This window comes from Dermochelys coriacea, chromosome 2 (assembly GCF_009764565.3).
Source record: "Dermochelys coriacea isolate rDerCor1 chromosome 2, rDerCor1.pri.v4, whole genome shotgun sequence".
Classification (NCBI taxonomy): domain Eukaryota; kingdom Metazoa; phylum Chordata; order Testudines; family Dermochelyidae; genus Dermochelys; species Dermochelys coriacea.
This window is the reverse complement of record NC_050069.1, coordinates 121,929,956-121,990,903: the sequence shown is the minus strand read 5'-3', so window position 1 is coordinate 121,990,903 and position 60,948 is coordinate 121,929,956. Positions and strand designations below refer to the sequence as shown.

General features: G+C 40.8%; 1 long non-coding RNA gene across 2 annotated transcripts; it reads left to right on the top strand.

Moving 5' to 3' along the window:
• The first annotated feature begins 4,431 nt into the window (after window positions 1-4,431).
• LOC119851482 lies at window positions 4,432-40,157 on the top strand. Of its 2 annotated transcripts, XR_006279052.1 has the most exons (7): window positions 4,432-4,588; window positions 9,204-9,305; window positions 13,778-13,893; window positions 27,039-27,548; window positions 31,526-31,698; window positions 32,231-32,320; window positions 39,065-39,077. It is a non-coding gene; the product is annotated as an uncharacterized LOC119851482 (long non-coding RNA). The 2 variants fall into 2 exon arrangements; XR_005291259.2 differs by lacking the exons at window positions 13,778-13,893; window positions 32,231-32,320 and having other exon boundaries at window positions 39,065-40,157.
• Window positions 40,158-60,948: the final 20,791 nt, after the last annotated feature.

The following is a 60,948-nucleotide window of genomic DNA, read 5'->3' as shown; positions in this document are numbered from 1 at the left end:
TAAAAACGCTTTCTACAAAACCGACTTCTATAAATTCGACCTAATTTTGTAGTGTAGACATACCCTTAGAGACTTTTTATGGGTGCATTATTTCTGAATTTTCTAATTTCTTCCTCTTCTTCCTTCAGGCCTGTGCTCAGCAGCTGCGTTTATCACTGTATGAGGATAATACTTAGATGTGGCTTATTTGTGCCCCACTGCAGATGGTCAATGCCCAGCTTCAGTTTCCAAAAGTCAATAAACAATCTTGACCTTTTTTGACCATAGTAGTACTATATGGGTTTTATGTGAACTCACCATGATCCAAATCAGCATTAGCTAAAGTTCACTGTATGCATAGGAAAGTAAATTGTGTAACTGCATACGTCTGACAGCAGAATATAGCCCTAAATTTATTGTTGTCTAGGCCTGTCATTTATTTATGATTCCAGTGATTAAGTAGGATTTTAGTGTTTACAAATGATGTTTAGCGGCAGTGTAGTAAAAGTTGTCATACATTATGCTTCGGTGATGTCACATGGTTATGATATTGGTTTGTTATTGAGCTTAGAAGATGGGGTACTGGGTGAGAGTGGGTGGAATTAAACTCCTGAAAGCATGTATATAGGGGTGGCCAAACTGAGCCTGAGAAGGAGCCAGAATTTACCAATGTACATTGCCAAAGAACCACAGTAATATGTCAGCAGCCCCCCCCCATCAGCTCCCCACCCCTCCCAGCACCTCCCACCCACTGGCAGCCCTGCCAATCAGCACCTCCCCCTTCTTCCCTGCACCTCCCGATCAGCTGCTTCATAGCATGCAGGAAGCTCGGGGGTGGGAGAGGAGCAAGGGCACTGCAGGCTCAGGGGAGGGGAAGGGATGGAGTGGGGGCAGGGCCTGTGGCAGAGTCAGCAGTTGAGCAGTAAGCACCCCCTGGCACATTGGAAAGTTGGCACCTGTAGCTCCAGTCCCGGAGTCGGTGCCTATACAAGGAGCCGCATATTAACTTCTGAAGAGCCGCATGTGGCTCTGGAGTCACAGGTTGGCCACCCCTGAGAGTATAAACCTAGCTTTTGATGTATCTGTGGCACAGAAGACATTCAGAGGTCTCACTAAGAAAGCTCACTGATGGGCAATGGAGTCACATGGTTAACAATGGAAGTAGGGTGTTTCAGGTAAGACTGAGGCCAGTTTTAAGATTATTTATTTAATTTACAACAAGAAATAACTTAAAGTAGACACAATGCTGATGCCGGTGTAATTTAGCCAGGCTGTAATGCCTATCTCAGTTCCTGCAATTGGTTCCGGTCTGTGAGACTTAATACAAAGTGACACTGCATAATATCCCACCTGGTGTGTAGCAACTTCAAAATTCTTGCTGAAACTTAATCCATTATAGCATGGAAGGGCCAGTTTGCTATAAGCAATATTTAGTTATACAACACAGCTCCAGGGTTCCATCCCTTCCTTATTTGACACTCTGTGACTGGCCTACCTTCTGACCATGTCTGTATACAAGAGAAACAAGTGGAGAAGGGTTGAGGAGAAAATGGCAGTTTTCATTGCAGTTTTGCCACCTGTCTAACAGGGGCTGCTGTTCTGGCTGTTAAATAGCAGTGATTAGCTGTGTCTTTAATTTGTCCCCTGGCCAACTGTTTTCAGTGAAGCGCAATGAAGCTAGAAGGGATGCACAGAATGCAGGTGTGTAGAGGAAGAGCATGGCCAGTACTGATGAGGGGGAGAAGAGAGACTGTTTCTGCTGCCCAATCTAGTCCCCTTCCCACCCCCTGGTATGGGAAGGCAACAAAGAGAAGAGAGGCCTATGCTTTATGGAAGATTATTTTTCTTTAGATCTGTATGGGTAGCTATGGGAAGGGAGGGACTAGAAGTTCAACCCGGTGTCCTCCCCCACATTTCAAGTCAGCTCAGCTCTTTGGGGAACATTGGAGAGGACAGGAGAGAGAATACAGAAGTGATAGAACAAGTACAGAGAAAAACGAAGGCAAGGATGATAAATGCAAAAAAAGGGAAAGAGACATGAAGGAAGAGGATGGATCAGGGAAAGCTTAGGCAGAAATAGACATGTTCCTAAAGGACATCATTTTTTCCACTTAGTGATACTGTTAAGTATACCAACTAAGGGCCTGATTCTGATCTCACATATGCTGTTTTACTCTCCATTGGCCACAGTGTAGCTTCTCTTAATTTGCATTAGTGTAGAATCAGAAAGAGATCCTCCTTCTGAGGTGCAATCCAGACCACTAAGGGGTTAAGTCACTGCATGCCCTATAACTCAGGTGCCTTAAATGTTCTTCTGCTGTTGCTCACAGCCCAGACACCTATAGCCAGCAAACGCGTATGTAGTTCCCTGAGGGTATGCACTGCATTAAAGGACCTCCAGCATGGGTGTGGCTGGCTTGGTCTGCTAACTCAAGCTCGTGGGGCTCAACTGTGGGGCTATACAATTGCAGTGTAGACGTTCAGGCTTGGTCTGGAGCCCAGACTTTGAGACTTGATGAAGGGGATGGATCTCAGAGTCTGGGCTCCAGCCTGAGCCCAAACATCCACACTGCTATTTTTTAGTCTCACAGCCTGAGCCCCATGAGCCTGAGTATTTACACAGGCTCTGAGACTCAGAGCTGCAGATTTTTTTTGATTGCAGTGTAGACATACCCTGTGTGTCTATGTGCTGTGCAACCCTGGTTCAGCACTCTTACCACAGCAGCCTCTTAACAATACAACAGCCCCACTTAGCTCTTAACCAGCCTTGGTTACTATTTGCAGAATGACCCCTGTACACGCCCAGTCGTGAATTTCCCCCATACCATCTGCCCTAAAATGTCTAGCCCTCTCCTGGAACACTCAGAGAACTAATAAGGTTTGTTGCTACTTTAAAGAGACAAAAGTACAGTTTATCACTTTAACGGGAGCTAACAATTCTTTCAGTTTAAATGCAGAACCAAGCTGGATTATAGTATAAATAAAACACGTTTATTAACAAAAGGACATAGATGAAGTAAAAGGGATTGAAGGTAGAACAGGTTAAAAACAAATAGTGACAACACATTTTCTAGTGGCTAAAACTTAACTCAGTAAGCTACAGCTTTTGTTCAAGGTAGATTTCTTACTAATATTTTTCTTTCCAGCCATGGCTGACTTTCTCTTAGTCAGGACCTCCCACAGAAGTGCAAGGTGCTGGTTTCCCTGGTCTTCATAGGTGTAAAATCTTTACTGAAGAGTTTTTTCCACATATATTCGGTTTCCAGATACTTCAACACCCTGGCTGAAGGACCCATCTTCCTCAGTTTGCAAGAGTTAGGGACCTTTGTCTGCCCTATAATGGATGCCAGGATGGCTTCTCATTTCTTCCCAAACTCACTGTTTTGACCCCAGATTCAGGATGACCTCATGATGTTCTTCCCTTCCTGCAGACTTCCCATCTCCCTGCTGATCTGTATGTAAATAGTTTCAATTGGTTTTGATCACCTTTTGCTTAATTTAATTGGAAACTGGTAGGTAGCTACCTTCCCTGCTGTCTGGGAGAAAACCTGTTTCTCCCTGTGTTTGGTCACAGACTTTAAAGTATAATATCAGTGAATATTCATAATTCCTCATATAATGTTAATACCTACATTTTACAGTGATACTAATCACCAGTGGGTCATTAGCCTTCAGAAAAGACCTTACTTGATACATGTTTATAATACAGTAATAGTGTATATGGTCAATTAAATTGCTTATCATTTGAGGTTCAGACCTCCACAAGAGGCTACCTTCCCCACTTATTAGGTTGATGGTTTTTTTTAACTTCTATGTAAATGTATATCCATTGTCTCTGCCTGATGATCAGGCTGATCAGACAAACAAATATACATTCCTTTGTCTAGGGCAGACTGTGCTTACATGTTGCTTGCCAAACACATTTTAAGAACATGATTCTAGCACATATTTATAACTCTCTGTAGACACTGTGCAAATATCATGCAAGAATATTCATGATCAGTGTTAGTTTTCCAACGATATCTTACATGACACCTTTTAGATACAGATTATGACAACAGTGTGTTAGGTGTAGCAAGTATGACAGGCCTGGTGAGAGTTGTTCACACCGAGTAGTGAACCACCAATGGGTCTCTGTCTCACAGGTCCTAAAAATTTAAATACTGCAAAACAGCCTTATCTTCTTCCCTTAATTTTTCTCCAAGACTCCCATGCCAGTTAGTTGGAGTTCTGGTGAGAATCAACAGTAGTTTATGATCTTAAATTTATAGACCTGACCTCAGACCCTGATTAAAACTATATAACTTGGGCCTCTCCACTGAACAATTGTGAGACCCCTGCTCTGGGGCCAGCTCAGCTGCATCTGGATCTCCATTTAATATTGTTTATATTGAAAGAGCTGTAATAAGGAGTGACACACAGGTGCTGCTAAGAGATTGGTATTTATTTCTTGGCCTGAGTCACCTGAAATGCAGCAGTTTTCAAAGATCAGACCCCATCACCTGATCCACTGACGGGTGGCTGCTGTTACAGGGGCAGAAAAAGTTTAAAAATAGTCTATATTAACTTTAAGATCCTTGACCAATGCAAACTGATGTATGCAGTATAGGTAAGTCATTTAATCTCTTTGTGCCTGAGTTTTTCTGTCTGCAAAATGGGTGGTAATGAAATTTACTTCCTTCGTAAAGGGCTTTGAGATCTTTTGATAAGAACCCAGAGCCAGGTAATTAATACAGTAATAGGAAAGAGGAATGGATTTTACAAATCTAATTAATGCTCTTGAAGCCTGATCAAAAGTGCTGTTTTCTTTTTGCATTTCTTTCAGCTTGGGCAATGAAAATAAATTGTTTCACTTTTGTTTCTAACCAATCTTGCTTTCAGTTTCCCATGTAAGAGAAAAATATTTTTATTGCAAACACTGCAGGAAATGTTTATTTCTTCAAAACAAAAAACAAGAAGAAATTAATGGACACTTTTCCCCCCAATTCTGTAAAAGCTTATGCATTGTTGCCAAATCTTGTGATTTTTATCACTAGTGTTATAATATGGAATGTTCCTATAAAATCCCCAGGACCTAGAGTCCAATCATTAAGCAGAATTTCAGCTTTCTTTAAAAAAAAAATGAAGTAAGTTTTAAGCACTTGTAGTTTCAAAGATAGAACTTGAAAATGTGACTCGTGTATTCTAAATGCTCAGAAAGCTAAACCCCCTCCACCGCACCCCACCAAAAAAACCCACATTTTATATGCGGGGGGAATCCCATTATATTTTAAGGATTGTCTCATGATTTTTGAATGTTTGGGCTTGGCAATGCTGTTGTTGTTGTTGTTGTTACAAAATCTAAATTAAGGACCCAATTTGACCTACTAGATTAATTTTAAAAATTGGTTGTCACAGTTTTGTAGAAATAAGATATGGCAAGAACACTCATTCAGTCTACCACAATGCTTGGAGTGAGCAGTTAAACTTGATTCATACCACAGTCTCATCCTGACAAGGTCCAGATTTGGAAGCTGCAGGATGTAACAAAAACCCAAAAGGAGGGCCATAAACTATTCATGCAGGAAACTTAAAATGCTGTGAGATTTGTCCCCACAATCAGAATAACCATTTTGATGGCTGCCATTAATGAGTGTTAATAAAAGTGAGAGATCAACAAATTTGTGTGGAACATAGGGAACTTTGGGATTGAAAAGAGTGACATCCCTTGAAACATATACACTTGAGAGGCACAACTTGTAGACCATAATGAATTTCATATCTTCTGCTGTCGTCCCTCCAAATCAGCAGAGTTATAGACACAATGCACCTCTTGTGTTGGGTTTTTAAAAAAGGCATTATTGAAAACCAGTGACTTTCGTTGCTGACTTTTCTGTTTCCGTGTCCTTTGTAATGTGAAGTTTTATTCTGTGCTCTGGTGGAAGAGAATGGTATTTTCTGTAAACTAGTGCACCTCAGCTGGCAGAAAGGAGAAATTCAATGTGAAGATGAACAATTGAGACCTGAAAGCTGTAGGGTATAAGACTTCATTTTTTTCCCCACAAGTTGATAAAAAGGCCATCCTAGGATCCTGGTGGAATGCTGTAACAATTCTAAAAGTGAGAAAGGAAAACATCAAATTGGAAACACTGAAAAACAGCAGAATTTAAAGATTCCTGAGCCTGTCCAATTTATCACATCATTCTTTGTGTCAACCTGCTAGGCTTCTAGGTTTCAGCTGTGCAAAAGGCAATTAAGAACTTTAAACTGAGCCCAGCATCAGGTTTAGGATGTGAAGCTGTGAAGAGCCCTGTGTAGGTAACAGACTTCTGTTTATTCTATAATGCAGCAATTTGATAGTTTTGTGTAGTAGTAATGATTACAGTAAAAGGTGTGGGGGGAGGGAAGGGAATTCCATCAAGAAATTGAGGTAGATGATGAAATCATTGCAGACTATGAAATGTTTGTGCTGGTCCTAGAAAGATAATACTGGCAGTTCAAAAAGACAAAGCAAGTATTTTGCACATCATGAAAGTTAGTGCTATTCTACACATACTGTGAGGGAAAACCAGGGAATCTGCATTTGGTTATTCTGAAGTGAACCTTCCAAAGTTAACAGGATTCTTTATTATAATAAATCCTGGTTAGCTTTCCACCTAAGGATCTTAAAGCATGTCACAGACATTCTTGGATTAAGCCTTACAACACATCTGTGAGGTACAGTATGTAAAGAATATTCATCTCCATGTTACAGTAGGGGAAACTGACACACAGAGGACAAAATTCATTCCAGGGGTAACTCCATTGATTTCCATTGAGGTCAGTAAAGTTACAGTAGGAATTTAGTTGGTCCAGATAGATTTGATCTTAAAGTATGAGTCAGGCACAAAATTATATGTGCAAACTTAAGAGTTCACATTGTGCTCACTAAAGGGAGAGCAACTTGTTCGAAAATTTGGCACCAAGTGAGCTGTGCACGGTCACACAGGAAGTCTGCTGCAGAGTGAGAAATAGAGGCCAGGTCCACTTACTTCCATGTCTGTGCCTTAGCCACAAGATGATCTTCCTATTTGGTGTCCACGGGACGCATTCTGTTTTCCCCCACCATCCTCTCACATCACACCATTTTCCATCAATGGCAGACGTGGCCATTATGGAAGTGCTCATCAATATCTTACATAAAGAAGGATTTCATTACCGCTTCTACAGGACATTAAGGGCAAAAGTGCCCAAGAGTTGTATATAGTCCACACACAAAAAATCCCTGGTATTTCTGAATCTTTTTTGAGCCACCTTGTTTCAATTTGAAATTTCCCCATAAAATATAACTTCTTAAAAGGTGCATGTTAATATGTTGTGACTTAAAATTAAAAACATCATAATTCCTTTTATTTTGTTAATATTCCAAAAATAAATGATTTTACTCATCAAGGTTTGGGGAAAATTCATTCCTGTTTACAGTCCCAGCACATGTACAGTGCTGGTTCCAATTCTGTCAGCCAAACAGCTGTCCTTGTTATGCTCTTAACAGCTGTGTTCCTTTTGCTATCTAGGGACCTGTTACAAAGCATTTACAGAGTTTCATACAGACAGGTGTCCCTGCAAAACTAATGCTGTCTGCAAAGGAATGTAATAAGAGTGAGTTCTCTTCTAACACCTTCAAATATTTAACACTTTAAACAATTAATAAAGAACAAAATTAATATGTTCTCCACCCTCTCTCCAACAATAATTAAACAAGGAGCGGTACCTCTGCAAAAGTGTCAGCGTTTGTGGGAAAGTGTCTGCTTTTCTTTGGAGAGGAAGATGATGTCTGTCTGTATCTGTACGAGTTTTTTCATGAAGTTGACAGATTTCCACTCTATACGACTAAATTCAGTGCCTTCCATAATGACAGGTTTCAGAGTAACACGGCTGCTACTCTGAAACCTGCTTTTCTTTGCTTCTGTACCATTCACTGGGATGACTGTGCAGGATGCTAGGAGGTGAATTGTTACTGCAGCATCAAAGGGATTTGTTCTCTTCAGGTATATTCTTAGCTGATCCCTTATTACATATCCTAACAGGATTAGGATGCTTGCTCTAGCACTTAGATGCTCTGAGGATGGGCATCAGGGTAGATTCAGTTGCAGAATTGGAGCCTTAAACCTTCAAGTTCTTTTAGAAAAAGAGTGTTTCATTTTCTCCCATATCTTGGAGCCAAAATATATTTTGCCTTGTGTTAAAATGAATCAAATTACAGCACTGGCAGTGTCTGAGCTCAGAAAAAAATAACTTGGATTACAACTCAGTCATAATTTTCAGTTAAATATCAATATGTAGAAAAATATTGGTCAAGCCAGCTTAAACCCTAACCAAACTGTATAATGTGGGTAGCCCTAGCAGAAGCAGTTTGAAAGTAATTACTGGCCAAATTTTATCCTGAGTGAAAACTTGGCTCCTAAAAGCACATTCAGGCACCTAAATAAAAGTTGCTTGATCTTCAGACATGCTGAGCACCTGCATCAACATGGCTTTGCAGTCAATATGGCTTAGTCAGTCCTTGACAAGTTTTCTTACCTATTTTTGAGAATTGTCCTGTAATTTTTTTTAAGTTACTACCAAATTAGCAACATCAAATGGTTGCTAAGATGGATTCCCTTGAAATCTGTAAGGCTTTCCCCAAAGGTCTAATGGACATAATGAAGTCCACTTGGAAAAGTGACACAAAGGTGCTCATTTCATAGCATGAATTGTATGTTTTGGTGGTGGTCCTTGAGGAGCTACCTGGTGTAGAAGACTTAGGAGAGAGCTTGGAGTTCTAGTCATAACTTTGCCTTGAATTTTTTCACTTGTCTAACCTTTTCCCCATCCTCTGTCTATTTTGTTTATTTTGATTGTAATCTCTTCAGGGCAGGGACCAGCTACTATGCTGTGTTTGTATAGCACCTAGCCCAATGGGGCCCTGTTCTTGGGGTTAGTTCATAGGCACTCCCAGAATGAATGTGTTTAATCATATAGAGAGTTTGACAAATAATCTTGTCATGCCTGAGAGAGGTAAATATTATGACCTCAAATTAAAGGTGAGGAAACAGACTCAGAGGCAAGGTAACTATCGTCTATGGATCTTGTGGAAGCCATGCAGTGTTCTCTCACAGTTTGAAAGCCTTCATCAGTGGTCTGTAGTACAACCCTGACCATGAACATCTGTCTGCAGATGTTGATAGTAGCCCTCTGTATATCCCTCCTATCTCCTTTGCTCATAGGAAGAAAAAACTCTGGGAGAAGAACTGCAAGAAAACCAAAGAGAAATGCAGGATGTCTTTCTTTTGCTCTCTGGACTTTGACTGAAGTGAATCAGGTACTAGGTCTGTATCTTGGATTTGGCTGAAGTGAACCAGGTTTTATACTTTGTTTTTGGACTTAGGTTGAGGAAAGCCCTATTGTATCTGTGTTTGACCTTTAAAGAAGCAGGAAATTCTTTATATATACTTTTCTATTTGAAGATTTGATTTCAAAGGAGTTCAAATTGCAGGATCCCATCCTGCTTCAACCAGCCTGTCACAATTTTATTAAATTGCAGTTCCAATTCTTTTTCACCCAGTTAGTTCCCTGACATATCAGCAGTTCTCAGACTGAGGTGCATAGGTGGGAATGATGTATTCCTCAGAGATCATGGTGGCAAAAAGATAGATGAAAAGCTGAAGCACACCAGAAATTTGCAGAAGGGGATACAATTGATTTGTTTTCCACCAGTTTGACCACTGAATATCAGAGCATGTGTAAAGTGAGGGTTGGGGACAGGGTAAAAAAGGAATAATCACTGGCATTAGCATGGCAATTCTCTTTTTTTCAAACTGGCTTTCAGAGTTTATATCTTTAAATTCAACTTTTAACAAAAAGATCCAGATCCAGTATCACTCTCACTGACAGAACAAAAGGGGTTCAGACAGGAAGGGAACAGTACAGGGAGAGTATCCTAAACTTCTATCACAATTCATTTCAAATATTGACACAATGTAGCAGCTTCACAGAACTTCTTTCCAACTTCCATAAACCTAGTCTTAAAATAAATGATGCAATAATATAGGGGAAAATTCACCCTGTCCATGACTTCAAGGAATAATAACTTTTTAAAAATGTAGGAGATTTGTTTTTATCCCGTAAGAATGTGGTTCAAAGAGATGTATGATTTGACTTAAACTCAATTGGAAAAGGAGGAGAAAACACATTCAATATATAATTGTAGTTCTAACACCATTTTTTATGGCTTCAGCTTCACTATATTAGGTTAAGGGCCAGATCCTGCAGTTCTTACTGAGGCAAAACTTGGATTGAAATAGGTTTGTTGGAGTAAGGACTGCAGGATTAGACCGCTAAGGGAGACCACTGAGATGCAGGCATTTCTTTCCTTGTTTGTTAATTTTATATTAAGGGAATTATATAAGGCTACTAATAAATACACTCCCTGATATTCAATTTCAGTTGTGCTTTATTTCACAAGGTGCATGATGACTTATTAAGAGCTAAAATTTCTTAACCTTTTTTTAAATAACCACTCAATTGACTGCAAAAATTGGTGGTGGTTTTCTAATAATGGTGGAACAGATTTGTGATAGTGTGGGGATATGTTAATGAGGTCTCCAAAGACATGCAAGAGATTGCTTAATACGAGGGGGGCTGCACCATAAAATCCCAAGGTGGTGAAAAATGATTGTCTGAAGAAAGCTTCTATATATATAGAATAATAATAATTAATAATCTATATATAGATAGAAAAAATAAAAAAGATCTCCTCAATTAGAGTTCTTAATGCTGCACTGAGTAATTTGTGTTAATACCAAGTTGATTAGGACTCAAATACAGAAAACAGTCATAAGAAAGTATTTTGATTATATGGAAAAGGAAGCAGGAGAGAGGATAATGTACAAGGATAAGAGTAACTCGGTCCATTCCTTTATGTAGGTTTTGCACTCTACTTCATTATTGTTCTCCCATTACTTGTCCACATCCCTAGTTAAAATTCTTTTTACAGCATTCAGAAGAGATTAGACTGTGTATTTTTAGGTTTTAACATTATTGCCTCAAGGCCTAAGTTCTTGAACCATAAAAGTACAATGTCAACAAATTAGTGTGCGTGTGTGGGAGGGGATTTCATTCCAGCATATTTCATGTTGTAAAACAGTGACACACCTTCACCCCTCTACTCCATGCACGTGTCTTCACAAGCACGTACATGTGTGTATGCCTGCATTTTCAAAGTGACTAGCAATTTTGGTTGCTTCAGTTTGAGACATTTTAAAGGGGTTTAATTTTCATAGGATAGTGGGTGTTCTGCACTTTATGAATATCAGGCCCCTTTAAGGCATCTCAGCATGGGCACCCAAATATTGAACAACCAGTCACCCCTGAAAATAGGACACATCATATATGTATACAGACACACACAGGTATATACACAAGCACAATACTTCTGGATGTGAAGCAGGGCTATAAATGACAATTTCCTATTGTAGATCAACTCAATGCTCAGAGATTACCATGAGTTTAGCTCCTAAATGGAAGATATATCAGCGGAGGAACACCAAGCTCTCAGGATGTTTTCTCTTTGTGTACATCCCTTTTTGCCAGAGGGAATCACTTTTTCTTAGCAGCTTGCTGATGCTTTACACAGCTAACACCAACAGGCAGCAAGGAGACTTTCCACTTGAAACAGTGGTTTTCCTAGGTCATGTTATGGCATAAAGCTAATGAGCATGGAGCTGGGCACTAGAAATACATATGAGCTGAATTTCTGTACATTCCAGGGTGGGGTGCACTTATTCCACTTGAAGGATATGAGTTGACTACAAGGGGAGATACTTGTATGTGTTTTTAGGAGTTGGAAGGTGGGAGGCAGGGGCATAGGGGAGAATTGGGCGCAAAGGTATAGGGTTTCCATGTACACTTCTGAAACCCTTTATTAATAATTTATAGTATAGAATTTAAGCTTTCATTTAAAACAGGCCAAAAACATCAAAAGTATCCACTAATTTTGGAAACACCTAGTTTTAGGTGCCTAGCATGAGCCCTCAAAGGATGAATTTATTCCTGCACCACTGCAGAGATGCATGGGGGGTAGCTTGTGCCCCTGGGGGCTAGTTTGCTCCCAATATTGGTTAAGGGAGCCCTGAGGGAGGCTGTAACTGGCACCTGATTGCCCAAAGCCCCACCCCACATGGTGGGGAATAGCAGCAGAACAGGACCGCCCAGTCAGAACCTTCCCGCTCCTGAAACATGTTCCAACATGTTCCTTTATTAAACCAGATTTGACCTGAACTTCCTAGTTTAATGTGCCTCAGATTTCACTAACTATCCAGATTTACTTTGCCTGGAAGGATCCCGGTGTGTGTGTGGCAGTGGAACCATTACCAAAAGAAAACTAAAAATATGTGTCTCACACCAAAAAAGAGAGAGAACTTGTAGGCGTCTGCCCTACTGTAATGCTAAATAACTTTGAAATATCAGCCAAATCCCAGTGCAAGACGCATGGGGCTGGAGTAAGTACAGTATAAACCCTGCTTTTTAACATATAAAAAGTGATACTAGCAATTATAGAATCTTTCTTTTCCCCCGGCAATACACTCTTTCTTCTGTCATTGCAAGTGACTGTGCACTGGATCCCACTGTGATAACACAACAACAAAAGGTTACACAGGGGGCTATGCTGGCTCCCTAGTCAGACCTGGATCAGGGGAGTGCAAGAGTGACTTTCCTTGCTCTTTTCTCGTCTGTGCTGAGCTTATGCTTGGTGCAGCTGAAGATTGCTTCCGTTGTAAGCAGTGTAGTTGCTTTCTTTATCTGAGGTAAAGGCTGCCTTGTTCTTCTGGGATAGTGCTGGGGAAAGACCCTAGCACCATGCAGAGAAGTTCATACTAGTTTTCTGCTTGGCAACTAGAATAGTGTAATCAAGCAAGTTGTTTGGGGGGCAGGTTATTGTAAACCTGATAATTGGTCCAGATTTGCAAGTCTTTTGGTGAACCTGAGATGAATTTTGGATGAACTGGGGTCAGTGTGTAGCTTCAGGTTGGAACCGTGTGAAATGTGGGTTTGCATGATTTTTGATCAAAATCAGACAAAAGAACAATTTCTGCTAAGATCCACTTTGTGTCTTTGGATTCTTTCAAAAAATGAAACTCAGATGTGCTAACTAGGGTGGTTTGGAGATTTTTATTTTTCTTTCAACAAAAGATTTTTATTAAAAAAAAATTGTTTGTTTGTGTTAAATAGTAAAGGAGAAATCCATAAACTTCTTTCAGTATTTTTGACAAAAAGATTATGAAATTGTGGGAAGGCCTGCCTTCGCTCAGTTTTACTTCTTTTCTCCTAGAGAAGTGAGGGAATTTTTTTTGTAAAGTTAAGAGAACCATTTTCATTTTTATAAGTAATACTTTTCACTTTTAAAAGTAAAACTTTCTCCATTAACTTTTTCTCACTTAAACCAAGACAAAGTTCCCAATCAGCGTAGCCTTTTCTCGCAGCCCCAGCCTTTGCCCAGGGCTGGGCTTTAACCTTTTCAGGGCCAGAGAGGGGGAACCACCCCGCTACACTGATTTTAGCATAGCTCAGTGAAACTGTAGACAGTGGTTCCAATAATGCTGAGTATTCTGAAGTCAGGATCAAGACTTTAGTGAACCTCGAGGTGTGTGTGTTCCAGGTTACAGGGAACTCTTTAAGTCAAGGCATTCAGACTTGATAGTGAACAGTGAGGTATATACTGGGAAAGGACTAGTTTATATGGAAATACCAGGACTATGGAAAATTGAACATTTTATGTTTCGAGTGGGTTTTGTCTTTAAAGTAACTTTCCTCTATGAAGATTTCAGAAGATAAGATGTGACTTATAACCCAGTTCCAAAACAGATAAATTGCAAGTGCCTTGTCTCTAAGAAGGATCTTGAGGTGATAAAACTGAACGTAAGTTTGACCTTATTTTTAATGTTGTTAACGAATGAATTTTGAGTGACTAGTTGTTTCTAGGGTTCTTTTTTCAATCAGCTATTTTTATAGGATTTTTTTTGGATTGAACTTTCCATATACTTGTGACACAACATCATCCCAAGACTAGGACTGGTTGGAACATTTTCAACTAAATGTATTTTTGGCAAAAATATATTTTGTTGAAGCCAGAATGTATTCACTTGATGTACTAGTTTCAGCAATGTTTTTGATAGGAAGGTTTCTGAAATCTAGAGTGGATTCCTTGGTCACTTTTGATGAGACAGAAAGAGACCTGAATCAAAAATCTGAATTTACAATCTGAAAATGTGAATTTTGGCACAATTCTATTTTGCAAAAATATTCAAAAAGACAACATTGAATGAAAACAAATTTTAAAACCTCAAAAGCTGATGTAAAATGGAATTGCTATGCTCTGGCTGGCTCTGCTCGAGACCTTTCATCTGGATGTCAGCTCCCTCCAAAATGATTTCATGTATCTAGGGTTTTGATATTTGGGGGCGGGGAGCAGGTAGGAGTCACAGACGTCAGTCTCCATGGTATGCAAAAATAAAAAAAAAATTAAGTAGGATTTTCCCAAATTGATGGTCATAAGGATGCCCTAATTCAAACCTGTTTGCACCAAGTTGTAAAGGTCCAAGACGGGCCTCACACCTGACTTGTCCAAAGACCTTGGAGGGTGGAACTGCCAGAATGAGTAAGCTCAGTTCACAAATCATAAGAATCAAGAATGAGGCCAAGGAGTCTCCCTTTTGAGTCAACAAGCCACCTGAGGAAAGACTGACATTCCAGAATCTCCAAGACTGATACCCTTGGAGAGAGGAAGTCACAACATCAACAAACAGGCCACTCCAGCCTGTGACCAGTCTCTTTCTGCAACCAAAGGAGACGCACTGGAAAGAATCTCTGTGCCAGCAGAACGCTGTAGCTGGCTCCTTGACTGCATTATTAATTATTATTATTATATTTTATTATTCATGGGGAGACATAAGGCTGGGACTGGGTTTTTTAGGGTGTGACAGTATAGCTGTGTGCATGAATGTGTTTGAGTAGCCATAAACTCCAGGGGGCAGCGCCTGAAAAAAAATGTTCCCCAGGTTTAAATAGATCTTATCTCAAATATACCCATTAAACTGTGTTCTGTGCCTAAAACTCCTGAGAGATGTGAGCAGATGAGACAGCATTACCTGTAATTTCTGATAAATGAATATAACTGTATCTTGCTCCAGGATCGTTTTGGGTTGGAGTGGAGTGGGGGCTGGCCATAAAATCAGGAATATAGCACTGTACCAAGTGGGGGATATTGGCATGGAGGGTTGCGGGTAGAACTACTAACCACTTAAAGTAATAATACAGTCATCTTTATCTACAGAGTGATGAAAAACGCTCCACCCCCGACAATCTTGATCTATTTCAATCTTGGGCTTAGAGCGCCATAAGTGCATTTAGCACTGCCCACAATGAACAGTGTGTATTGGGGGAGGGGGTGGGAGAGTAGGCAAACCCCCACCCCTCTCCTTAATCAAATGTTGATTAAAATCATTAGAGGATTGAGCGTTTCCCATAACAGAGGCTTGTAAACAAGCGTGAACATTAACGCAAGAGTGTTGCACAACAATCACAACAAAGCTCAGGTGCCTCCCTCCATGGTACAAATCCCACTCATAAGGTGTTAACCCAGTGGAGGCACCTTCTGTAATTCTCTGTAATAGATGAATAGTCACGGGGAAAAAACAACTAATCACTATTGGCTACACCCTCACATGAAGCTCCACCAATAAGTGCCAATGTTCTCTTGTGTTTTTCCAGCACTTGTACAGGGTGTGATAGTGTCCCTCGACACAGGCAAATGTTGCCTTCTACCTCCCTACTACGATGTGTGGACATATGGCCTCTCTGATTTCCCTTGCCTGTTGAGAGCTAGGACCAGTGTGCACATGAGTGGGATCTGGCTGCTTGTACAGCATTTGTAAACCAGATTTGTCCCATGTCCACTCCGCCAGAAGCCCTCCTCTGCACCCTCACAAATATTCTACAATGCACAGCAAGCAACAATTATGAATGGCGTTGGCCACATTGTTCATCCACACAGGTGCGCAGGCAGCAAACTTGAGCTTTCAGCCTTCCAAATGTGCACTCCATGACAGTCTGCAGCTACTGAGTTTTAAATTTAATCCCCCTTTTCATGGGTCATTGATGTCGGGATATGGTTTGTTTAGCCAAGTTATGAGCGGGTGTGCAGGATCCCCCAAAATAACTGTTGGCACAGACCACTATAGAGAACCATGTAACTTCTGGGGAATAAAGTTCCTTTGGTGGGCAAAACATTGGGATATGAGTGCCACGGATGGTCCCTGCATGGTTTGAAAACCCCATCCTCTCAAATCCAGCTATTATTTCCTGAATTTTGCTTATGGCAACTACCCATGGGTAGATCACAGCATTAATTGACTAGCAAACCTAAGCAACAGGGACTCAGACAGTGGATTTTCCAAACCCAAAGCAGCTTGCAGCTAACCGGTAGCTGTCTGGTGTTCCCAACTTCCACAGGGCTTCAGCCACTTGCTTCTGCACCAGTATGGCTTCTCTGAATGGTGCAAGCTCATCACAAAAGTCCAAGGAGGTCTGTTTCTTCATTTGGAAGTTCTGAAGACACTGCTGGTCATCCCAGGTTTCTAAAATGTGATCCCACCACACCGTGCTGGTTCTCCAGCAGCAGCAGCAATCGTCCACCCATGGGCATACCATGGCAGTACCAGCAGTCGCTATATCTGTTGCATGACCCCCATGGTCAGCCATCTTAGGGGTGTCAGAAGTGCTGCCAAGATTCCATCCGGCTTCTTACCGATTGCCTACTCTATAGCATAAACATTTGTCCCAGAATAAGGAGCAGAGGAAGAACCAGATCATCATCCACTTGCTCAGTGTTTTCCACCCTGTTTGGCAAGAGGGAGAGGTGAATAGCAACTGCCATCAGCAGATATGTGAAAGCAGGGGACAATGCCAACACAAAGCAAGAGGATTCCTTGAGTGTCTCCTCTGATGCACAGAGCCTTGGGATACCATTCCTGAAATAGTGGTGCTATTGTCACATAACAAAAGAGGCTGAGTGGACATGGGTATATGTGTGTACACAATGTTATCCCTTTCAGAGTAGCAGCCGTGTTGGTCTGTATCCACAAAAAGAACAGGTGTACTTGTGACACCTTAGACTAACAAATTTATTAGAGCATAAGCTTTCGTGAGCTACAGCTCACTTCATCTGATACCTGTCTCCAACACAGCATACGTGGACACTCTGCATTGGTACAGGGAACATGCGCAAGCATGTACATGTTCAACTACCTGAGTATGCGTACAAGTGTACACATAGTCTCTGTCTCATTGAAAGTCTATAGGAGTTAGGCTCCTAATGGCCTAAGTCACTTTTGAAAACAGGACTTCAGCTCCTAAGCCACTTGGGTGCTTTGAAAATTCTAATCTGGACTATTAAGTGTGAAAGTATGCACCTAGACATCCTGCAGGGGTATTTTTAACAAGTCAGTTCAAGATGGCAGCTGTTACAGAGTAACTCTTGCACTCTGAGTTCTGTGTCATGGAGACTTTATTTTTTATCTCATATTTTTCTCAATTTAAAATAAAAAGAATGTAAACTGAAGATACATGTTCTACTACATGTGTATGGAAACAAAACAGTCGGGATTCTGAAGGGGAAGTCACCAGGACACAGCAATCCAATTTAGGAGAAAATACCTCTTGAACTAAAGAATTTCTCACTACAACCGGATTTTATGATGGATGTCTAATACAACTACTCTTTAGTCACAAGAAAGTTATTTTTATCCCACAAACTTTATACTGTTTATTTAACCTTGCTGTGACTCTGCTGTTGACTTTGGAGTTATAATTATAATTAGTAATTGAGTCACCCTGATGATATACTGCAGCAAATTGGCCAATCAGTTTGTAGGAAACTGTACTATGGCAGTCATTAGAAAATAAATGGCGCCAACCAACTTCAATTAGAGATTAGTGTGTCTGCCTCCTCCATGTTTAAGTGTTGAGTACAAAAATACTAACGTTTGTATTACCTTGTATGATCATGAACACTGAAGAGTTGTTAAATGCACAAGTGAAGGCATCTCCTTTTTTGAAAATAGGGCCTTATCCTCTGACAGGTTGAGTGCTTCTTCAGATGCCATTGAAATTAATGGTAGCTGAGGCCACTCAGGACTAGAGCTAGGTGACTAACTAATATTTAGGTTCAGTGACCAAACAAAAGCAAAACAAAATGAAAATTTCAGATCAACCCAGAACAATTTTTTTTTTTTAACCAAAGAGTTAAAAAGTTGTTTTGGCTGAATGAAAGGTTTTGTTTGACTAGAACCTTGCAAGGTCTGTTCCATAACAAACAATTTTAATGGGAGAATTTATGACTAAGCAGTAGATTTGAATTTTGTTCCTCAAGTTTATCGAATGAATACTTACAAATGACAAATAGATCTGCAGCAATCAGAGTCACTTCACAAACAAAGGAAAAAGGATAAACTTCCCAAGAATAATTTGACCAACTCTCTGAATTGTGAAAGAGGGCAGAAATGTTTTACTCTCCTCTGAAGCATTGAGTGTGGGCCATTTCCAGAGACATGAAAATGGGCTTGGATCAATGGTTTGACACAATATACAAATCCTCAGGCAAGTGCTCCACTACGTCAGTGATACCAGTCTCATCATGCCTGTTTGTCAGCCTCTCACACAAATGTTTTCTTCCACACTGCCCCTTTCACATTAAATGCCCTTGCTTGAATTGGTCTGCAAGGCCAACCACTCTTTCTTCTTCAAATCCATCCTCAAGACCCACCTCCGCTATCGTAATGCATCCGATGAAGTGAGCTGTAGCTCACGAAAGCTTATGCTCTAATAAATTTGTTAGTCTCTAAGGTGCCACCGGTACTCCTTTTCTTTCTACCTCCGCTATGATGCATTTATCAGCCACTTTATGACAGCAACATGGGCTGTTGAGAATTTATATTATTTATAATAGTAACAATTATAAATGTATGTATGCACATACAGTTGTATGTATTTTACTGAGCACCCTTCTGATCACCCTTCATAAGTCACTTGTCTTCTAAGCTGCCCAAGAGAGAAACCCAGCCAAACAGTTTGTACAGCACCTAGAACAATAGAATGCTGATTCTGATTGTGGACCTCTAGACACCACTATATTATAAATATTTAGTAATACTATAAACTTGCTGAACTATGAGCCATATTCTTTCTCCTTTTCAATTCCAATTTTTTAATGAAGTTTCATTGTAAAATGAAGATAATAGTTAAAATGATTGTTACATCTCAGTGAAACTATCATAAACGCTAACAATAGTGGCGCACACGTGACTTAATCAAGAGCAGGCCTCATGGTGTTTGATGATATATAAACACGTAGAATTGAGGTAATTTTTTTTTAAAGCATCTAAGTGAAATAGGAGCCTATAATCCATTTTCAAAGGTGACTTTAATCACTTAGAGCTGGGTTTTTAAAGGTATTTGGATGTTATTCCACTAAGCACAGCAAGTCCTAAATCCTATTTTCAACAGGGAATTAAGAGCCTAAGTTTGTTTAATTTTCAATGGGAGTAAGCATCTGAGGTACATAAGAATGGACCATTGGTCGGACCCAGTATGGCCATCTAGCAGAGTATCCTGTTTTCCAGCAGTGGCCAGAGCTACATGCTTCAGAGGGAATGAACAGAACAAAGCAATTTTGAGTGATCCATCCCCTGTTGTCAAGTCCCAGCTAATGGCAGTTGGAGGTTTAGGGACACCCAGAACATGGGGTTGCATCCCTGATCATCTCGGCTAGTAGCTGTTGATGGATGCATCCTCCATGAACTTATCTAATCTTTTTTTTAACTCCGTTATACTTTTCACCTTCAAAAAATCCTGTGGCAATAAATTCCAGAGTTCCACGGGTTTACTGTGCATTGCATGAAGAAGTACTTCTGTTTGTTTGCCTATTAATTCCATTGAGTGACCCCCTAGTTCCTGTTTTACATGAAGGGGTAAACAACACGTCTGTAATTACTTTCTCCATATCATTCATTATTTTGTAGACCTTATTATAGCCTCACTTAGTCATTTCTGTTCTAAGATGAACCATTCTTTTAATCTCACCTCTTATGGAAGCTGTTCCATCCCTCAAATCATTCTTGTTGCCTTCTCTGCACCTTTTCCAATTCTAATATCTTCTTTGAGAATGGGCAACCAGAACTGCATGCAGTATTCAAAGTGTAGGTGTATCATAGATTTATACAGTGGCATTATGATATTTTTGTCTCATTATCTATTCCTTTACTACTGGTTCATAACATTGTTAGCTTTTATTGACTGCTGCTGCATGGTGAGTGGATATTTTCAGGGAACTATCCACTATAACGCCAAGATCTCTTGAATGGTAACAGCTAACTTAGATCCCATTGTTTTGTATGTATAATTGGGATTTTTTTCCAATGTACATTTCTTTTAATTTATCTACATTGAATTTCATCTGCCATTTTGTCACCCAGTCTTTAGTGAGGTCCCTTTGTAACTCTTTGCTGTCAATTTTGGACTTAACTATCTTGAGTAATTTTTTATCAGCTGCAAATTTTGCCACTTCACTGTTCACCCCTTTTTCCAGATCATTTACAAATATGCTAAAGTACACAGGTCCCAGTACAAATCCTTGGGGGACCCTGCTATTTATCTCTCCTTTGTGAAAACTGACCATTTATTCTGACCCTTTTTCTCTCTTTTAACCAGTTATTGATCCAAGAGGACCTTCTCTCTTATCCCATAACTGCTTACTTTGCTTAAGAGCCTTTGTTGAGGGACCTTGTCAAAGGTTTCTGAAAGTACAAGTACATTGTATCTACTGTGCTTGTTGACTCCCTCAATGAATTCTAATAGATTGGTGAGGCATGATTTCCCTTTACAAAAGCCATGTTGACTCTTCTGCAACATATCATGTTTATTTGTGTGTCTGACAAAATTGTTCTTTATTCCTTGCCTGATAATGGAGTAGGGGTTTACTGGCCTGTAATTGCCATAATCACTTCTGGAGTCTTCTTAAAAAATGGGGTTACCTTAGCCATCCCCCAGTCTTCTGATTCAGAGGCTGATTTAAGCAATAAAGTTACATACCACAGTTAGTAATTCCACAATTTTGTATTTGAGTTCCTTCAGAACTCTTGGGTGAATACCATCTGGTCCTGGTGACTTATTACTGTTTAATTTATCAATTTGTTACAAAATTCTCTCTATTGACACCTCAGTCTGGGACAGTTCCTCAGATTTGTTGCCTAAAAATACTGGTTCAGGTGTGGGGATCTCTCCCATACCCTCTGCAGTGAAGATTGATGTAAAGGAATTCCTTTAGCTTCTCCATAATGCCATTGTCTTCCTTCAGTGCTCCTTTAGTGCTTTCACCATCCAGTGATCCCATTGACAGTTTGACAGGCTTTTGAAAATGCCACTAGGCTTCTGTCTATATCTCTAGGTACCTAAATACCTTTGAATATCTGGCACCTAAATGCCAAAATGACTTTTAAAAGCTCCTAAATAATGTAGTACTTCTGGAACTTTTATCCTTCGTTCCTGCCTTAAAGACCTTGTAATGTACATGGCAGAGGAATATGCTTTTTTGTGAACCAGATGCAAAAACTCTTATAAGTATACTCTGTGGCATACTTGGAGAAATGGTATGAATCTGTGTACTATACCTTTAAATGTAAGGAGTTCTCCTGTCTGCTGTGGGGAGAAGTGCTGTCAGGCAGTTCAAAGTAGAAGATGTTAAAGACTGAGACATTCACACTGTGCTCTCACCCTCTTTCATATAGGTGTTTGTTCTTTAGTGTCGTCCTTCATTTTAATAGAATCATCTGTATTGAAATTGACATGTTGACTCTTGCTCTGTGAGCCATGAGCACTTTTCCCCTTATACCAGAAACAGAAGATTCAACAAATTACAAGATTAAAAAGTCTCTCTCCCCGCACCCCCATGCATGTTTCAAAATGTTATGCTGCTGCTTTCCCAGATTTTCCAGCAGTATCTGTTTGGGGTCCAAGCTGTCCAGTGATCTCATTTTGTGATACAGATGAGCTGAGGAGGCAGTGATTTGACCTGATCACAACTGGGTTTAGGCTTAGATTTGGGTCTGAGAGTAAGTCAGAGCTAGGGTGTAGGCAGAGATTTTACAGCAGTAGTATCATGCCAGATATACTTCAGTGATTTTTTTTTTTTCAACCATCTCTGAACCAGGATTGAAAAACAGACCTGTTCCCTTTTTTGGATCTAACTTGAGATCAAAATCATAGGGGCCAGCTTGAATATAAGGTTATGCATTTGAAGTGATCGCCTCCAAAATCCAAATGGTTCAAAGTCAAGGTTTTGGTGTCACCCTACCTCCAGTGTGGGATCAGGTAAATAACAATTCAGGGACTAGGATAAAAGTAATTAACAGTTTGAGGGAGTTGCCTTTGTGAAAATAGTGAAGTAACTGAATAAGGAATGTGAAAGGATTTCATTGTGATTGCTGAGAGGATTAATATAGGATTTTGCTGTGAACGCGGAAATATTTCTTATCAACATAGGTTTAAATAGAACCTACAGTAGAATTAAACTACTAACTAAAATCTTGAAAATGTTTCCACTTCAAAACTGCATTTTGTATAAAGTACTGCTGTTTGCATCCAAGGAGGTGCATTCACTCTTGAGTGTAGTGAATGGTGCTAGGACAAATCTGCTCGCATCTCAGTTTCTTTTGTTTAGGGATTTTTTAAAAAAAAAAATCCTGACAAAGCACATATTTTTCCATAAAACCTCACAAATTCTCAGCTTACAGCTTCTCACAATATGGGCTAGTTAGTGATTAGAGTTCAGAATTGAGACTCAGGAGTTCTGGTTTCTATTCCCAACTCTGACCTGTGACTAACCTTACACAAGCCACTTGATTTCTCTCCCCCTTGGTTCCCCTCCTGTAAAATGGCTATTGTGTTACTTAGCTACATAAATGAATTGAGACCTTTGGATGATGAGTGCTATGAGAGTGCAAAGGACTATTACATGACTTATTGTGGGTAGAATTCTCACCTGCCTTTATGACAACCTGTAGGACAACTAAGACCGTGTTGTGCCCCTTTCTCCACTGTGTAGGGCTGCTGTTCCCCACTTGCACAGGTGGTCAGGACTGAGGGAATGGAAGGAGCCAACACTGATCCCTCACCAGCACAACATACCTGCACTGCCCAGGAGCAGGCAGGGAATACATTGTGACTCTAAATCCGATGCATCCGATGAAGTGAGCTGTAGCTCACAAAAGCTTATGCTCTAATAAATTTGTTAGTCTCTAAGGTGCCACAAGTACTCCTTTTTCTTTTTGCGAATACAGACTAACACGGCTGCTACTCTGAAACCTGTCATTGTGACTCTGAGGTTCACGATCTCTGTTCCTTCATTTTCTCATTACTCCAGAAGTAGTTTGCTAGTACTGATTCAGACCAGTAATGGATTATTACCCTCCTCCTGCCTAGGTGAAGGGTGGAAGTAGGGAATAAAGTGTGACTCAGACACAATTCGCTTCCTGATTTGTCCTATTCTTGACAAATTATATCAATATGTAGTCCTGGGATACCATGCACTGTCTTAGTTCTTTTAAAACATATTTAAGATTTTGGGGGAGGCATGTTTTTCTGGTAATTCCAGCCTCTCAAAAGAGAGAACCTGTATGGGGAAAAAACATAATCTAAAATAAAAGCCTTAGTTTAACCTGTGGATTTAGAGTTTACTAAAACAAAGATTAATGATCCTAATTAGAGCCAGGCATAAGGGTCTCATCTCCTCTCACAATATGTGCAACTTTCAGTGACCTTAGTGAAAGTTATATTTGCATTTTGAAAAAGGAAACAGACCACAAAGGCCTGGCAAATGCTATGCAAGTTTCCTCAAACAACTCCGCCAATGTACTTCAGTCCGGTCCTGCTAAGCCCTCTTTTTAGCAGAAAGAGTGCTAATCATGCCAGTGTTTTTGTGATGAATACAAATGGAGACTAGAATGAGACCACCAAACTCATTTTCACTTGTGACCTCAGGCAAGATTTGAACCCAGATGAAAGGCTAAACCCTGAACCCACTGAGTCACTTGGCCCTCAGAAAAGGGGTCTGAGGAATCAAGAACACATGTAATTTATAGCGTAACAGTAATGGTGGAATTTTATAATAGTTTTCAATTATAGCATTGAAATTGAATTCTATACCTTCTTTACATGAAGCGTGCATAACTCTGAGTGTAGCATGGGATTGTACCAAGCCAAACATTATGCATTAGACCCTATTACAGTAAGTATATGTGCCTATGTAATATCCCCTTGTCTTCATTTTGGGCGTATGATGCATATTTCAAAGCTCATTTGGTTCAAGTATGCATGATCTCCTCCTGATGTAAATTTCAAATCATAATGTTAATAACAGCACCAACCATGTCCCTTTTTTAAAAAGGGCAGACCCTATTGTAAATGTATGGAGACATCTGGTTTTGATCAAAGAAGGAGATATTTTCATCGTGCGATTGAGGAATAATGCTTCATTTCTCCACAACTGCTGTTCTTTTTGAGAAACTTAAATATAACTAAAAAAAAAACTTTGTACATTCTACAATTTAGTTATTTTAAAATTTTAAAAATTTTAAAAAAGGAAAACTCAGTCCAGGCTCTAGCTTCCATCTTTGAGGGTAGTGGAAATGGTCCTGAAAATGTCTCAGGAGAAATATTATGAACAAGTCTAAACTTCTTTTTTTCCCTCCCAAAAAAATCTCTCTTATGCTAACTTTGATCACCTGACACTTTCCTAAGGGAAACTTTATTTAGAGAACAATGTTAATAAAGTTCTTTCTGAGCTTATCTGTTGCCCAGAGCTACAGCATTTACCTACTCTACAGCTGTAGTATGATTGATAACACTTTACAAGATGCGATAAAGACACTTAAAGCCATTAGTAATACTCCCACAGTAATAATCCTTGATTAGAATTACAGGCTCATCTATTAGCAGCAGCAGTTTCTATTTTCTGCGGCAAAACAGTTTACCAGGATGAACAAACCTTACTTTGTACATACAGCTCCAGTATGAGTATGACCAAGCACATTCATGTGTTTTGATTAGATTTAATTAGAACTGGAGGAAAGGCTCCATTTGCTTTACTTTCTTATGAAGCCCTGAAAATCTGTGAATAGCTGTCTTGATGTGACAAGGTGAGGTAAAAATTAGTGCATTTGTCACACAATTTTAGCATAAAGGAAATATTGTTGTATTCACTTGTCTAAGTGCTTGGCTTGTCATTTAGTTCACAGCAAGCTGAGGTATGTATCTACCTGCATTAGTCTGCCATGCACTAGTCTAACTAGCCATGTGGACCCTGCTGATGTGCACTAACACACCCTTAGTGTACATTGATCTAGTCCTATTTCAAAGCAGGATACACCAAAGTGCACTAAGGAACTGTTAGTGTACATCAGCAGGGTCCACACAGCCAGTTAGTTTGGGGTAGATTCATACTCCAGCTTGCCACAAACTAAAAGTCCATGTAGATAAGCTCTAAGGCATTTTTAGGTTTATTATATAGTCTATTTTAAGAGCTGACAGGCCTTGATTCCAGGCCTAATTCTCCACTCTCTTGCAGTGCACCTTGGTGTAGCCACTCACATTTGTTCAAGTTTGGATATGGAAATGCGTCAATACCAGACCTGGCTCTCATTCTGAAATTCTCCAGGTTCTCCCTCCCACAGTTTAGGAGATGAATAAGCTGTTGTAGTACTAGACATACCACTCCTGATTCTCCACTGTCCTGCTCCTGATGTGGTTATTTACATGTCTACAAAGGGGGTATAAAATACTACCACATCAGAATGGTAGCTTTAAACTCTCACTTTGCCCTGGTGTAAATGACTGCACATGATGCAGGGCATTGGAGAATCAGGCTCAGTCACTGACCATTCTGATTTGGTTGCATTTTACACCTACTCTGTATGAATAACTACACAGAGAACAAGGCAGTGGAGAATCATAATTTTTGAAGGCTGCTGGAGCCTGCCAGACTGTCCCCATTCAAATCAGAATTAACAGCCTGATCCTACTCACATTTAAATCATTGGCAACATTTCCATTGATTTCAGCAGTGATGCCAGGGTGGCCCCTGAGTGACAAGTGACACAAGTTTGGTGGTTTAGATTTTATTCACTTTGCAAGGTGAAACATAGTTGGCATAGCTGGTCTCTGTTCAGGAAAGGCTTTATACCCAGAGCTGTTTCAGATCAAAGTTTGGTTGCTATTGATTAGCTGTCTAGGGAACCTTGCTCAGCATGTTACAAATCTCAGCTGGATAACGGTAGCATCCAGCATGAACTCTGTGGAGAAATACCCCACCTTATTCTGTGTGAAAAGTCAGCTGGTTGACATTCACCCTTGGGGGAAGCAGGAGGTGCTCGCTCTCTCTTACAACATAATCTTTTCAGCTGAGTTTCCCACCCTAGACACTAGCGAGACTAAGCTTTAAATGAGTCTTGCAAAATTCTTCTTGCCCACTCACCCAGTGTGAAAAAATGTTGTGACAGCTGAGTAAGATCTCATTTTTTAAATTAACATAATCACAGCCACTTGCCTGCCATTTACTCTCTGAAGTATCGCCCAAAGAGGTTTCTATTTAAATCCCAAACAAAATATCTTTTTGACAGCTTATTTTTTCATTCATTCTCTTGTTAGAGTCCATTGCTCAGAGTTACTAATTAAAGATGTCATATAGCCTCTCACCGGAAAGAAGAATTTCACAAAATATCCTGTTTCCCAGGCCTATGATGGGAATGGAGTGGGGCGGGAGAGAGAAAATGAATCAAAGGATGATCACAAGGAATATAAAGTTAAAACTGTATGAACTACAATAAGGGTCTGTTCTCTTCTACTATAGTCTGTCCTAAGAATGGATTCCTGGTGTGCCATTTCCTGTTCTCATTACACTCTCTTTCTCATGAGAATCGACTCTTAGATCCTGTGCCTCTTGTACTTTCTGGCAGATGGTGGCATCTAACAGGACTTTGATGACTGAGTGAATCTGGAAAGTGGAATCAGCAACCAATCAAATGACAGACTACTGAAAGAGTCAGAGCATGATGTACAATCCACAGACGATACCCATTTTACAAGTCTGCAGCAAGATTAAGAAGACATGACACAATTCCTTTTGGCCGCTCCAGACAAAAATAGTATAATAAGCCTCAAGAGATGAAAAGACTTGGAGAAACTCTGGTCTGGTTTTATTTTAAAGGTCATTTCTGGATACAAATGTTAACTTATAGTCATTGGGGCCCAATCCTACTGAGAGCACTTCCTGAGAGATACTGAGTGCCCTCAACTCCCACTGGGGATACTCTGCACCAAGCAAGAAGCGCTCAGTACTTTTATTTCAGAAGAAATCATACAATGTACATCAAGGCTATTGTACAGCAGTTTCTCCCCAATCCAATGAAAAGGCTCCTGTTGACTTCAGTGGGCTTTGGATCAGGCCCTAAATGTGTACTCCAAGGGTAGGTCTACACTGGAGCTTGAGGTATAATTTCCAGCTGAGGTAAACGTACCCATGCTAGCTTTGATTGAACTTGTGCACCAAAAACAGCAATGTAGCTGCAGCTGCACAGGTGGTGTGAGGGGCTAGCCACCCCAGCTATGTACCTAGGGTTTCAAATGGGATAGCATTTTTAGTGTGCTAACTCAATCAGAGCTTGCATAGGTATGTCTACCCAAGCTGGAAATTACACCTTCCAACTCCAGTGTAGCCAGACCGTGAATATATAAAGTATGTTAAAACATTCCCAAATATAGGTTTTTGTATTGCTAATTGGCTTGAATGAGATATTTCAGATGTAATTATCTCCCTCCCCATTTTTTCCCCTGACTTGACCTTTGTCACATCTTTCTTCTCTTTATTTTTTAACTTGGAGTAGGATATGCCAAATAAACCATTTCAGCCAGAGAAAACTAACAAGATGGGAGATGAGGTTTGTCCAAGTGGCTTAAAAATAGCCATTTTGGTCTTTTTTTTTTTTTTTTTTTTTTTTCTCTGTGGAGAATGGAGAACTCTTAAACAGTGTTTGCTAAACCCTTTATGACTAGAGTCTTAAGCCTGATTCTTGATCAGATCTGGCCACTGGAAAGGGCCCACTGTTAAAAGAAAGCCGTAAGCGGCAGGCATTTGGAGGGTATGTAGAGTTTAGAGTATACTACCCAGTTGTGTAGTGGCAACTAAGGAGTTTTTGAAATGGGTATTGTGCATGTCACGTAGAGAATGTGGGAGCCTTGTGAGACCATTAATCACTAAAAAACCACTCACAGCCCACTAATAGATTATATGTTTTTGGTTTGGAAAGCTCTATATGTGGTTCAGTGGCTTTTATGGTTCATAGATCCTAGTAGATGCCAAAGGACGCCCACTCACATGACAATTGACCTTCCAGAAAATAGTCTGAAATTTTTCGTTCCATCTGCTGATTGAAAACAATTCCTTTAACATAAAAAGGTACAAATCTCTTCTTGCACTGATTCTAGTCTGGGGATGACTTACATGTTTACAGCATCAGAGGGGTAGCAGTCTTAGTCTGGATCTGTAAAAGTGGCAAAGAGTCCCGTGGCACCTTGTAGAGTAACAGACGTATGGGAGCATGAGCTTTCATGGGTGAATACCCACTTCGTCGGATGCATGTAGTGGAAATTTCCAGAGGCAGGTATAAATATGCAAGCAAGAATCAGGCTAGGGATAACAAGGTTAGCTCAATCAGGGAGGACGAGACCCTCTTCTAGCAGTTGAGGTGTTAACACCAAGGGAGGAGAAACCAATCTACACGGGAGGTCCACTTCCTAGACACCACTGTGCAAATAAGTGACGGTCACGTTAACACCACCCTATACTGAAAACCCACCGACCGCTATGCCTACCTTCATGCCTCCAGCTTCCATCCCGGACACACTACACGATCCATTGTCTACAGCCAAGTGCTGAGGTACAACCTCATTTCCTCCCCTTAGACAGAGATCAACACCTACAAGATCTTCACCAAGCATTCTCAAAACTACGCTACCCACACCAGGAAATAAGGAAACAGATCAACAGAGCCAGATATGTACCAGAAGCCTTCTGCTGCAAGACAAGCCCAAGAAAGAAACTAACAGAACTCCACTGGCCGTCACATGCAGTCCTCTGCTAAAACCTCTCCAACACATCATCAGTGATCTACAACCCATCCTGGACAACAATCCCTCACTTTCACAGGCCTTGGGAGGGAGGACAGTCCTCGCCCACAGACAACCTGCCAACCTGAAGCGTATTCTCGCCAGCAACTACACATCGCACCATAGTAACTCTAACTCAGGAATCAATCCATGCAACAAACCTCAATGCCAACTCTGCCCACATATCTACACCAGTGATACCATCACAGAACCTAACCAGATCAGCCACACCATCACCAGTTAATTCACCTGCACGTACACCAATGTAATATACGCCATCATGTGCCAGCAATGACCCTCTGCTATGTACATCGGCCAAACTGGACAGTCCCTACATAAAAGGATAAATGGACAGAAATCGGATATTAGGAATGGCAATATACAAAAACCTGTAGAGGAACACTTCAACCTCACTGGACACACAATAGCAGATTTAAAGGTAGCCATCCTGCAGCAAAAAAACTTCAGGACCAGCCTTCAAAGAGAAACTGCTGAGCTTCAGTTCATTTGCAAATTTGACACTATCAGCTCAGGATTAAACAAAGACTGTGAATGGCTAGCCAACTACAAAAGCAGTTTCTCTTCCCTTGGTGTTCACACCTCAACTGCTAGAAGAGGGCCTCATCCTCTCTGATAAAGCTAACCTCGTTATCCCTAGCCTGATTCTTGCTTGCATATTTATACCTGCCTCTGGAAATTTCCACTACAAGTGTCCAACGAAATGGGTATTCACCCACGAAAGCTCATACTCCCATTCGTCTGTTAGTCTATAAGGTGCCACGGGACTCTTTGTCACTTTTACACATTTACAAGCTTTCCTCAAGTCACCTCTCTCAACTCAGGTGGAATTCTGAATGAAAGGCAAATGAATATAGATAGGCCTACGAAGAAGGTTTGGGCAAAAAACGTCTACAAAAAATATCCAATGGCAGGTAAAAGGGAAAAAAAATTGAATAGTTGTATGAAACTTTGAGGCAGTTGAACGGAAAAGAACATATCTCAAAAACATAGGAAAAAAGGGATATCTTATTATGAAATGGGAGTCACTACAATAACAGACGTTTTTAAAGGAATACTACATTTTAGATAATTAGGAAAATTTCCTTTGGTTGTTTAACTAGGTACTTCCAACCTAAGCTATTCACTATACTTGCTGGAAGTACCTTTTGATCCTGATTTCTTGGAAGATGCTCTCTTGAAAGTTTGTTACAGAATGACAGAGCTTTTCTATTGACCCACACTGTTAGCAGGTGTTGGAACCCAGTGTAATGCTGCTGAAGTTCTGTTGGCTCCTTGCAGCAACTGTGGCTTATTAACTCCACCTGGGTATAAAAGAAGGAAGAGCCCCTCCTTTTCCCCCCTTCTGCTGGGGAAGACAACTAGGTTGATGGTCCTAGTAGGAAACCATAGTGGCTGCCAATTCAGAATGTCTCTTGTAAAGTAGAGTTAAACATTGATACAGCATGGCCAGAAGGCAGCAGGAGAGTGATATAGGAGACATATGCAAGTCCCAGGATGAGGAGAAGCCTTATTCCCTGTAGAGGGAAGAAAAGTTTCTATAGATTAATTAAAAGCACCTGAAGCTAGTCACCTGATAAAACCCCCCTGCTTCAATCAGCCAGAGAAAGGAGTTAGAGCAGAGAGCAGTTTGGGGGAGTTGAAATAGAGGAGAGTTTGGAGAAGTGCCATGGCTGGCTAGAAGACCAAGACCGTAAGTAAAGAGACACCCAGCTTGTGGAGAGGGGGAGAAGCCCCACAAGCTGAAGAGCAGGAGATGGAAGTAGCCCAGGGGAAGAAAGCACTAGTTCAAGTGGTTTACCACTATTCCTAGGGCCCCTGGGCTGGGACCTGGAGTAGAGGGCAGGCCCAGGTCCCTCCCTCTCCACTACCCTTCTCTGGGTTACTAGTGGGACAGTAGATACCCTAGTTCAGGGGCAGGAAACTGTGCCCTGAACCTCCCCCCCACCCCCAAGAAGAGGAAGCGCAGGACCCATCATAATCGTACCAGCAATTTGCCACAACACACGCACTCAAATTCTTGCTTTGATTACACCTGTGCAGCCCACCCCAAATTTAGTGGGATTTTGTGCATATAACTGAAAACAGTTTGGCCCATCATCAGCAGATGATGGAAGGTTTATCAGAGTTTGCATTTTGGAAACTATCATCACAAACCTTGGTACCCAATTCTGCTCTTATTGAAACCTGTTGCAAAACTCCTGTTGACTTGAATAAGAGCAAGATTGGAAGGCACTAACTTCCTTTTGAAAATTTCCAGTGGTCAACTTAGGAAAAGAATTGACATTGGCAAGAAAATAGTGCTCTTATCAGGAATTCACCAGAATCAACATATGAAAACTATCAAGAGAAGTCTGAGAAGCTGTATTCTACCCTCTGGATGTCTGAGGGGACTAAGATACAGAAATCCACTGAGCAATTTCAGCAAGAGTGGTAAGACTATAACATTACATTGAAATCTATTTTAAGTTCACTTTCATTCAGAAAAAAAAAAGTTGGTTAAAATAAATTAAATATGTATTCTTATGCATTTCAGCCAGCAACCACTGTAAAAACAGAATTAGAGTTTGTTGGCAAAGTATCTTTTATTAATGGAGAGTTTTATATGGTGAAATCTTGGCCCTATTATAGTCAATGGGAGTTTTGCCATTGACTTAACTGGAGCTAGGATTTCACTCAGGGTTTTTAGTGTATTCACTGTACTGATAATTTTTATTATGACATGTAAATGTAGTAATTTTGTTATGTATTATGGTGGTTTCTTCACAGAAAAATTTAGATTCGTGACTACTAGAGCTGGGAGAAGAGTTTTTGTCGTGAATAATTGATCTGACAAATTTAGCTTCTCTTTCAGTTCACAAATTTTCTAGGAGCACTTCATAATTACTTTGAACATATTTGTTGTTCAATGTTATTTATAGAATGTTTTTGGCAAAAAGAATTGGGGGGTTGTTTTTTTTTTTAGATTTAGTACCAGAAGCTTCATTGTTAGAGCATTATTGGTCAGGTTCCACTGGACAGATAAAGCACAGTATATTTGTGTTTCTTGATTTGGGTGAGTATTACTCTTAGATTACTGGTGTGAAACCTCACACTGAAGTTCAAAATACACTTCCTATGTCTGCGGTTGTCTAAATTATTTGTATTACTGTAGCACATACTAGCCTCAGTCATGGGCCGGGTCTCCACTGTGCTAGATGTTGTGCAAACATAGAACGAAAAGACAGTTCCTGCCCCAAAGAGTTTACAATCTAAGGATTAGACAAAAAACAGCAAGTGAACACAGACTGATGGGAAGACACAGGGAAACAAATTGTCTAGTATTTCCTCTTTCTGTAAGCAATCTTTTCAGTCAACTTCTTCCCTAGAATATTCGTGGAAAGAGAACTCAAGAAGTGATCCCTGAAATCAAATCAGTGTGAAGACCCACTGAAATCAAAGGGGTTCCTGACAGTCACAAAGGTTTGCCCACCCAAATATGATTGCAGGATAAGGACCAAGGTTACTTCATTTAAAAAGTCTATCAAATGTTCATAGATAACAGGACCCCTCCAAGAAAATTAACTCTAGGGCTGTGCAGGAACTGGCATTTCCATTTCACAGGAAATTCTACTATTTGTTCTGAATCAAAATGAAAACAAAGAATTTTGAAATTTTCATTGAAATTCAATTTAAAAAAAATAGGTTTTGGTCAGTCAAAATGGTTCATTTTGATAAAATCAAACCTTTTTGTTTTGATTTTGTATTATATAATGAAATTTTGAAATGAAAAGTCGTTTCAGAAATGAAACACAGAAACATTTTGTTTCATAAGGTCAAAATGGCATTTCAACCTTATCAAACACTTTTCTTTAAAATGACATTTTTGTCAGAATCCACACATTCCTAATTAATGTTTCAATTTTGAAAAATTGGCATTTTCCAACTGAAAAACACACATTCCAACCGAAGATTTTTGACCAGCTCTAACTCTCCTGTGTGCTATGGAATACAGCTATTGTTGCTTTTGCAGTTATATTTAAATCTAAAAAAATGTACTTGGTTCCTTTTCAAATGATTGCTCATCTATTTGTCCAGTATATGGTGCACAATTAGAGGGGAGACTAAAAAAAACCACAACCAAAGAATCAAGAATATTATTGATAACACAATAAATCCAGATTCCACATTATTCTGTAATTACAATACACCTGGACACTTCTTGAGAAAAAGATCTGATTAATATAAAAATGCATGTATTACTCACTTCAGCTATTGATAGCATTGCTTACTTTTGCAATGTGGCGAGAGATTAAAGTAGATGACATACTCTTCAGTGAAGAATGACAAAATGAATGTTAGGTTATAATGGTATTTTCTCCCCTATGATTTAGATAAACACCTTAACTTGAGCTCTATGAAATATGCAGACCCACAGAGAAACTTACCTGAACAATTTATAGGCATCTAAGACAAACCCACTAAAGCAGAGAATTTTGCAAGTAAAATGTATCTTCTGGTTTTCAGAGGGGCTTCAGTAAGGCCTCCTATCTAGTGCATTCATTTTTGCACTCCCAAATAATGGCAGAAATATTTCATAATACTTAGAAATCACTGAAGACTTAAAACCCAAACCTGCTTCCTGAAATCAAAAGCAAAACCCTCATTGACTTCAGTCAGTGCAAAAACAAGCTGTTTGACTCCAGTGCTGAACTATTGTCTCTGTACAGACAAGGTGGGTGAAGCACCTGGCACTGGCCACTGTCGGAAGACAGGATACTGGGCTAGATGGACCTTTGGTCTGATCCAGTATGGCCGTTCTTATGTTCCTAGTATCCTTTATAGCAGTGGTTCCCAAACTTGTTCCGCTGCTTGTGCAGAGAGAGCCCCTGGTGGGCCGGGCCAGTTTGTTTACCCGCCACGTCTGCAGGTTTGGCCAATCGCGGCCGGCGCTGCTTCCAGCAGCTCCCATTGGCCTGGAGCAGCGAACCATGGCCACTGGGAGCAGCAATCGGCTGAACCTGCGGACACGGCCGGTAAACAAACCGGCCCGGCCCGCCAGGGGCTTTCCCCGCACAAGCAGCGGAACAAGTTTGGGAACCACTGCTTTATAGGACCAACTTCTGTTGGTGAAAGAGACAAGCTTTTGATTCACATGGAGTACCTTTCCCAGACCTGAAGATGAGCTCTAAGTGTCACAGCTAAATACAAGGTTGGACAGATTGTTTAGCATAAGTAGTTTTCACCTTATACGGTCCCTTAGAATATGTGAAGTGGCTCATTAACATTCCAGTAGTCGTAGGGGAAAAAAGGGAGATTAGTGGGTAACAGATTGTTGTAATAACCCATAAATCCAGTGTCTCTGTTCAGTCCATGATTTTTATTGTCTAGTGTTTAGTTATGAATTTAAACTCCCAGGCTTATCTTTTGAAAGTGTTGTGCAGGTTTCTTTCGTGGATGAGGACTGATACATCAAATATAGAGTGAATGCTTTATGAAGACTGTTCACTCACACATGATAGGGTGTGTTTATCTTTTATCATTTTCCTGTGTGAGTTCATTTGAAAGTGTAGTGATTGTCTAGTTTCACCCACGTAGTTGTTCTTGGGTAAGGCTAGGATTGTGTCAGGGATATTTTTAGTAAAAATTAGTCAGATCACGGGCAATAAACAAAAATTCACAGAAACCCATGACCTGTCTGATTTTTTTTTTTAAACTAAAAATATCCCTGACACAATGGGAAGGGAGGAGGATCCAGCACCCAAAGCAGCTGTGGGCTCTGGGTCCCCTCACCCCGTCCAGTGGGTGGAGCTCTGGCGGGGCCCCACTGCCTGTGGAAAGTGGGAGCTCTGGGGTCCCCTCGCCATCTGCGGTGGCTGGAGCTGTGGGGCCCACCACCAGCAGCAGCTGAGAGCTGCATGGCCTGACAGCTGCACCCCTGGAGCAGGAAATATCATGAAGGGCTCTGGAGTGACCTCCATGACATAATCATAGGCTTATTCTTGGGGTATTTAATGCACTGGATGAAGTACACCACATGCTATGATAGGCATGTGTAGGACCTATGGATCTTGAAAAGTGGGTTGTGCTTATCATTGAAGGAATGGAGATATGTTTGTAGGTTTTGCATCTGTCCTGGCAAGATCTGGTACTGGTTTGAGTTGGTGTGTCCTGGTCTGTGGGGAGCTTGGAGAGGTTGGGGGTTGTTTGAAGGCCAGAAGAGGGGGTTCAGGAAAGATTTTTCAGGATGGGGTTCACATCCAGGATGGGTTGTAGTTTGATACCCTGTATAGGTTCCAGTGAGGGGTGATAGGTGACAACGAGTGGTGTATGGTTGAAGAGATTATTTCAGCAATTTACACTTAATTGTAAGCACAATAGCTATTCCTGAATAATTCCATGTGTGGACATTCTTCTTCTTCTGGAATAAGAGAGGCTCCTTCCTGTCTAGCTTAATCCACTTTGAAATCCCCATGGAGATCAATGGAAAGCTTACACAAAGACTGAGAATGGAATATTGAGGAAGTGGTGTGTTTAGTTACACACACACACACACACACACACACACACACACACACACACACACACACACACAGACAAACATTTCCTTGGTTTGATGAGATTGTCTCAGGCCTCCCACATTTTTTTTATATCTTATTTGAATTTTCTTTTTTAAAAAAAACCCATTTATTGTGCAGTATCATGCTTTTCTGGAACTGCTTTATGTTCTGCAAATGATTTAATTGCAAAAGTCACCTGATTAAATGATTAAACATAAGACCCCATTAGAACATGCAGTACTAATAGAGTATGTACATTTTTATGTATCACATATTTTTAGTAATTTCTTTATTTGATGTAATTGCCCTAAAGTCCAGTCCTGCCATGGGCTTTGAACCCAAAAATGATTTAAAGGAGTGGGCTGCCTTCCACTGGCGTGACCCAGGACTGTACTTCTCAGCTGGTAGTAATCCTACCTGGAGTGCGGTGATAGCAGTGTAAGGCAGCAGCAATCCCTGTCCCATTGTGGTGGGGCTGGGTCCAGTCAATGCTCCACCAAAAATAAGCAGTGCTGGCTGAGGATGAGTGGAGCATAACCAAGTTGCCCAGAAGATGGGTTGATTAAGCACATACTTCGGCAATCTCTGGTGGTAGGGCTTTGATGGAGCACTGACCGTGCTTTAAAGACTACTTCCTTCTTGGGGTCTTGCATAACCTCTCCTCCTCTGTGGCTTAAGGACTCCTCCTCACCCCTGCCCCGTCTTTCAGGACAGTACAATTTTTACCTCCCTTTGTTACCAGGGGTGAATGAAGCTCATCGGATTGAGTGGGTGCTTTGGGTGCACTGCACATGGCAGAATTAGATCCCTAATATATTTTCCATAAATCCATTACAATTTCATTAAACTATCTCAATCCTTTATTAAAATGTTTTAAGTGTGCAATGTAAAAATTCATAGTTTACCATTTCCATTTCTGCTATAATCATTATCATTATTTTATTCATTTAATTATTATTAATCATTATTTTAGGAGCAAACAAAAACCAGACAGCAAGCACTTGGATAACTTTCAAAATAGAATTTTCTGATAGAAATTATTATAGAAGAGCAAATGTGCTCACTGCTATTGAAAGGGGTCAAAGAAAATAAGTTCAGGTACAATAAAACCCAGTTAATCGAATGTGCTCCGTTTGCATCTGTCCACAACCAATGACTCTGAACACACAGTCAGATCTGGTAATGTGGAGTACAACTAAAATCCTCACTAGCAGATGCAAGGGCAAGACTGGTTTCAGAGTAGCAGCCGTGTTAGTCTGTATTCGCAAAAAGAAAAGGAGTACTTGTGGCACCTTAGCGACTCACTTACAGCTCACTTCATCGGATGCAGTGACCTGTAGCTCACGAAAGCTTATGCTCTAATAAATTTGTTAGTCTCTAAGGTGCCACAAGTACTCCTTTTCTTTTTAAGGGCAAGACTGAATCCTAAATTTTATAATGAACTGAATCCTGCAGCTTTTATGCAAGCAAAACTTCCTTTGAAAGCAATGGGAGTTATCACTGATAAAACATCATTCTTTGCAAAAGGCTGTGTTGCATAAGGCACACAAAGTACAGCAGGAGAGGTGCATGTAGGTTTTAATTGAAAGCAAGCTCAATTAATGAAAGAAAAGTCCCAGAGATTCTGGTCTATAACAGAAGTTGCTGAGGGGGGAAAAAAAATCCACACTTTACCAGCAAATTTATTCTGATCTCTGCACATTCCCAGATATAAAATTCCTCTCAAAGAATGTATTTTCATTTCTTTTTTTTTTGTCACCCACCCCGCTCTTTATTCACCAGTTTTTATTCTTTATCTGAAATAACTGTTTATATCATACGGTAGTTTATCATTCAGAACACCTGTGTGGGAACTGCAGGTGATAGTGAGGACATAGTCACTGTGTCTCAGTTTTTCTATTAGCAAGGTGTGAGCAAATGTAGGAGTTATTATCTGTCACATATTTAAGTAAGATAAGGGAATTATAAAATGGGGTGTGCTCTACCTATAGTCAATATGTAAAATCCCACCTGAAGAGATAAGCACTTGGAAACTGTAAATTAAATGTAAAAACAATGTCTTGAAACATTTGGTCATGGTTTCTATCTGGCCCTGGGTCACTTGAGTTGTGCTGAGAAAGAGCTGCTTTTGTAAAACCTGTTCCCTCACGTATGCCCTATTTGTGGATTACGTGTAGCCACTTTCTCTCCTTGTTGTGCTGAACTGACACTTGCAAGGATGCTTTGGTGGACAATCAGCAGAATATAAAGCAATGGAGGTGATTAATAAGGGAGGCTTTAATTAAAGAAATATTTTTTTTCAGATGCACCCAGCAGGCTTTTCCCATTGCAGACACTGCACTATAGGTACTGAATGAATAAAAGGGAATCATCCCTATAATGGCACTTCAGCTAAAATAGAAAGGGGAGTTGCCATTTAAAAATGGCCCCAGCTTGGAAAACACCTGTTGGTGAACATAACAATGCAATTAAAAGGAAGGATCGTCTTGGTTATGGCATTGAACTGGGGTTCAAGAGCTGTGATATCAATTCCTGTCTTTGCCACCATCTCTCCGTATGTTTTGCACAAGTTGCTTAAGCTCTGTGTCTCAATTTCCCAGTGGTAAGATACTGAGAGTACTCCTTTTGTCTCTCCACCCCTTGTCTGTCTTGTTGGTTTAGATTGGAAGCTCTTTGCAGCAGGAACGGTCTCTTGTTATGTGTATGTGCCTAGTGCAATTCAGGATAAATTTGACAATTTATTTCTCTTGAACTATCTGTGCGCCTAAGGCCTATGTTCTTTACATACACCATGTACTGGGTGTCCATTTTCAAACCATTTCGTATTTAATTCCATATTTAGGCATGAAAAAAGTGGCCTGATTTTCAGAGGTGTGGGGCACCCGTAACTTCCCACTGACATTTGAAAATTTTGTGTGTGTGTGTTACCCTTTCAGCAGTTCAAAATGAGATCATGTTCTGTTGCAGATTGTAAAGGTTTTAGTGGTTGCATACGGCAGAGGAACCTGCTTCAACGAACACTGGTGGACTGTTGTCCCTTTAGCCTGAGTGGTTAGCTAATACTCAGGGCCTTGGAAAGTTGTTTCAAGTATATTCTCGTTGTAATAATGTTTATTTACAAAGAACATGCCCAGTGTCGTGTTTCCCTGAACACGGTAGAAACTAACAGCAGCAGGCAGTTTCCTTGCTCCAAAATCCTTACGGCTGCCATTCGAGTCAGGTCTGTGCCCAAGAAGCATTTTTTCTCTGCTTCCTCTCAGGGTCACGCTCCCACCGCTCAGGCTGCAAACCAATATCCACACACTCCCCCCCGGCACTCGCATCGAGAGACACCCCTCTGACTCTGCCTGAGTCGTTGGATTCACTTTCTCAGCAGCTGGGTCAAACAAATCTCTGTTCAGGTAAACCACTCGAAAAGGAGTCATCAATGGGAAGCTCATCAGGACAATCTCATCACAGTTGCCTCCAGCACCGGATAATATAGCTTCAGTTTCCCTTTCTTTAGGCTGAATTATTTAGAACTTTTGTTATCTTTTCTTGAGCATATGTATTCGTTTCTTATTTCCATGTTAACTCTCCTCCCCGGTCAGTACAAGTTTTGTGGTAGTTCAAACCGGTTTCTTCTAGCTTTGTGGCTACTTTATCTTTTATTTTCCTCATGAACATGATTCCTCTGCATCTTTGTCTTACAGGTGCACAGTTCTGCTTACACTTACGCTGTTAAATGGTATCAGAACAGACACGTAAAGTTCACAGGAGGCTTCTATCAGACCTAAATATGGCTTCACTCTCAACAGGGGTTAGCTTTGCTCCGGGCTGGCCATGTGCTTAGTGCCTTTGGCAGTAGCTTCCATTGTCTGCAGTAGTTTCACTACATAAAGGGGCTTAATTGCTCCTTCTTTGAGCTGGAAAGAAAGTGCTTGGGATGCCCATTGGCTTTAACAAGGTCTGTAAATGTCTTTGGATCCAAGACTCCCATGATGGCAGCCACTGAAATAACTTTGGTTAAAACAACAGAAGAGAAAGAATAGGCCAGATCACCAGTGTGTCCCAGTTGTATTGCATCACTCTGGCAATGCAAATCTGAGGTAACTATCATGTGAGCGTGGGTTTATGGCTGGGTTGCTGTAGCAGCACAAAGCAGCCAGAGCATACTGGCAATTCTGGCCCACTGTGTGTGAGGAAATTGCAGAATGACTGGCTCATAACTGAAGAAACTGGGGCAAAATGTAACACTGTTGCAACTCATTTCACTTCAAAGAGTCTGTATTTTAGACTTTTAAATTAACTGTACACTTTATGCAGTGGCACTGCAAAGGCTACACTCTCTTGCTTACTATTATATTGGTCACTGGCATTTTATGAAGCAAAAAACCATGGAAAATGAAATCCAAATGGCACCAAAGTACATGTAGATAAAGAGGCATTATAACGTGACAGACCATAGTTTGAGTAAACATTAAAGCCCTGAACTTCTAAATATGACATCCCTGGTGATGGAGAATACATGGATTGAACCTGGGAACCTCCACAGCTGAGCTAAAGGGCTAAGCTCTGCAACACACTCACATCCTTTGTGGATGGGATACAGAGGGAGATGCACAACACACATTTAGTGGGGGATATGCACGTACATAGGAAGCTTATCCTGAGCGTTTGAGGGCCACAGCAGTTTGAATCCTGTTTGAGTTCCTGCTTATGTGATGGCAGCTTTCTAGGCCAACACCAAGGATTGAACCTAGAATTTAAATCATGAGCTATTATAGCTTGCATTAAAGAAGCATACGGCAGCTGTAAGAGATTCATATCTTCTATGGATTGGGCACAAAGAGGGACACATAAGACAGTGGACTACACAAACACATATATACTTGGTCTAGCTGAATTGACTTAAAATGAAGGCTCTAGGTCCTTGGTTAATAATATTTTACTTCAGTGTGGCTATTCACATACTTAAGGTTAGCAGATGCATAAATGTTTGCAGAATCAGGACCTGAATTTGTATTTAGAGAGAAAGTATAGAAATGGGGTGGCAGATTCTACTTAAATTTATCTGAGACTACTGTCCCTACAAACTGTAGCTTGTGAATTGTATCCAGCTACTGGTTGCTTTAATAACCCTATGTGGCCTGGGGTGGAAGTTTTCCATGATAAACCTCAGCTTCACTGAATTTACTAGCTTTTGCCCAACTGCTACATTGAGGTCAGTGGAGTTAGTCTGGTGTAAAATGAAAGAAGACTCTGGCCCTATGTACAGTAAATTACACAGAATTTATGACAACAGAACTTGTGGCAGCTAAGTGGATACCTCATTTATCCTAAATATAAATCAAAATCACATGCAAGCTATTATTAACAAAACAGCTGGCTCCTTAGGTTATTTTAAGCCTAGACTTCACCAAGTGCAAATACAATAAATAATAATTTTAGAGCGAGAACTAGATATGCTACTCCAAACTCTGTTTTTATATTTTTTATAGAAATGCCAAGACTATTTGATCAGCATGGGAGAGCAATTTGTTGACTCTCGAACGTAGCTCTCTCTGATTACTGCTTACATAGCACTTTGGGAAGGTTGGCCAAATACCTTCAAGTCAAGTACCTTGTTATTATGAACATGAGTGCCAATAACAAAGAAAAAATAGTCCACGTGTCACTTAATAATAAATCATGGAGCCAAATAAATGTTTTTTCTAACAAATGCTGTATTTACATTTCATCATGTGACACAGCTTTGTTTATGTTCAGAGATGTGATAACACCTAAAAGAGAATATTTCCCTTTCAGTGCAGCATTGTGGCATCAATCATCTAAATGTGACTATATATTATGGGATCTGTTTGCAATCAGGCTAGCTAAGCAACAAGGGAGATTTAACAAAGTAACTTTTAGTGTAAGTTATCAAGATAAAAAGGTAAATTTTGTTGGCCATATTCTGCAGTCATGAACTACCTACTCCCTTCACATCAGCCTTTGGCATAATTAATCATGTAGAATAAAGATTCATCATCTGTAACCACTACACAGATGAGGCCATGGTAAAGTTATGTAAACAGAACGTGCATCCAATCTTATGAGTCCCTAATAAAAGCTGGTATAATTTTCCACAATATTAGTTTAGATTTTGTGTCAAATACAGCCTGCTGTAATTGGTTGGAAATTCATTGATATCTCTAGGGCTATATATTTGCCTCCTTTATAATTACTTTTTAGTAGCCATGTTTTCCCATGGAAATTCTTTCTGTAGTTTCAGATGTAGGACGCTTTTGTGTCCTAAACTATCTGCAGCATTGCTGTGAAACTGATAGTGCTGATAGTTGCCACATTCCTATCCCAGACGTGGCAACCTATTAGTGATGGATAAAGTAATTGATATAGTTTGTATATAGAGAGCTTAGAAGAGTGAAAGGAGTTAAATACCTAGGATTGGTGGCTGCTGACAATGGGGCTCTCTTGAGTGATGCCTGGCATTGTTCCAAAGTTGATCCTAGGTCTTTGTGACAAAAAAGATGCCAATAAAGATAGAGCATATAAAACTGCAATTCAACCCATTCTAATGCATGGAGCAGAGACTAGGCCCTCCCCTAGAAAAGAAATCAGTGTGCTCTCTACCATGGAAATGAAGATGTTGAGATTGTCAAGTGGTTGGACGCTGTGTGATAGGAAATTAAATGAGATTGTATGGGACCTACTGCAGATTTTTCCACTTGAGGGAGGCTAGCCTACATTGATATGGTCATATCCAGTGGAAACCTGTTTGTAGAATAGCTTTTTCAATGATTGTGGATGGAAGATTACCAAAGGGGAGACTAAAGACTTGGCACATGGATAGTATATCAGAGGACCTCAGAAAGACCAATCTGCATAACACTCTCATGTATAATCATGAGTTTTGGAAGAAGGCTATTAAAGTCACTGACACTGAATAGGGAAGTAGCAAGAAAGAAGAAGAGCTTATGAAATATTTTGGGATGATTCTTTAGGACGAAAGGTGCTATATTAAATGTTACAATTGTCAAACTACATATAATTATGTCTTTTTGGTAGTAAAATAAATGTTGTGTTTCCTTACTCATTTTATTAGTTTACAACATAATCCCCAGATCTCCTTTCGATATCATTTTAAATATTACATTTTCTTTTGAATTATGAAAATTGTCCAAATTTTTTTTATTTGTGCTTGAAATCTATCATGAACTCACTTTGTCTTGCAAACACACCAAGATATACATGTGAGCTTCAGTATAGGTAGGCAATATATAAGCATGATATTTATGGTGATAATGTACACCTTGCACTTGGAAGACTCTGGGCCCTTGAATGGGGCTCTAAGTGAAGAAACTTCTTGATAGTATAAGATTGTCATTGGATGCCAGTAGGCCATTGGTAGGGTTAACTGCACAGACACCTTCCAAGTTCAGAATACAGCTGAGTACTATAGTTATTGGATACAGATTTTGTTGTTGTTATTACAGTGACACATGTAAAACTAAGCAGAGTAGCTAAAGTTTAGCTAAAACTAAAACTTAACCGACATAGAAAACACACAGAGGATGCCTTCTTTCACTCTTCTGTTTTACTTTAGCAATTGAATCCTTAGAAAGTAATAATAAGGCAGGTACAGCAATCTAAGACATTGTCTCAGAGACACAACCAAAAGAATGCTAGCTAGAGCTTGGACTCCAAGGCATCACTGAAGCCGTAGAAGAGAAGCAAGAGTCATTATGGCTTATGGATAGTCTTTTATTTCTAGTAGTTCACCTGTGAACTGTGGGGTTTTAGAGTAGCAGCCGTGTTAGTCTGTATTCGCAAAAAGAAAAGGAGTACTTGTGGCACCTTAGAGACTAACAAATTTATTAGAGCATAAGCTTTCGTGAGCTACAGCTCACTTCATCGGATGCATTACGATAGCAGAGGTGGGTCTTGAGGATGGATTTGAAGAAGAAAGCTCACGAAAGCTTATGCTCTAATAAATTTGTTAGTCTCTAAGGTGCCACAAGTACTCCTTTTCTTTTTGTGGGGTTTTAGGTAGTGATGAGCTGCCAAAATCTTAACAACCGGTTCCCCCCTCACCCCATGAGGGGATCGTGGCCCACCCTCGCCCCCCTGGGACTCCTGCCCCATCCAACATCCTGCATTCCTTGATGCCCCCTTCCGGATCCCTGCCCAATCCGCCCCCCCGACTGCCCCCAGAACTGGGCAGGAGCATATCATGGGCCACCGTAATGGGTGCCCACCCCAACCCTAAGAGCCAGAGGGACCTGCTGGGGGTGAGGTGGGGAGTCCTGGAGGTGCTTACCTGGGGCAGCTCCCAGGAAGCATCCGGCAGGTCCCTATGGCTCCTGGGGATGGGGTAGCATAGCAAAGGGTGAGCAGGGGGAGTGGCTAGTCCCCCCACTGATCACATCAAAAGTGGTACCTTAGGCGCCGACTCAGTGGGTGCTCCAGGGCTGGAGCACCCACAGGGAAAATTTGGTGGGTGCAGAGCACCCACTGGCAGCTCCCCGCCCGGCCCCAGCTCACCTCCATCCCGCTCCGCCTCCTCCCCTGAATGCGCTGCCCCACTCTGCTTCTCCGCCCCCTCCCCCGGCTTCCCATGAATCAGCTGTTCGCGCGGGAAGCCAGGGAGGGCTGAGAAGCAGGCGGTGGCTTCGCGCTCAGGCCCAGGGAGGCAGAGGTGAGCTGGGACGGGGAGCAGTTCCCCTGTGTGCCCCCCAGGTTATCTGCTGCGGCACAGGCGGCCCTCCTTGTGCCCCCCCACCCCAGATCACCTCTGCCTCCCTGGGCCTGAGCGGGAAGCCACCACTTGCGTCTCAGCCCTCCCTGGTTTCCCGCGCAAACAGCTGATGCGCGGGAAGCTGCGGGGGGAGAAGCAGAGCGGGGCAGTGTGTTCAGGGGAGGAGGTGGAGCGGAGATGAGGTGAGCTGGGGCCGCGCGCAGGGTGGGGAGCCGCCGGTGGGTGCTCTGCACCCATCAAATTTTCCCCATGGGTGCTCCAGCCCCGGAGCACCCACTGAGTTGGCACCTAAGGTGCCACTTTTGGCCAGTTGTTAAATTTGGAAGCCCTTTTAGAACTGGTTGTCCCTCACAGGACAACCGGTTCTAAAAGGGCTTCTAAATTTAACAACCGGTTCTAGCGAACTGGTGCGAACCGGCTCCAGCTCACCACTGGGTTTAGGGGCTATACCAGCTACAACTTCTGGGTAAGCGGCATACTTCATCCCTTCCAATAATATAATTCAGTAAAGACTTGACAAGTGTGTGGGAAGGCACAATCTGGGCCATAATTAGACCTTGTATAGCATAGCCAGATATAACTGTATCAGGTCTTAGCTAAGTCCTGGCATAGTCTAGGAACTATGATGTGATTGGAATAACAGAGACTTGGTGGGGGAACTCACATGACTGGAGCACTGGCATGGATGGGTATAAATTGTTCAGGAAGGACAAGTGGGAAAGAAAAGGTGAAGGAGTTGCACTGTATGTAAGAAAGCAGTATGATTGCTTAGAGCTCCAGTATGAAACTGGAGAAAAGTCTGTTGAGAGTCTTTGGGTTAAGTTTAGAGGCGAGAGCAACAAGGGTGATGTCATGGTGGGCATTTGCTCTAGACCACCAGACAAGGAAGATGAGATAGACGAGGCTATCTTCGGACAACTAACAGAAGTTTCCAGATCACAGGCCCTGGTTCTCATGGGGGACTACAGTCACCCTGACATCTGCTGGGAGAGCAATACAGCAGTGCACAGACAACCCAGGAAGTTTTTGAAGAGTGTTGGGGATAATGTCCTGGTGCCATGCTCCTCTTGACCTGCTGCTCACAAACAGGGAAGAATTGGTAGGGGAAGTAGACGTGGGTGGTAACCTGGGCAGCAGTGACCATGAGATGGTGGAGTTCAGGATCCTGACAAAATGTAGAAAGGAGAGCAGCAGAATATGGATCCTGGACTTCAGAAAAGCAGACTGAGTACTTCAGGGAACTGATGGGCAGGATCCCCTGGGAGGCTAATATGAGGGAGAAAGGAGTCCAGAAGAGCTGGCTGTATTTTAAAGAAGCCTTACTGAGTGCATAGGAACAAACCACCCCATGTGCAGAAAGAATAGCAAATATGGCAGGTGACCAGCTTGGCTTAACAGAGAAATCTTCAGTGAGCTTAAACACAAAAAGGAAGCTTACAAGAAGTGGAAACTTGGACAGATGACAAGGGAGGAGTATAAAAATATTGCTTGTGCATGCCAGGGTGTAATCAGGAAGGCCAAAGCACAATTGAGTTGCAGCTAGCAAGGGATGTGAAGGGTAACGAGGGGTTTCTACAGGTATGTTAGCAACAAGAAGAAGGTCAGGGAAAGTGTGGGTCCCGTACTGAATGGGGGAGACAACCTAGTGACCAATGATGTGGAAAAAGCTGAAATACTCAATGCTTTTTTTTTTTTGGCCTTTGTCTTCACAGACAAGGTCAGCTTCCAGACTGCTGCACTGAGCAGCACAGAATGGAGAGGAGGTGAGCAGCCCTCAGTGGTGAAAGAACAAGTTAAGGAGTATTTAGAAAGTCTGGACAAGCAGAAGTCCATGGGTTGAGATCTAATGCATCCGAGAGTGCTGAAGGAGTTGGCTGATGTGATTGCAGCGCCATTGGCTATTATCTTTGAAAACTTGTGGTGACTGGGGGAGGTCCCGGACAATTGGAAAAAGGAAAATATAGTGCCCATCTTTAAAAAAGGGAAGGAGAATCTGGGGAACTACAGACTGGTCAGCCTCACCTCAGTCCCTGGAAAAATCATGGAACAGGTCCTCAAGGAATCCATTTTGAAGCACTTGGAGGAGAGGAAGGTGATCAGGAACAGTCAACATGGATTCACCAAGGGCAAGTCATGCCTGACCAACCTGATTGCCTCTTATGATGAGATAACTGGCTCTGTGGGTATGGGGAAAGTGGTGGACATGATTTATCTTAACTTTAGCAAGGCTTTTGATATGGTCTCCCACAGTATTCTTGCCAGCAAGTTTAAAAAGTATGGATTGGATGAATGGACTATAAGGTGGATAGAAAGCTGGCTAGATCATCAGGCTCAATGGGTAGTGATCAATGGCTCGATGTCTAGCTGGCAACTGGTATCAAGCAGAGTGCCCCAGGGGTCAGTCCTGGGGCTGGTTTTGTTCAACATCTTCATTAATGATCTTGATGATGAGATGGATTGCACCCTCAGCAAGTTTGCAGATGACACTAAGCTGTGGGAGAGGCAAATATGCGGGAGGGTAGGGATAGGGTCCAGAGTGACCTAGATAAATTGGAGGATTGGGCCAAAAGAAATCTGATGAGGTTCAACAAGGACACATGCAGAGTCCTGCACTTAGAACAGAAGAATCCCATGCACTGCTACAGGCTGGGAACCAACTGCTAAGCAGCAATTCTGCAGAAAAGGACCTGGGGATTACAGTGGACGAGAAGCTGGATATGAGTCAGCAGTGTGCCCTTGTTGCCAAGAAGGCTAATGGCATATTGGGCTGCATTAGTAGGAGCATTGCCAGCAGATTGAGGGAAGTGATTATTCCCCTCTATTCGGCACTGGTGAGGCCACATCTGGAGTATTGCATCCAGTTTTGGGCCCCCCACTATAGAAAGGATGTGGACAAATTGGAAAGAGTCCAGCAGAAGGCCATGAAAATGATTAGGGGGCGGGGGCACATGGCTTACGAGGAGAGGCTGAGGGAACTGGGCTTATCTAGTCTGCAGAAGAGAAGAGGAGGGGGGATTTGATAGCAGCCTTCAACTACCTGAAAGGGGGTTTCAAAGGGGATGGAGATAGGCTGTTCTCAGCGGTGACAAATTACAGAACAAGAAGCAATGATCTCCTCAAGTTGCAGTGGGGGAGGTCTAGGTTGAATATTAGGAAAAACTATTTCACTAGGAGGGTGGTGAAGCACTAGAATGGTTACCTACGGAGGTGGTGGAATCTCCATCCTTAAAGGTTTTTAAGGCCCGGCTTGACAAAGCCCTGGCTGGGATGATTTAGTTGGAGTTGGTCCTGCTTTGAGCAGGGAGTTGGACTAGATGACCTCCAGACGTCTCTTCCAACCCTAATCTTCTATGAGTCTATGATTCTTCTATAGTTCTAACACGAACTGTGTGTAAACTAGTAATTGACCTAATCTCTAAGTTTGGATCCTTCTTTCCCAGGGTTCAGTGTCTCCACATTCAGGCCCATACCTCACAGTTCCCTGCAAAGGTGCCAACATGGTTTCAAATCCCTCTGTTGTTGGTAACCCGCTGTTTACAACATGTTTTATTTTTAATGAAGAGAAAATCTGAAAAGATATTGCCCAGGAGCATCCAAACTTAGTCAGTTTCTTTTCTTTTATGTCTTTTAACTTGATTAATTTCTGAAGTTAATTTATTTGTCAAATATTGTTAGACTGGTAGCACTAGGAGGCGAAATCATATCCACACTAGAGTGGGATGAGAAATAGTTTTCCCATCTTGTGAGAAGTTTCAAGATTTCAAAATGTTTCCCTGCATTGGAATGAACCCAAGACATTTTGGAATTGTTTGTGAAAAGCCAGAGAGAAAGAGAGAAGGTGGGGAGTGGGGGCGGGAGAAGTCCTGGAATAGGCCAACCTTTTCAGGGGCTATCCAGTCAGTCACTCTCTGGTCCAATGAATACTTATGTCACCCTCCATCCTGGACCTGTGGAAAGTTTCAGTTACACTGCAACATCCATGTGAAAAGTTTTGGTTTTGATAAACTGGCATTTTTCAGCCAAAAAAAATTAAACAATTCTCAACCAGGGAATTTAATTCACAGGACAGGTAGTTTCACATTAACCACACGACATCTCCAATGTGCCTCAAAAGAGGGAGGAGAGTTAATTCTCCATGCCTATTCAGCACTTCTTCCCTCTGCTGAGAGTACTAATCAGGGCCAACACTGGGGGTGGTTTAGTGATATGCACAGTCCGTAGGGATGAGGCTGAAAACATAATGCAAGCTCATAAGCATCCAGTCCCCAGAATGCATGAAGCAAAAGACTAATGTATGAACTCATTACATTCTATCAAGCCCATTTTTTAAATTTAATCACTGCTGTACCAAGATTTTCAATGCCAAGTTTCTGCCTGGAGCTAACTTTACAATGGAATTATAACAACCTGAACTGCGCTGGGATTTATAATGAGAGCAACGACACAATTTTAAGTACAGTATGGCTGTAATAAACGGCATTCTACAAACAATGAATGCCTTTATCAAAAGATGTATACAGACTACAGCGCCAAAGAGAATTGTATTTGGAAGAATTTATCAAGAAGATCTGATGGAATTTCTTAACATAAATCTCTTTTTACAAGTGCTTATCAAACCTGCCTGATGGCAACCTGTTAATCCTCACTCACATAGCTTGTCAGTGCACTCAGCTGTGTCCTCAGAACTGCTTTCTGAGGTGATTAAGAGATTGTGGAGCAAATACTCTGTTGCGTAACTCCACTGAAATTACTGGAATTATACCTGCAGGGGATTTGGCCGCCTTGCCTTCATACACAATGCCTCAGAGAGAGAGAGAGAGAGAGGATGGCTTGCAGTTAAAGTAGTGGACTTGGACTCAGGGCAGCAGGATTCACTTTCACACAATTTCTGACCTTTGGCAAATCACTTAGGATTTGTCTACACTGCAATTAGATATCCAGAGCTGGCCTGTGACAGCTGACTCAGGTTCACGGGGCTTGGGCTGAGGGGGCATTTAGTTGTGATATAGAAGTTCAAGTGCAGGCTGGAGTCCAAACATGTACACTGAATTAAAAAGCCCCTTAGCCAAACCCCTTAGCCCGTGTCAGCTGGCATGGGCCAGCCACCCGTGTAGATATGCCCTTAATCTTTCTGGGACCCACTTTCCCATTTGTAAAACAATATAATGTGTTAAGTAATGTTGGGATGATAATCCTGTGTCCTCAGCCTTTGTCAGGGTTAACTGTAAGATCTCAGGTGTGGGAACCGTCTTTTACTATGTATTTGTACAACACAGTGGGGCCCTGATCTCAGTTGAAGCCTACAGATGCTACAGCAATGCAAATAATTGGCATGTTTTGCCTAATACAGCAACAAACTGGACATGTTAAACTATTCAAATGCTCTGTCTTTAATGTTCATATTCTACACAATTTCAGGGCTAAATGTCATGATACTTTACTGCTTTTGCTTATCTCACCAATTTCATGCACAGTTTAATCTGTAGCATTTAATCAACCAAACAATTTAACTTTAATTTCAGAAAAAAATAAACAGTTTTTGTCCGTGTCCTTTAACAACAGCAAAAATTCCTGAGACATGCAATGCGGAGGGTTCGATCTCCAGCTCTGCTACTCAATCTGTGAGAAAATGTGTCCTCCTGGTAGTGCCATGTTAGAGAGGAGGGCTGAGTGTTTCCTGTCAAGTGGAGCTATCATCAAGTTTCAGTCCAAATAAAGCTGAAACAGGCTGCAGATTGGGGGACTTCTCTGTACATTTGTTTTTCTAGTACTATAGTTGCCAATCAAAGGGACAAGCAAGTCACTACTTAATCCAATGCAGACTAAACACCAAAAGGACTGGTTATGGGAATTTGCTTACAAAGGGATTTCCTGTTCAGTTTGGAGGTCAGCTCCAGAAAAAAATAAGATAGTTAAAGGATTTACCCACTGGCTCAATGTGTAAGTGTGGAAGTGACAATTCCATTCTAATATCTAAAAATAATGAGCAGGATCCTATATAATACCCAGAGAGAGATTATTTTATTCTGTTACTGTTCTGCTCTAGGAGTGCTTAGTTTGGAATTCAATAAATACTATACACGATCAACACAAATTAGTTACCTTAATTTTCAGGCTTCATTGATGGCTCATTCACGCTTAGGTTTTTTTGAAAGAAAGGTTCTAATATGGTATTGCTTTGTAATCATGTTGGTAAAAATGTTTACAAGGTGATGAGCCAAACTCTTTTTACATAAGACTTGGTACAACCCCATCAAATTAGCCTGGATACCATGAAAGTAAGGGAGTAGTAACTTGACTGAGAGACTGGTGCTATCTAATCATCAGGCATAGTTTTGGGGATTAGCTAGAACATATAATTGTTTCAAATGATGCATTCATACACTAACAAGTGGGTAAAAATGAGCAGATTATGTCACTTGCCATGCCTCAGAGAACTCCAGGATATAATGTATACACTCAGGCTGCCATATTATGAGAGATGGCTACAGTGAAATACAGGTCAGGAGTCATAAAAGTAGGAGACTTTTAAGCAGTAGTGATCAGCTCAGTAACAATCACTGCATGGGAATGTTTTGTATGAGTCAATAATAGTTTACTGTTCTATTATGCTACACGGAAATACAGTCGGAGTTCACTTTTCCACAATGAATACCAAACTAACACCCTCTTCCTTCCTGCTTCAGAATAAAAGTCCTATAAGAATAACTTGCCAAGTCTGAGCTGATTATGACAGCAATCTGTTTTGGTTTGAAATCTCCTCCTATTTAATCAGAAGCTATTTACATGTACGGTAAGAGCTGTTGCAATGAGAGTAGAAAATGCTTATGGATGGTAAATTTAACGATTGGCATAATTGTTTTGTTTATACCCTTCTTGGAAATATTCATGTACTCTTAATTTCCGGGAGGAAGGGAGTAGAGAAGAGCTTGTATATTGCACACATTCTTCTCTATTGCACACCTTAGGTGCTAAGAACATCAAGGATAAAAGCAAAGTATAAAGTGCTGAGCAAAGAGAGCAACACTCCCACTAATACAGAACTGGTAGTTACCATGTGCTCTATGTAGCCACAAAGTGACTCCTGCCTAGGGACTAAAATGGAGAAAAAAAGAGTTATTTTTCATTAGCTCCTCATGTGTGCTCATTCACATCCACACATCATCCCCTTTTACTCTGTATTTGTGCAAATAAGACAGTGAGTAAGCAGGGGGTTGTGATTTACTACTGATTAGTCTGAAGGACTATACCTGCTTCTTAATTTTAAACCTAGCCTACAATCAAATTTGCAGGGATATAACAAAATCTGAATTCCTAATGCTCTGTCAAACATAGCTTAGGTACGAACAAAGCTTCACCATCCCTGTCTATCCTGAGCTGCTTTTTGCATGTCCCATAGCTTTTCCCTCTCTAAGGACTGTTCAGAGGGATTCTTTCACTTGGCCCCTTTTGCATGTTCCTGTAACCCATCCAATGTCACATCTGTGATGGCTGACGCTCTGGCTTCTTTCTTAACATATGTCCCAGATATTCTCATATTTTTTGAATAACTTTGGAAATAAGGATTTGCTGAATTTACTGATCATAGATCATAGAATCATAGGGACCTCAAGAGGTCAACTAGTCCAGTCCCCTGCATTCATGGCATGTCTAATTATCTAGACCATTCCTGACAGGTGTTTGCCTAACCTGCTCTTAAAAATCTCCAATGATGGAGATTCCACAACCTTCCTAAGCAATTTATCCCAATATTTAACCACCTTGACAGTTAGGAAGTTTTTCCTAATGTCCAACCTAAACCTCCCTTGCTGCAATTTAAGCCCATTGCTTCTTGTCCTATCCTCAGAGGTTAAGAAAAACAATTTTTCTCCCTCCTCCTTGTAACAATCTTTTACATACTTGAAAAATGTTATCATGTCTTCTCTTTGCCAGACTAAACAAAACCAAATTTTTCAATCTTCCCTCATAGGTCATGTTTTCTAGACCTTTAATTATTTTTGTTGCTCTTCTCTGAACTCTCTCCAATTTGTCCACACGCTTCCTGAAATGTGGCACCCAGAACTGGACACAATACTATAATTGAGGCCTAATCAGAGCGGAGTAGAGCGGAAGAATTACTTCTCATGTCTTGCTTACAGCACTCCTGCTAATACATCCCAGAATGATGTTTGCTTTTTTGCCTCAGCATTACACTATTGACTCATATTTAGCTTGTGGTCCGCTATGAGCTCCAGATCTCTCTCCGCAGTACTGCTTCCTAGGCAGTCATTTCCCATTTTGTATGTGTGCAAATTACTGTTCCTTCCTAAATGGAGTACTTTGCATTCATCCTTATTGAATTTCATCCTATTTACTTCAGATCATTTCTCCACTTTGTCCAGATCATTCTGAATTTTAATCTTATCCTCCAAAGCACTTGCAACCCTTCCCAGCTTGGTATCACCGGCAAACTTTATAAGTGTACTCTCTATGCCATTATCTAAATCATTGATGAAGATATTGAACAGAACTGGACCCAGAACGGATCCCTGCAGGACCCCACTCATTATGCCCTTCCATCATGACTGTGAACCACTGATAACTACTCTCTAGGAACGGTTTTCCAAACAGTTTTGCACCCACCTTATATATCCATCTAGGTTGCATGTCACTACTTTGTTTATGAGAAGGTCATGCGAGAGAGTATCAAAAGCTTTACTGAAGTCAAGATATACGATGTCTACCACTTCCCCCCTATCCACAGGGCGTGTTACCCTGTCAAAGAAAGCTATCAAGTTGGTTTGACATGATTTGTTTTTGACAAATCCATGCTGACTGTTACTTACCACCTTATTATCTTTTAGATGTTTGCAAATTGATTGATTAATTATTTGCTCCCTTATCTTTCTGGGTACAGAAGTTAAGCTGACTGGTCTGTAATTCCCTGGATTGTCCTTATTTCCCTTTTTATAGATTGGCACTATATTTGCCTTTCTCCAGTGTTCTAGAATCTCTCCCGTCTTGCATGACTTCTCAAAGATAATAGCTAATTTCAGATATCTCCTCAGTCAGCTCCTCGAGTATTCTAGGATGCATTTTATCAGGCCCTGGTGACTTGAAGACATCTAATTTGTCCAAGTAATTTTTAACTTATTCCTTCCCTATTTTAGCCTCTTGTGATCTTACCTCATTTTCACTGGCATTCACTATGTTAGACATCCAATCACCACCAACCTTCTTGGTGAAAACTAAAACAAAGAAGACATTAAGCACCTCTGCTATTTCCACATTTTCTGTTATTATTCCCCCCTCCTCATTGAGTAACGGGCCTACCCTGTCCTTGGTCTTCCTCTTGCTTCTAATATATTTTTAGAACATTTTCTTGTTACCCTTTATGTCTCTAGCTAGTTTGATCTCATTTTGTGCCTTGGCCTTTCTAATTTTGTCCCTACATACTTGTGTTATTTTTTTATATTCATCCTTTGTAATTTGATCTAGGTTCCGCTTTTTGTAGGACTCTTTTTTGATTTTTAGATTATTGAAGATCTCCTGGTTAAGTCAGGCTGGTCTCTTGCCATACTTCCTATCTTTCCTACACAGTGGGATAGTTTCCTCTTGTGCCCTTAATAATGTCTCTTTGAAAAATTGCCAACTGTCTTCTAATTGTTTTTCCCCTTAGACTTGCTTCTCATTGGATCTTACCCATCAACTCTCTGAGTTTGCTAAAGTCTGCCTTCTTGAAATCCATTGTCTTTATTTAGCTGTTCTCCCTCCTACCATTTCTTAGAATCATGAACTCTACCATTTCATGATCATTTTCGCCCAAGCTGTCTTCCATTTTCAAATTCTCAACCAGTTCCTCCTTATTTGTCAAAATCAAAGCTAGAACAGCCTCTCTCCCCTGGTAGCTGTCTCCACCTTCTGAAATAAAAATTGTCTCCAATACCTTCCTGGAATGTTTTGGATAATCTGTGCCCTTCTGTATTATTTTCCCAGCAGATGTCTGGGTAGTTGAAGTCCACCATCACCACCAAGTCCTGTGCCTTGGATGATTTTGTTAGCTGTTTAAAAAAAGCCTCATCCACCTCTTCTTCCTGGGTCGGTGGTCTGTAGTAGACCCCTACCATAAGATCACCTTTGTTTTTTACCCCTTTTATCCTTACTCAGAGACTTTCAACAAATCTGTCTCCTATTTCCATCTCAATCTCAGTCCAAGTGTACACATTTTTAATATATAGGGCAACACCTCCTCCCTTTTTTCCCTGCTGGTCCTTCTATACCAATATTCCAGTCATGTGTATTATCCCAGCAGGTCTCTGTGATGCCAACTATGTCATAGTTGTGTTTATTTACTAGCATGACTCAGCATTTGTTATACATTCATTGCATTTTCCTGAGGCATTTGCCTTCTACGGCATTTAGACATCTATCTGTGCCCTTGATTGAATTCCAGTGTTCACATCCATATGTTAAGATGGAAATAATATTTGAGCTGAAGATTCATGGTTTGGTTTTTAAAATTGTAGATTTTTCAATGACCAAATTTTGTTGAAGCCAGTGAATGTAGCTGCTGTCTTTGTGACATAATTTCTTTCTGGATATCTCTGCGGACTTGTGTGTTTCTGCCAAGATATGTGAACTAACTTGCCCCTTATGTTCCATTGCCTTCTAATATAGTATGTGAGCTGGGAATTGCTGGGGCTCTCATTATGTTTTTTCCATAGCTGATTATTAATCTGATCTTTTTTTGTGATGCTGGACGGCCTTTTGGTCTTTGCTTGCATGTTGATTGAACTGTCACTGGGAAGTGTTATGTTGCCAGCAAAATCAAGATCTCCTAGTGTACTGTTGTTGAGCTATGCAATGCCAGTGTTGCATGCATTTACACCTTTTCTCCTACTGAAGTAAATGGCAGTGCCAAACAAGACAAGTGAGAGAATGTATCCCTGTTTGACACCTGTGTCAGATTGAATCATTTGCTCAAGCTGGTGTTTTGTTTAACTATGCAAGCTGGACTTTGATACATCAAGATGTTCCAGAATGAATCACAGTTGAGGAGGCTGTCAAATGTTTTCTGAAAATCTATGCAGTTTATGTTTAGATTTTGCCATTTGATGCGCTCTTTAATAATTACTCTTCTGATGAAAATCTAGTTGCCACATGATCTTGCAAGTCAAAATCCAGCCTTTTCTTCTATTAGCATTGCTTCGACCACTTCCTTTAGTCAGCCTAAAATGATACTGCACAATACTTTAAAAATCACTGAAAGGAGTGTAACACCTCACCAGTTACTGCAGTAGCTTAGGTCATCTTTCTTGGGTATTTGACTATAATGCCATTTTTCCATTGTTCTGGAGGCTTTTCCTGGTCCCATAATTTGTTTAAAAGTTTGGTAATTTTTACTGATACTCTCATCATCAGAAATTTTCCACATTTTCCTGGTGATTTGGTCTTTGCTTGCAGGTTTCCTTGGTTTTAACTTTTTTTTTTTTTAATATCTTTCATTTTTTTGTTTAGGATGTGAGATGTTAGGATGTCTAGTCCTGGGTGTTTAATTTGTTTGTCAGTCAATAGCTTCTTATGGGGCAGATCTAGTTAGCACCTCTTGAGAGTGCTCTGCCCACCCACCACTCTCTCTGCTCTTTTTCTGTTAAGGTCTTTTCCTCTTTATCATTAACAGGCCCTCCAATTGGTGTAAACTTGCCAGTTGGAATCTTATTGAGTTGACAGTGTTTTACTATCACCTCTTTCAGTAGCCACTTCAGCTTTTTTGGTGATGTTACCCATGTGTTTCCTCTTCTCTCTGCTCATGCCGCTTCTTATGGTTTTGCCTTTTTGTTTTATACAATTCTTTTGCGGCTACTTTTTCTGGAGGTTTTTGCAAGGAGTTAATGTTTGGTTTGGCTTGTTTCCTTTCTTGAATACAGCGCCAGTATCCTCCCTTATCCAGAATTTAGGGTTACTTGTCTGGAAACCAACTTTGTAATTGTAGCATCTGTGATATTTTTGCACAGAAAGAATCCTGACATGGCAATGTTGACGTCTTGTGATGGACCTTAGAGTATGTCTACACTGCAGTTAAAAACCTGTGGTTTCCCCATGCCAGCCAATTCAGACTTATGGGTCGTGAGCTAATGGGCTGTTTAGCTGCGGTGTAGACGGGTTCAGATTGCAGCCTTGACCCTAGGACCCTACAAGGTGGGAAGGTACCAGAGCTAGAGTGCAGCCAAAGCCCAGATGTCTAGACCACAATTAACAAGTCCCTTTGCCAGAGCTCCACAAGCCTAAGTCAGCTGGAACAGGCCAGCCATGGGTTTTTTAATTGCAGTGTAGACATGCCCTATGTCTTGTAGCACCTAAAATCTGTTTTTCCGTTCAATTTGAAATTGCTGCTGTAATGTTTTGTCTCTTAAGCATTTGTTCTGCATTTTCTTTGTGCTTTTGGGGGTTTTACTTTTCTTAAGTGTGATCTTCAGTCTTGCCATATATAAATTGTGCTCACATCCAATGTCAGCCACTCTGTATGCTCTGATGTCTTGGAGAGCTAATCTAAATTCCCTTCCAATACATACATTGTCAGTCTGGTTCCTGGTGATTCTACCTGGGGAAATCCAAGTCACTTTTTGGATATTTCTGTGAGAGAATAGTATTCCATTAATTATAAGCCCTGATACCAGGCACAGTTCGACCACTTTTTCACCACTGTGATTGTGGGGACCAAAGGCCATGCTTGTCCATTTCTTGTTCCACTCCAATGTTGTCATCCCCAACCTGGGCATGGAAGTCCCCTTTACTAAGCAGATATCATACTTGGGAATATTGCCCATCAGAGTTGGTAGGCCATTGTAGAATTGATCTTTGTTCTCATTGCTGACGATTGGTACTTAACATTGTATAATTGTTTTTCAGATACTGTGTTCTAAACCTAGCTCAGAGCAATTGGCTGTTAATTGGCTCCCACTCTTTAAGCAATTTTTCTGTTTTGGAAGCCATAATTAATGCTACTCTTTCTGAGTGTGAACCATCTTGCCTCCCTGAATATATTAGGACTTTATTTTAATTTTTTAATTACTTTTTGGGCCAGTCAACACTGGCAACGCTAAAGCACTGCTATTGCAGCACTTTAACATGGCTTGTGTGGTCACAGTGCAGTGCTGGGAGAAAGCTCTCCCAGCACTCTAACAAAACCACCTCCATGACCACCATGAGGGGAATAACTACCAGCACGGGGAGTGCGGCTCCCAGTGCTGGTGCACTGTTTACACTGGCTCTTTACAGCGCTGAAACTTGCTGCACTCAGGGGGGTGTTTTTTCACACCCCTGAGCGAGAAAGTTGCAGCGCTGTAAATTGCCAGTGTAGACATTGCAAATTGCCAGCTCCTGGACATTGACATGCAAATACTCCAAGGATTTCCAAATTATATTCATCCATTATTTTCATCACCTGTCTGGTTTTTGTGGTTGTAGCCATTGTTCAAATGTTGTGGAAACCTGTGTTCATAGTTCACTTTATTTGAGGGCTTGTCTACACTGGCAATTTACAGCGTTGAAACTTTCTGGCCCAGGGGTGTGAAAAAACACTTGAGAGACGGCCTGTCAGACCCAGATGACCACCTGTCTGGACTAGAAACTATGTTATGTAGTATCTACAATGTTTTCAGTATAATATTTCTGCCAACAGTATAGTGTCTTGTTTCATGTTTGTTCCTGTGGTTAGAACAACAATGTTTATTTTAATTGGGAGAGTTTCTTAAAAGAGGAGGGAATGTGGTGTTTAGATGCTGTTGTAATTATTAGAAATGGGAGCACTGGCTGTTGGGAGTCTGAAAGGACAGGAAACAGGAAGGAGGGAGGGAAGTTGAGGAGGCGGAGTGAGAGCTACCGAGGGTGCAGCAGCAGCTTGATAAAGAGGTTTTCACTTTATTTTTAAAGTCCTGTTGAAGTTTGTTAGTACCTTGCCTGATTGCTACAACACCCTCTACAAAGCCGCGGCAGTGCTTTAGCGTTGCCCGTGTAGACTAGTCCTCAGTCTTGTCTTCCTGATGGCTTTCACCAAACTTGTCCTTATTGTCAAGACAGAGTCCTTTTCTTTGGCATGCTAGTTGCTGGAATGGCTACCTTGTTATGTTTCTATTATTTAATTTTTTTACAGTGATTGTTTGTTAGCCCATTGCTGAACCCCTAACCTGGAGTCCCCATGGACTGCTTTTCATCTGGTCACTCTTTAATCAAGTGTTAAAAACTCCTGCTGTAATAGCTCTCAGGATCATTGAAACACCAAGCCTTTGCTGCATCAAGGTGCAGTCTCCAGGGAAGGACTTTACTAGAGGTGAGATTTAAAACCACTTTAATTAAACAGATGCAAAGCCCTGTGTGAATTCTTAAGTTGATTTAAACTTGGTTTATAACAATAAAAGCCAGATTTATAGCCAACTAAGACCATCTACACAGCACAAATGGATTTGCACCAGTTTAACTAAATCAGGTTTTCAATTGATTTAAAGTTATACTGGTGCAACTCTGAATACAGATAAGGCCTTGCTTGTGCTACACATATTCTGTTGCCCACCCTCATACTTGCAGTGTGAAGATCTTCCAGGTTCTGCTGCATAATGAATTGCATGATCAAAGCTGCTATACTTTTATCTACTTCTCTGGCTGTCATCTATGACTTTTGCAATGCTCTCATTACTATACCAGTAGGGCTTGTTGGGTGTTTAAAAACAGACATACTGTACAATGAATTTCAACATGATTATCTATATTACAACCATACCCAGGAAATGACATGAATAATACTAAATCTGAAGTTACTATCAGGTTTTTTGGAGGTGGGACTAACATAAAAGCTAAAGAGTCCTTTTTTACTGAATTTTTAAAAAGTATTAGTGAATGCATTAAACAGGCTGTTTCATTTAGTTTTGCCAGCCTACAAACTTTAATTTAACCCTCTTATATAAATCTGTGCAGTTTGACAATAAATCTACCTTTCTACTGTTGTTCTCTGCAGTAATACAGTTTATAGCTTCCCTCTTACCTACATTTTGCTATTCTTCATTCTGCAGCTTTCTATATAGTAATGAACATTTTTACTTGCACTACTTTCTGATTAATACTTGAAGCATATAAACATATCTTGTTCAGTGTAGTGTTTACAAGGAACAGTATCTACATGCGTTTTAGAATCTCTTTTTGACAATCTCCCAAAGCTTTCTGATATGCTTGTGCTCGTAGGTTTACTTTGAAATGAATTCTGACCCTTTATGTATTTACCACCAATCAAAACAAATACAGATCATGTGGTACATTGAACACTAGATCTTAAGAAAAAAAAATCAGCTGATTCTGACTGAGTGGTCTTTCCAAACAGTGGATAATTTTCTTCATTCTGAGCTGGTTGTCCAAAGCCAACTATAACAAATGCATGTCTTTTGAACTCTTCTCTTAAAAGTGGCTCACTTTCAGATGTTTACCCATTAAAAAAAGGTTTCCTCTCTGTGAGAATCATCTAGGGAATTTTCAATGGATAAAAGATTTTTTTTTTTTGTAAATTCAGTAACATGGACAACCAGAAGCAACGGCAAAACCTTGGAATTAACCAAGATTGGGCAGCAGCACATTCTTTATGTGCATAATTCTTTCAAAAAGAAACTGTCCCTAAAATAATTCCTGGGCTACCAATATATGTTAGTAACTATCAGCAATAAAAGTGTTGCTCTTTTGATAGATGTTTTATTCACACCTCCAGACACACAATTGGTAAACAGTTTTTAGTAATGACTTCAGTGTTTTACAGCTGGGGTACACAAAGAGGCAGAATAATAGACAAGAATGATGGTCCTGAATTCTGTGTAAATCCTAATGGCAATATTGTCCCACCAATGCACAGATAATTTAATAACAACTTGCTGTATCTTTAAATACCATTTGTCATCAGAGGATTCAGAAGGGCTTTACTACACATAAAAGGGATATTGTCAACTATAAAATTCCGTCATATAAATCAGTGGTATGCCACCAGCTGGAATACTCTTTCCAATTCTAGTCACTTTAGCACATAAAGGATGTAGCAGAAATAGGGTTTCTCTACACTGGGAAGTTATTCTGGAATAATAGTGCATGCTCTTAATTCACTTGCAGATTAAACTAACTAGGGAAAAGGCACTCTTATGCTGGAATAAAAACGTGCCTGGGAAGCTATTCCTGAACAGCTTTTGCAGACTATACCAGTCAATTGCCCCTTAGAGAAGGCTCAGGTAGGTTTTGAGGCATGGGATATCTTTCTTATGAAAAGATATTGAAAATACTGTGTCTCTTTACTTTAAAGAGGAGACAAAAAGACGAGAAAAGCTAGAGATCTATAAAATAATGAATGGTAAGAAGAAAGGCAATCAAGTGTCTTGTGTAACCTCTCATAACATAAGACCA